General features: G+C 41.7%; 1 long non-coding RNA gene across 1 annotated transcript; it reads left to right on the plus strand.

Moving 5' to 3' along the window:
• The first annotated feature begins 4,810 nt into the window (after positions 1 to 4,810).
• LOC138756274 (uncharacterized) lies at positions 4,811 to 54,847 on the plus strand. Its single transcript, XR_011352938.1, has 3 exons — positions 4,811 to 4,934; positions 22,382 to 22,523; positions 54,689 to 54,847. It is a non-coding gene; the product is annotated as an uncharacterized lncRNA (long non-coding RNA).
• Positions 54,848 to 72,089: the final 17,242 nt, after the last annotated feature.

The following is a 72,089-nucleotide window of genomic DNA, read 5'->3' on the forward strand; positions in this document are numbered from 1 at the left end:
GGTCATAAGTTAAGGGTTAGGGGTCAGAACATTAGAAGTAACATAAGAGGAAGCTTCTTCACTCAGACAGTGGTGGCTGAGTGGAATGACCTTCCAGAAGTGGTGGTTGCAGCAGGGTCAGTGTTGTCATTTAAGAGAGGGTTGGATGAGTACATGGATGTGAGGGGACCGATGAGTTATGGAGAAGGAGCAGGTGGGTGGGACTAGTGGAGTTAACTTAAATTGGTGTGGCCTAGAGGGCTGTAATGGCCTGTTTCTGTACTGTAATTGTTATATGGTTATATGATTTGGAGTATCCCAGAGGACTTCCTTGAAGAAAGACAGTGCGCAGGTGTCCTGCCTGAAGTTTATGCCTCAAAGAACATCGTGAGAAATGATTATTTTGGGAGTTATCTCAGCAATAGGGTGCTGCATTGCCCACATCACAATAGTCTCAGAACGTTATTGCACATTAACCTCTATGGGACGTCCTGTAGTGAATGGAGATATTTAAATGTAGACCTTTCTTCTTCAAGCTGGTGATGATTGAAAGAAGTTTACACCTCACAAGGCCACTTTCCTCTTTTGTCCATTCTGGCCAAAGAAAGTTCTGTTTTTTTTTTAACTCCCACTTCTCAGTTTTCTGTTTGTTATCCTGCAGGTCATGACTCCAAGTCCTCACCCCAAGCACGCTTTGGCATGATGAACATTCTGCCTCCAACACTCTTTTGGGCAGTGAGTTCCAGATAATCACTTGATAGGTGAAATCATTTTTGTTCAATATTTCCCTTTTACTAATTGACTTAACTACATTACTATCCTTTTTATGAATGGAAAATAGTGTTCTGTGAAAGTCTGCTGAGTGTTTTGGAAACTTGAATGGTCAGAAATGCAGGAAATAGCAAAATGAGCCAAGTCCATCAAGGGTTTGGACCTCTTGTCCACATGATGGGATGCCTCAGGAAGGAGGTCAATGTCCTAAAGGACCCCCATCACTGAGCATAAAGCCCTCCAAAAGGTAGTGGACCCAGCCCAGGGCATCACAGGCAAAAACCTCCCCACTAGTGAGTACATCTACAGGGAATGCTACTAATTTGCACTACAAATTAGTGATAATTCTTCTGCACCTGCTGGAAAAAGGAAAAGGAATCTTAGGGTTGTATGTGGTCATGTATGTACTCTGACCATAAATCTGAAATAGGAAATTTGAATGTACCTGTGAATATCTATCAAGTAAGACTTTCTATAGATGAGAATGAACTTGAATTTAGGTTCTGCAATGTAAATTATCTTATTTGGATGTTTTCATTTATTACCATTTCCTTCAGGTCCTTGCCTCTCTCCATTTCTATGATGTTCTAGAGTTCTCCAATCTTACAGATATTCTATTTTCCTTGATTTTGGATCTCTCCAGCATCCCTGAATGTAATCACTGCACCATTAATAAGGGTTTACATCCTCAATTTTCTACTCAGCCTTCTCCAACTCGCTACACCTTTTTTTGAGATGGACAGTTGGCAGGCTGCTGGTAATTGCAGATGAAGGACTGACACATGCTGCGAGACTGGCTCATGGAAACCAGGTACTGAAGCCGGGATTCCAGAGGGTGCTGAGGGCAAGAAAGAGTCCTGAATGGCCTTAGGTGCTGAAGGATTCCTGATCTTATTGGAGGTTTGGAACTGAGACCTCAGTTGCCAATGTTTCGACTGGAGTCTGTGCAGTTGCAGAGGTTGCGGGAGCGTTGGAGGCCAATCCACGGACACTCAGTACCTCTGAAGCGATTCTGCTGCTTCACTTTTTCCTCTTGTTAGGGGCACCAGGCAATGATGGTGACTCTTTGTTTGCAGACAAAAGTTGAAGGATATAATATATATTACATTTTTTTCATACATTATTAAGTGACAATAAAAGGAGGTTTGGTATTAAGCTTAGCAGGTTTTTAGTCTTTTTTTCCTAATTTTGTTTCTGATTCTAAACACTCATACTTGGAATTTTAATTTTCCAGAAGCTGTATTTTTAAAGCTGTGCAGCCGAACTAGATGCTCTCAGTTATCCCATCAATAAAGTTACCTCAGATAAAATTTTTAAAAAGATATTTATTAAATCCAAGTACTTTATTGATTCAAATTTTATTGCCATCACGGAACAGTAAGGGTATCTTCTGCAAGAGAAACAGCTCAAGCTATTTCCATGGTTTATGATTTCACTTTCAAAAATTGCATTGACATATTAATGTTGCTCCCAGTCACATTGTCATGTGCAGCATGGCTCTGAGAGCTAATTGATGGCTTTATCCCTGAAGGCGGTAATCTCCTCCAGCCTACACATCTCCAAGATATCTTGCCACTTCTTTCACCATCAGATGCTGACACCCTGAACTCTGGGATTTGCAGTACAAACTTCCTTACACCTCTGCAATTATTCCTCTCCAAGTAGCCATGACTTTGACCAAGGTTTTGATCAATTTTGCTTATATCTGAATGTGTTTAGTTTGTTAATCCTTGTGTGACATTTCACTACCTTGAAGACACCATGAAGGAGGCACACCAAAACCTTAACTTTCTAAGGAATCTGAGGAAATTTGTCATGTCATCAGACACGCTATCCAACTTCAGGTGCCTTGTGGAAAGTATACTGACTGCTGCATCACAGCCTTGTTTGGGAATTCAAGTGCTCAGGAATGTAGAAGGCTGCAGAAGGTAGCCAGGTCCTTCACAGGCCACGACCTCCCATCCATTGAAGACAGCTATGTGTGACGCTGTTTCAAGAAAGAAGCCAACATTATAAAGGACCCATTATCCAGGTCACAACCACTTCTCATTGCTACCTTTGGGCAGAAAGTACAGAAGTCTGAAGACCAGCCCCTTGAGGTTCAAAAACTGTTTTTTTCCAATGGCTATTAGGCTGATCTCGGCTGTACCTATGCTGTACCTATCTCGGCTGCACCATTTCATCAGATGCAAGGATCGACAATGAGATAGACAACAGACTCGCCAAGGCAAATAGCGCCTTTGGAAGACTACACAAAAGAGTCTGGAAAAACAACCAACTGAAAAACCTCACAAAGATAAGCGTATACAGAGCCGTTGTCATACCCACACTCCTGTTCGGCTCCGAATCATGGGTCCTCTACCGGCACCACCTACGGCTCCTAGAACGCTTCCACCAGCGTTGTCTCCGCTCCATCCTCAACATCCATTGGAGCGCTTACACCCCTAACGTCGAAGTACTCGAGATGGCAGAGGTCGACAGCATCGAGTCCACGCTGCTGAAGATCCAGCTGCGCTGGATGGGTCACGTCTCCAGAATGGAGGACCATCGCCTTCCCAAGATCGTGTTATATGGCGAGCTCTCCACTGGCCACCGTGACAGAGGTGCACCAAAGAAAAGGTACAAGGACTGCCTAAAGAAATCTCTTGGTGCCTGCCACATTGACCACCGCCAGTGGGCTGATAACGCCTCAAACCGTGCATCTTGGCGCCTCACAGTTTGGCGGGCAGCAACCTCCTTTGAAGAAGACCCCAGAGCCCACCTCACTGACAAAAGGCAAAGGAGGAAAAACCCAACACCTAACCCCAACCAACCAATTTTCCCTTGCAACCGCTGCAATCGTGTCTGCCTGTCCCGCATCGGACTTGTCAGCCACAAACGAGCCTGCAGCTGACGTGGACTTTTTCCCCCTTCCATAAATCTTCGTCCGCGAAGCCAAGCCAAAGAGAGATTAGGCTGATATATTAATTCCAGGAAATGAAGCAATGTGCATTTATATCATAATGGGAATGATAATTAGATTATTGTCATACCCATAAATATAATGTACATCTGCACTGAAATGTACCAAACAGGAACTCCAATAATATATATTAAATTACCATATAGAAAGAGATAATAAATATGAAAGATAGATAATAAATATTCACAGTTACAAGAAAAAAAATGGTGTTTCAATAGTGTAGACAGGTCTTTTTGTGGTGCCCGTGTAGTTTCTGATCAGGGGAGTGAAACAAGAAATTCTGCATATTGTTTTACTCTTTGAATCAGTCTTGGTGAAAGGCTCAGGCCTGAGACATTGATTATATATCTTTGCTTCCTATGAATGCTGTAGGGTCTGCAAGTTTCTCTGGCAATATTATGTATTTACTACAATCATAGAATATACAGAATTTCTTGTTTCACTCCCCTGATCAGAAACTACACGGGCATCACAAAAAGACCTGTCTACACTATTGAAACACCATTTTTTTTGTCTGTAAATATTATCTATCTTTCATACTTATTATTTCTTTACAGTAATTTAATGTATGTTATTGGAGTTGTTTTTAAAAAAAATTGTACCTGTTTGTCTGCAGCAAAAAAAGTGTTTCAGTTCATATGTACGTTGTGCTTACAGGTATGACAATAATCTCATTATTGCTAACATTGTCATTATTATATAAATGCACCTTGTTTTAACTCCTGGAACTGATATATCAGGAGTGAAAGCTAGTTAAACATATGCTCTTATCAATTTGCAAACACTAACAATTGTCTTCATTTGTCCAGAGTCCATGAAACAATAACATCATCCTGAGTTGATTAAATAGCAAGGCTAGTGGCTGATACATTTAATCAAAAGATTGAAGTCATCTCACTGCCAAGGACATCTCATCCAAAGACAAATACGTCATTGACATTAAACATCTATTTTACTCAGAATTGTTGACGTAAAGCAAAATGGAAAAAGAGCCCGATCATTTCCATTAGACATATCTAAAGGAATTAATTATGCCCACAACACATCAGAGTTGCCGAAGAGTGGTTTGAATTTCAGTAACTGAGGGATTTTCTTTAAGATAAGAGTGATCTTCCACCCTTCCTTAAGCTGGAGATAGATTCTCGAGAGAAAGAGAAAAGTTGTGCTTGAGTATAGGAGCAAGAACAGAACATTCATCCCCTTCAGCCTAGCCTACTAATCAGTAAGTCCTTTGCTTTTCATCGCATTCAATTATTGATCGTTCAAAAAGGTTTGTACTTCCTCTCCTCCAGTGAATCCAGAGATTCACCTTCTTCTGCAAGAAGTCATCTAGAGCTCAGATGCAAAAGACCTCCTACAAAACTTGTAACAATGTCTCATTTGAGATTCTCCCACCATTGGAAATTCTTTGATATTTTATCACTCCTGTCTAAGGATTTTATGTTCCCATTCTGAGCTGCGTAAATGGTGGCGGTACTCAGCAAGCTCCTATGAACAGAAATAAGATGATGGCAGGTTTAGACATCAATAGGTAAAGCCACTATGGCTCTAATTACATCTGAGTCCAGAAGTTTTCCAAAACGAAATTGCTTTTCCAAAAGGACCTGACTTGGGGCTGGGGCTAATATTTTAATTTCTGTCAGCTCCTCTGTGAAATTTGGCTTCACGATCTGAGTACAGGAGTGGGATCTGTTATCCAGTGAGCCATAGCTTGCACTTGGCATCAAACTATGGAGACCACTTACATGTAGCTATAACCGCTACACTATGGAGTAGCGCAACGCTATTACAGTGTTAGTGAGCCGGGTTCAAATCTGCCGCAGTCTGTAATGAGATTGTTTGTCTCCCCGTGACTGCGCGGGTTTCCTCTGGATGCTCTAGTTTCCTCCCACGTTCCAAAGTGGTATGGGATTGGTAATTGGTCACATGGTTGTATTTGAGTGGTGTAGGCTTCTGGGCTGGGAAAGTCTGTTAAAATGCTGTACCTCTAAATTAAGATAAATTAAACAACAATTCTTTAAACCTTAAAGTTGTTTTCCCTGTATTGTGGAGAGTGAGTGGAGACCAGATAGAGGTTTAAAAAATGAGAGACAGGTGGACAGACAGAATATTTTCCCCAGTGTAAAAATGACACACATACTGGAGAACATGCATTTCTGGTGGGGGAGGGGAGGGTGGGGTGAATGAGACCTGAAGATAAAGCTCCATTTCCCCTGAAGAACAGGCCCCTTGCATAGCCATAAATGAGGTGAGGAGAATCCTATCAAGGGTGAACCCACACAAGACAGCATGACCAGACAACATACCAGGTTGGCTACTAAAGGACTTTGCAGATCAACTAACGGAGGTCTTTATGGAGATCTTCAACATGTCGGTGCAGCAGTTCATCGTCCCAGCAGATTTCAAGGCAATCATCCCGGTACCAAAGAGAGCAACAGTAACAGGCCTCAATGAGTACTGCACAGTGGCACTGATCTCAACTATTATGAAATTCTTTGAGCATCTGGTGAGGGAACTTATTAAAGCACACAAACCCAGTAACACTGGACCCATTTCAATTCACCTATAGACAGAACCATTTGCTGACGAGGCTATAGCCTTGTCCCTCCTCTCTGTCCTGACCCACCTGGAGAACAACATCTCATATGCCTGGCTGCCGTTCATTGACTTCAACACCTCTCCGTCTCACTGGATTCTGCACTTCCTAACGAAAAGACCACAATCTGTCCTGGTTGGCAGCAAAATGTTGAGCACTGTCATGCTTAGCACAGGTGCACTTCAGGGCTGTGTGCTCAGCTTGCTCCTGTTTAACTTTCTGACCCATGACTACAAAACCAGATCCAGCTATGAAAATGTCATCAAGTTTGTCGATAACACAACAGTAGTTGGCCTCGTCAGCAACAATGATGAGTTGCACTACAGAGAAGAGATGGAAAATCTCGTGATATGGTGTGAGAGTAATAACCTCAGTCTCAATGTGGACAAGACAAAGGAGATGATTGTGGACTTCAGGAGGACAAGGGACAACCACCCTCCACTACATGTTAATAGCTCAGTAGTGGAGACCACCAAGTGACCTGGACAAAGCATCTCCTCACTTTTCAGGAAGGCTTAACAGCAACTGCACTTCTTGAAAAGGCTGAAGTGGGCAAGGCTATCAGCCACCATTCTTTCAATGTTCAGCAAGAGCTCTGTCGAGAGCATCGTGGCTGGCTGCTTCACAGTATGGCATGGTTGCTGTAGAGCATTGTAATAGAGGCAAATCCACAGACCATAAAAGTGGCAGAGAGGATCACTGGGGTCTCCCTGCCACCCCCCCCATTCCCTTGATGTGATTTACTGGGAACGTTATTTAAAGAGGGGTTATAAAAATCAGGGAGGACCCCTAGCACCCCACAAGGAGCATCATCCAGCTACTCCCATCAGGAAAATGATCCAAAAGTATTGGAGCCAGAACCGCCAGGCTGAGGAACAGCTTCTTCCCACAGGAACTAATGATTGCCAAAATAACAGTTCATGACTCTACTATTATTAATAGTATTTATTTCATTATATATGCACAGCTATAACCATATAACAATTACAGCACAGAACCAGACCAATTTAGCCCTTCTAGTCCTTGCTGAACACATTCTCCCACTTAGTCCCAATGACTTGCACCCACCCCATAACCTTCCATACCCCTCTCATCCATATACCTATCCACATTTTCCTTAAATATTAAAATCTAGCCCACATCTACCACATCTACTGCATCAATATGTATGGTTTGCATGCCTGTTATGTCTGAATGTGCATTTGCACTGATGTGCACCATGGACCAGAGAATGCTGCTTCGTTGAATTGTACTGGTACAAACAGACGACAAATAAACTTGAACGAACATTTTACACAGAGCAGAAGATGGTGGAAGCATATATGACAGTTGGATTTATGAGGCTTCTAGACAGGCACAAACACAAGCAGGGAATGCAGAGGTATGGATCAAGTGGAAGCAGCAGAGATTTAGTTTCATATGGGCATTGTGGTCAGCGCAGACATGGGCTGTTCCAGTGCTGCATTGCTCTGTGTTCTATGTTTTCTGAAGTTCCTTCACTCACTGGGTCAGAGAGAGTGTCCTTAACTAATAGCCTCGAAGAATAAAGTTGACATATTGTGTGGCATATTTTTGAAAGATGGCATCCATTCTGTTCCACAGACAATGCTATAGTCTTGACTCTTCACTCCATCTGGACCCAGTTGGAAAATGATGTCTCATACATCAGGCTGCTGTTCATCGACTTCAGCTCAGCATTTAATATGATCATTCCCTAGAGGCTGGTGGAGAAGCTGTCCTTGTTCAGACTCAGTAGCCCTCTCTGCAACTGGATTCTGGACTTCCTGGTGGAAAGACCATAGTCTGTCTGGGTTGGTAGCGGAACTTTGAGCAGTGTTATACTCAGGACTAATGTGCCTCAGGGCTGTGTGCTCAACCTGCTCTTGCTCATGCTATTGACCTATGACTACATCACCAAATCCTGCTCCAATAGTGTCAACAAGTTTTTTCAGATGACACAACAGTTGTCGGCCTCATCAGCAACAACAATGAGTCGCACTACAGAGAAGAGGTGGAAAAGTTTGTGGAATTGTGCAAGTAACAACCTGAGTCTCAACATGGACAAGACGAAAAGATGATTGTGGGCTTCAGGAGGACCAGGAATGACCACTCTCCACTACACATTAACAACTCTGTATTGGAGAGAGTGGAGAGCACCAAGTTCCTTAGAGTTCACTTAACTAGTAGCCTATTGTGGACACTCAACTTCTCCTCACTTGTCAGGCAAGCACAACAGTGAATGGGCTTCCTGAGAAGACTGAAGCAGGTAAGACTATTGAGCACCATTATGTCATCTTTCTATAGGAGTTCTATCAAGAGCATCCTGGCCATCTGCATCACAGTTTGGTACAGTTGCTACAGTAAAATGGATTGGAGGTCAATCAGATCGGTCATAAGAGTGGCAGAGAGGATCACTTGAGTCTCCATTTCCCCCCCTCCCCCCACCATTGACATGATCTACTGGGATTGTTGTCTGAAGAGGGTGCATCACACCATTGAGGACCCCTTCCACTGAGCACAAAGCTTCTTTCAGCTGCTCCATTTGGGAAAGAGAAACCACCAGGCTGAGAAACAGCTTCTATCCAGCAATGAGAATGCTGAATGACCAAAGGAACTGCTCACAATAACCATCCGAGAATCTCATATTCATGAAACAAAATTTATTTATTTATTTATTTGTATGGATGCAATACTCGTGCTTCATGTGTATTGTTTTTCTGTATGTGTGTTATGTCTGGATATGCATCTATGTGATTTGCATCGAGGACCGGAGAACGCTGTTTCGTCAAGTTGTACTTGTGCAATCAGATGACAATAAACTTGGCTTGACTTGATCCATGCAAGGATATGGGAAGAATAATTTCTCTTTGTATTTTTGATTCAACTTCATTCAAGTTTATTATCATTTGACTGTATATATACAGCGTTTCTCTAAACTACGGTGCACACACATACATACACAATATGCAGCACATAATAATCACATATATACATAAGAATATAATTGAAATAAATTGATATAAATATTTTGGGATGATTTACTCAGTTACAGGATACCATTCATCTATCTTAAAGCCTGTTGGAAGAAGCTATTTTCCAGTCAGGAAATGCTGATTTTGAGGCTCTTGTACCTTATTCTTGATGGTAGAAAGTCTGGAGAGAAAGGATCCTTAATATTATTTGAGCCTGATGTAAGCAACACTCCACATAAATGTCAATTAATAGAAGAAAGGGAGGCCCCAGTGATCTTCTCGGCCATTTTAATGATCCTCTGTATTGACTTCTGGTTCAATGCTTTGCAGCTACTCTACCACAGTAGACAGGGCACTCTCAATTGTACTCCTGTAAAATCCTGTCAACATGGGGGCAGGTAGCCTAGCCCTCCTCAGCCTTCGAAGGATGTGTAGGGACTCTGCCCTTTCATGACGGCAGTTGACTGGGTGGTTGGGTTTCTAAAAAAAATCAGAAAGCAGCTGTTTGAAGTTGACCTACTCCTCAACCATGGTTAGGAACAAAATCCTTCTTCACTGTCCTATATTTAATGGAAAACTTTGCCATGCGAAGCACTTCCCAATATTTTCAAATGCTCCGGGACCACTTAACAAATATTGGCACACAGTTCGGGTGCTCTGCTAAGCTTTAACATAATCCTAAGGAGATTCTGCAAATATTAGCCTACCCCTGAGCACAATCTGCAAATATTAAATATGCTCATACAGAGGAGTCCTGCAAATGTTAATACACTCATAATAACACCTTGCAAATGTTAGCAGAACTCTCGGGATGTGCCTCCTAATACTGACAGACTCTCGACTCCATGACCTAATTTTTTAAAGACATGCTTCTGACATATATGATGAGGTCGGAAAAATTTGTGGGGATATCTGGTAATGGGAGAGAGAAAGCTGATGGTCTTCTGGAGCTCTCCTGCAGGTTAATGAAGTGAAGGTCTCCCTGCAGTTACGTCTCACCTGAGAAATTCCATTAGCCATGTGCAGTCCACATCAAATGGAATGCTTCATCAAGTACGATGAGAACTGCAGCACTAGCGTTCATGGGGGGTTTTGCTTCTACTTCATACCAGAATCAAAGGCAAAATTAAGCCAACAATTTGTACAGTGAGGAACCGCTGCTATTTTGTGTAACACTATGTTGAATGCTGTGGCTCCTGCTGTCACACTCTGGACAATTGCAGAATGGAGTTGGTGATATGTTTTCATCATAACATCATTCTTCTTATCAGGTTACTCCCTGGGGTCAAGATAATTTCCTTCCACTTCTGTGAAGGATGCATACTGTTCCATCTGTGGAACTTACAGGGTGTGGATGGTTTGCTTGTGATGTTGTCTGCTTCTTCTGTTGTACATGCATTTGTACATACAAACTAAAAGTGTCTTCTCTGGTCTGGAGTCAGGCATTCCACAAGTTATATTCTAGGTGGCCTATTCTTGAATTTTTGTGAAATATTTCACTGCCTTCCTGAAAACTGGCACAACTTGGTGCAGCGGGAGGACAGCGGTCAGCTGACAGGATCTTGTCACTTCAGTGGAATACGTTTACCCTGTCCTCTGCGACTCACCCAGGAAACACCCTGACTAAACCAGGAGGCACAGCATCAAACAGAGCAGTTGAAGGTCATTCAATACTAATGTTAGTTCTTTGGAGGGATTCTCCAATTGTTCCCACTTCTCTACTTCCCAAACTTGATGGGGGTAACTTTAAGAAAATGGCAGCACTGGCAGAGCCGCTGTAATGCCACCCAGTCAACTGCCGTCATCTCTACACAGGCTTTAAACAGCCCACTAAAGGAGCCGATGGTAGTTTTATTTAAAATTCTGTGACCGTGGGGTCTGCACCAAAGATGGCGGTGCCTATGGTCAGCAGCAGCCACGAGGGGTTGCAAACTCCAGGGTACCGAAGAACTGGTGCAGGGCACCAGAAAATGGGGAGACCATCCCCCTTCTGAGAAGAAGGAGACAACCCATGTGATGGTGACCACGCCGGTGGACTAATGAGGTAGCTCTATGGCTGAAAGACGCATACATGCGCGGGTTGCTGGCGAATTGAGGTGAGGAGCCCATGGAGGCTGGAGAATGATGTCAGGAGACTCAGGCCAGGCCGTGGAACTGGGATGCCGAAGACACTGAGGGGGTTCCTGACCATGTCGGAGGTTTGGATCTGAAGCTTGGATTGCCACTGGTTTGGACTAGATTCTCTGTGGCTGCAGAGACTGCAGAAGTGCTAGGGCGAATCTACAGACACTCGGTGACTCTGGGAGGAGTCTTTTTAGCTTCTCTTTCTCTGACTGTCAGAGGCGTTTCAGGCAATTTCTGCCAATGGCGTATCTGTCTGCCTTACAGCAGACAAGAGCAATTTCATGTAATATGCTCTTTTATTGCAATGACAATAAATTTAATTTTGAATCTTGAAGCTGCCATTTATTTCTATTGAATTTCCTTCATCATCTTATAGACTATAACTGTACTCAAATAGGTGACATGGTAAGCATAGTGGTCAAGGGAATGCTGTTACAGTGCCAGAGACCCGGGTTCAAATATGTTGCTGCCTGTGAGGAGTTTGTGTGCTCTTACTGTGACCTGTGTCGGTTTCCTCCAGATACACTCCAAAACGTATAGGGTTGATTGGTTAATTGGGTGTAATTGGACGGCATGTGTTTCATGAGCCAGAATGGGCTTCACCATGCATTATCGATAAAAAAAAAAAAAAATCTGGAGAAGCTGGTGTTTTCCATGAGAGGAAATTTGAGAAACAAAAACTGGAGGTGTTAGAATCTTGAGTGAACAATGAGAAGCTGGATAGTCTCGGTGGATAAGGCTGCCTGACCTATTGAATGCCTCCAGCTTCTCTCTGAGTCAGATCATTTACTGGTTTATATTGAGGCATATAATAGTCATACAGCACAGCAACAGGCCCTTCATTGACTGAGTCTGCTATACATCAACGACTTTCTACACAGATCCCTTTTTTACCCCCCATATTCCCATCAACCCTCTGATTTGAACCCTCACCTACATTCTGGGATCAGTTTAATGAGGGAATGATTTAAGAAAGTGGACACGGCTCCACTTACCCGACTGTATCCTTAATTCCACAATTAGTCTTACAAAGGGACGCATGTTCTGTGAGAGGGGAAGTTTAATGATGTGTGGATCAAGTTTTTCCACAGAGAGTACTAGGTGCTTGGAACAGGCTGCCTGGGTTAAAAGATATGATAGTGGTTTTGAAAAGATTTATTTTTAAAAATTTTTTTTATTTTTCACACTATGAACCATACTAACCAAAATACACACAAACATTTCCCTCTTGAATATACACAGTCATTTTTTCCCCTTTTCCCCCCTCTATTCCCTCCCTCCTTCACCCCCCTCCCCACCCACTCAACGTTCAACCTATATGATACATTAAACCCATTAAACAATGACATTACACAATGAAAATAAACAAGAAATTTGTGATTTCTACTTTTACACACTGGGTCAGTTCATTTCGTCTTCTCCTCCTGTCATTTTAGGTGGTGGGGGTCCGCGGTAGGACTTCTCTGTTGTGTTCCATGTACGGTTCCCAAATTTGTTCGAATACTGTGATGTTATTTCTTAAATTATATGTTATTTTTTCCAATGGAATACATTTATTCATTTCTATGTACATTGCTGTATTCTCAGGCTATCTTCTAATTTCCAGGTTGACATAATACATTTTTTTTGCTACAGCTAAGGCTATCATAATAAATTTTTTTTGTGCTCCATCCAAATCGAGTCCAAGTTCTTTACTTCTTATATACTTAGAAGACTTCTTGAGAGACATACAAGCATGCAGGTAATAGTTACGTGCCATGTGCAGGCAGATGAATGTTAATTTAATTTGGGCATCATTTTTAGCATGGACTTCGTGGAACGAAAGACCTGCTCCTGTGCAGTACTGCTTTGTGTTCAGCAACCAACCTCCACAACCTCCAGTGGGTAAAGGATTCCAAATATGCGTAAACCAGATTTAAAAACTTGGGGAAAACTTACAACAAGGGTGCAAGAGACTTTCTACCAATAGAGGGAATTGGACAGTCATTTGAAGAATGGGATAGCTTTGCTTGGAGCTAGCATGAACGAAGGGCCAAATGCCTTCTTGCAATGCTGCACCCATTCCAGTGATTCAGTAATTAAATATAAATTTACTTATTAACTTTTTATATTTAATTATTAAATGTAGACATACAACACGAGCCAATTGACCTACAACCCCCAGTACATTTTGAATGGTGGGTGGAAACCAGAGCCCCTGGGAAAAACCCATACAGTCACAGGGAGAACAAACAAACTCCTTACTGACAGTGCAGGATTCAAACCCCAGACCCATTTGGTGGCTTTGTAATAGCATTGTGCTAAGCGCTATGCTGACCTTGCCACAAATCTCTGGCCTTTGCCCAGATGGATCTCACATGATATAGATAAGCTTTAAAATCTGCTGATGGAGGAATCTTCCCTTTGCAACACTTAAGCCACCATTTCCGTTTATATTTCACACTGATCCAGCTTAGCCAGGGTTAAACATCAATCTCTCACCCAAGTGAAACGAAAGCTATATCACTGATGCATTTCAATATTTCCTTTTTTCATTAAACCTGTTTGCACAACTCATTCTTTTCTGTCTCGGCATCGATCAAAAATTGTAACTGCAAACAGATTTGGTGTTTGGGGAATAGGTTGAATGACACTGACGAGTAATCCTGTTTAAGATGTCAAAAATCTGAGAATTCTTTTGAAACCTACACCTTCAAACTAAAGGGCCTTGCCCTCTGTCACGGAGCCTGATTGAACTGAGACTAGGTGTGGTCGCTGCCTCTAGGTGCAATCACTTCATGGTTATAATGTCCATAAATTTCAAGATTCACAGTCATAGATTTATCCACTGGGGGGAGACAGGTTCTTTAGCCCATCTTGTTCATGCTGTCCACACTGCCCAACTGAGCAAGTCCCATTTGTCTGCGTTTGCCCCTAAACCATTCTTAACCATCCAGCAGTCTAAATGCCTTTTGAATGTTGCAATTGTATCCGCATCTACCCCTTCCTCTGGCAGCTCGTTCTAGGTGCTCCCCACCCTCTGGGTGAAAATCCTGCTTCTCATGGCCCTTTTAAATTTTACCTTAAATCTACCTCCTCTGGTTATCATCTCCCCTACCCCGAGGATAAAGACTGTGACCATTCACCTAATCAAGGCCCTTATGATTTTATAAATCTCAGCCTCTGACACTTCAGAGAAAAAAAAATCCTAGCCTATCCAGTCCTGGTATTATCCATGTGAAAGCTGAAATTTATTTTCATGACAAGTGACAGGAGGTAGTTGCCATGAAGCTCAAGCTGCAGAATAATTATAAACAAGACCAGGCCTCAAAGCCCTCCTCTCACACATAGCCTTGCCTTCGCACTTTAATTCTCATTCACCAACATTAAGAATGTAGGGACACGAGGAGATCTTTTAGCCCTATGAGTTTGTACTGTACCATCATTCATTACATCATGGAAGAACTGTGTCTTTAATTTCCCACCTCAGTCTGATCACCCCAAAGACCTTGCCTGAAAAGTGTCTATAAATGTCCATCAGCAGCCAATCTCAGAAGCCTTTTTGCAGGACAGAGTTCTAGTTTCTTTCCTTGTTTTCTTAATCTCTAGGTCACTTACTTTTTCTTCTTATATTTATCTTTCCATTTTTTCCTGTTCTCCCGTTTTAATGTTTTTTATTCAAAGAATAAATGTTATCAACTAAGGAAACAATATAGTAACAATTCTGGGAGCCAAATGATCAACTCAGCTAACAACAATCCATTTGGTCCCACTGTTCTTTCTCACATCCTTGCAACCCGTTATTTCTCCCTTGAGTATTCATCCAACTCTATTATGAAGTCGTAACTCTGATAAAATCATACGAAAATAACAATGGCTTCCAAATATTTGTTCAAACTCCTTTCAGATATCATGAATATATCTGACTTCTTTGGTAGCTCAGTCCAGATATTCACCATTATTTGCATGAAATATTTAGTCCTTAAGTTTTATAAGGATGTTGTTGGAACTTGAAGAACAGAGTTACAAGGAAAGGTTAAGCAGGTTAGGACACCATTTCCTGGAGTGTAAAAGAATGAGGGGAGATTTGACAGAGGTATATAAAATTATGAGGGGTGTGTAGATGGCGTAAATACAAGCAGGCTTTTTCCATTAAGGTTAGGAGAGATAACAACTAAGCATGGGCTAAGGGTGAAAGGGGAAAAGTTAAAGGAAACATTAGGGGAACTTCTCACAGAGAATAGTGGGAGAGTAGAATGAGCTGCCAGCTGAATTGGTAAATGCTGGCTTGATTTTTCAATTTAAGAAAAACTTGGACAGGTACATGGAAGGGAGGGGTATAAAAGGATATGGTCTGGGTGCAGGTCAGTGGGATTAGGCAGTATAATAATTTGGTACAAACTAGAAGGGCCAAAGAGCCCCTTTCTGTGGTGTTGTGTTCTATTGTCTGTCTTCTTTAAATTTCTACCCTCTCACCTTCAAACGTGTACCCTCTAGTTCTAGATTCCATTGCACTGTGAAAAAACATTCTGACTATTTTTCTGATTTATACCCGCTCAATTTATAGATCTCCATGTCTTCCTTCGTTCAGCCTCCTATATTCAGAGGAGATAAACTCAGCTGAACCAACCAATCTTAATAGTTAGCCCTCTATTCCCAGCAACATCCTTATGAATCTCTTCTGTGAGGTCTATTGCTACCGCATTCTCCTATGTTGTGGCAAGCAGAACTGTACACTGTGTGGTCTAATCGATGTTTTTCACCACGACATCAAGATGTCCCAACATATGAGGGCAAACCTACCAAATGCCTTCTTCACTTCAGCAACCTTTGGATTTGCCCCCCAAGATTCAATGCTGTTAGGTTCCAGGCCATTGACTCTATATGCCTGACCAGAATTTGACATCCTGAAGTACACTACCTCACACTTCTCTGGATTAAATTTCATCTGCCACCACTTTCTGTTGATTCATCCTTAGACAACATTCTTCACTATCTATGACTCCACAAATCTTTGTGTTGTCTGCAAATTTACAAATTCAAGTCACTTAAATATATTACAAACAACAAAGGACCCAGCACTGCACCCTATGCTATGCCACTTGTTACAGGTATCTAGTTACTTAAACACCCATCAATCATCACCCTCTTTCTCCTTTCGCCAAACCAATTTTGAAATCACTTTGCCAACATGCCTTAGATTCCTTTGGACCAAACAACATGGGAAAGCAAGAGAATCCAGCACTGTGCCTTGCAGGCCACAGAGCTGTGACAAGCTCTTCTACCTGTGCTGGAGTGTCACCCAAAAAGTGATGTGCCCCGTTAGTGATGCCATTAAAACAGATGACCTGGTGCTTTGAATTTTGTGGGATCTTGCTGAGTTTCCCACATTTTAACAGTAACTACAGTTCACGAGTACTCCATTAGGACTTCCTGAGGACAATGAAGGCTATTACTAGTCCACTCACACAGTCCATGTTTCACCTTCTTCAAGACAGCTTCCATTGGATTTTGAAACACAATTGGACAAGTTATCTTGCCATTTATTACTAGAAAAGAACATCGAAAAAGGTTGAATGATGAAAATAATTTCTTGACCTCAAAGATGGAAATATCCTCTTGCATTTCTATAGAGCTATTTATGTACTTTTCAGGTCATATTTTTTGGATGACGTACCAGCGCAGGTAGAAGAGCCATTGCCTCATGACTCTAGTGACCCATGTTCAAACCCAACATTCAGTGCTGTTTGTGTGGAGTTTGCATGTCCCTTCCACATCCCTAAAAGTTTCAAGTTGGCAAAATTATTATCTTTGGGAAATTGTTCCTAGTGTACAGACTGGAGACAATTCCAACTGGAATCTGAGCACTGTTAATAGGAATGTGGAAAGAATAAAGTGTGATTTATTTAGGTTTAGTGCAAATGGGTGTTTGATGGTTGCTCGGTCTTAATCAGCCAAAGGGAGTGTTTCTGCTCTGTTTATCTCCATCATCTAAAACTCCATGACATTTCAGAGAGGAATTGTTATCAACTAAGGAAACAATATAGTAACAATTCTGGGAGCCAAATGATCAAAAAGATAATTTGGGCTTTAATGATGTTGGTTGAGAGTTATCTAATACACCACTCTTGTTCTCTGCAACAGTGGCTAGTTATTTTCCATTGCTCTGTGGGAGAATATCAGACTTTGTTTAAATGCTCACTTAAGTATACCATGTCAAACTTTCTGTTGTAAATTGCAACACCTTCCCTACTTAGAAACAGGTATGGACAAAGTAGTTATTGCTTATTGTTTTCATGAACAAGTGCTAAAAATAATAATGTTGAACTAAATCAAGAGAAAGACATCAATGTGCAAAGTAATTTACAATTTTCCAAAAACTATAAGAAAGATTACTTGAGTCTTTAGTAGGGAATATTAACATCATTAAGTAAAACAGGACAGATTGTACTGCACACAGGACTGAACACAATTAAACACAATTGAACAAATAAACCATTGAAGTATTTTCATTGAATAACCACAAGTTGGTTTATTAAAGGAAATAGATAAAGTAGAAGATATTCAAGGCTGCAGTGTGTGGACGTTGGAATGAATCAGGATGGGATTTTGAAGTGTTCTGACTTCAAGTAACAGAATTGATTAGCTTGTTCCATTGTTTTTTTTTGTTTTTTTTTTAATTTTTATTTTTCACACCATAAATCACAATAGCCATGATATACACTTTTTATTTTTCACACACATTTACAGTGACTTTTTCTCCCCCCCCCCCCTCCTCCCAAGCCACCCCCCCACCCCCCACCCCCCTCTCCTCCATTTTAGGTATACAATCTAGGTTGCATTAATTCAGTCAGACAATGTTGTCATTCAACAAAAATACACCAGAAATTCTACAGAGTCCATTCTTTTCTTTCCTTCTCCTTCCATCAACTTAGGTAATGTTTGTCCCCGGTAGGTTTTCGCTATTGTATTTAATGTAAGGCTCCCATACTTGTTCGAATATTTCAATATTATTTCTTAAACTATATGTTATTTTTTCTAATGGAATACATTTATTCATTTCTATATACCATTGTTGTATTTTCAGATTATCTTCCAATTTCCAGGTTGACATAATACATTTTTTTGCTACGGCTAGGGCTATCTTAACAAATCTTTTTTGTGCATCTTCCAAGTCAATTCCAAATTCTTTATTTTTTATGTTACTTAGGAGAAAGATCTCTGGATTCTTTGGTATATTGTTTTCTGTTATTTTATTTAATATCTGATTGAGATCATCCCAAAATTTTTCTACTCTCTCACATGTCCAGATTGTATGAATTGTTGTTCCCCTTTCTTTTTTACATCGAAAACATCTATCAGATACTGTTGGGTCCCATTTATTTAACTTTTGCGGTGTAATGTATAGTCTGTGTAACCAATTATATTGTATCATACGCAGCCTCGTATTTATTGTATTTCTCATCGTTCCAGAACATAATTTCTCCCATGTTTCCTTTTTTATCTTTATATTTAAATCTTGTTCCCATTTTTGTTTAGTTTTACCATTTGTTTCCTCATTCTCCTTTTCTTGCAGTTTAATATACATATTTGTTATAAATCTTTTGATTAACATTGTATCTGTAATCACATATTCAAGGTTACTTCCCTCTGGTAAACTCAAATTGCTTCCTAATTTATCTTTCAAGTAGGATCTCAGTTGGTAATATGCCAGCGCTTGTTCCATTGTTTGATGTGAAACAAAGAAAGTGAGATTTAATGAGCTTCTTTCCAACTTTAAAAAGTTTTGATAAAGTAAATGGGGAGAAATTGCTTTCATAGACATGATGACATATTCCTGTAAAAAACTTCTCCAGAATTAAATTATGTAACAGAAGATGCAAAGGTCTATTTTTAACCACAGTTAGTTATGATTCATACCTCCAGGAAAAGTGAATCACATGGGCAAATCTGGATTATGTACCCAAAATTCTAACAATAGAGACTGTTGAGGTAAAAATCATTGGGAAATTAAAAAAATCCTCTCCCAAATAAAAACTACCTTCATCAAACACCTATATATGTCTGGCAATCAGCGGTCGGCTTGTTTCAACAAGGGAACACTGGTGCTAAGGCTTCGTAGAATTTGTATTCTCTCACCTAAGATTTGTACCCAATTTGTAAGTCTGAAGTTTTTTTGAAACTCTCTTCCTATTTGAAATGAAACAAAACTAAGAGTGTAACCTCATTATTTTAACTTGTACTTTACCACCTGGAATGTGAAACTGTGGTTTGTAACAAAGTTAAAAAGTACTGAAGTTGTCACAGACAATAGGGTGGGTGGAGGGATGGTTGGCAATAATATGAGCAAGTCCTGTTTGGAGAGTGGGCAAAGGGAAAACTTCAATTAACAGATAATGGTGTTTTCCTTTAAAAATATGATGCCTTAGCAACAAGGACACTGTTATCTGGTCAGGTAAGAAGGATTTATTTGATTATCAGTGGAATGACTCCTGAGACAGTCTTGTATAGCAGAGAGGGTTAGACAGAAAGGGAGAAATATTGTAGTTACATTAAGGTTGTTATTAATCTTAGCCTCAAGTAAACAGAGTAAGGAACACAATCTTTTGCTATTTATTAATCTTAAATTCACAACTGAAGGCTTGTTCTAGGTAGGAAATGGGTGAAACTAGTCCTATAATCCCTGGATCATGTGACCTGAAAGGCCAGAGACGGCAGGTTCAAAAGTAACTTTCTAAAGGGAATTGGATAAAGAAAAATGTGGAGGTGGACCTGGAAAGAAGATCTGAAATAAAAGCAGAAGGTTTCATCTGGACAAATGTGAGCTGTTGCATTTTGGGCTGGACACATAAGAGTACTGGTCTGCAGAGGGGTCATGGGATGCAAGTCCATAGTTTCCTGCAAATGTCAAAGCAAGTGTTTAGAGAAGGAAAGCATTTTTATCTTTCACAAGTCACAGAATTGGGTGCAGCATGGTGGAAGTCATTAAGAGGTTGCCTGGATTGGAGAGTGTTAACTATAAGAAGCTGAACAAACATGGGTTTTCTCTGAGGGAAACCTGGGAGGCATAGATAAGATAGACAGTCAGAATCTTTCCCCCCAGTCAACGGTTCATGCATATGGCTTGAAGGTGAGGGGGAAGGAGATGCGCAAAGCACAATGTATATACATGAAATTCATGTTGCTTGATTTCACATCACACAGATGGAGACTGTCAATCACATAAAGGTTTAAGAGTTAACTCTATTATCATTATTGTCAGGATAAAAATGTATTTCTATATGGAATGTGATGCTGATAAAGAATCACCACTCAGTCATTCATATCTGCACAGTTTAAAGCTTACGAATTGCTCACATCTGACAACCAAATCACAGAGGGATAACACAAAAAGGAACTGGAAGGTATGATGAATTTGGAACTTCAAACTGTATTCCTTGCGGTGGTCAGTGTACATCGCTTGGTGTCCTTGTGAGTTCAATGAAATAAGATTGTCAGCCCCAACACTTTCACTGATTTGCCACCTCCCCACCCAACATTTTCCACTGCCCCCATTGCTTAGGGAATCCCTTAAATGATTTCTCCTTGTAGTTTGGAGGATTAGTGCCTATTGAATTGGAAATATATTTGCTATTCCCAATGCTATTCTTCCAATAAACTCACAGTCAGTCAAGTTAGTGCAGCTCAGAGCATTTGTGAAGTGTAGAATGTTCGAAGATGACTGGATTATTACTGATACAAAATAAAAAAGCTGCAGATGTGTGAAGTCTGAAATGAAAACAACAAAAGCGCTTCCAATGCACAGCTGGTCAGGCAGCATCTGTGTAGAGCAATGGTTCCCAACCACCTTCTTTCCACTCACATACCACTTTAAGTATTCCCTATGCCATCGGTGCTCTGTGATTAGTAAGGGATTGCTTATTGCTTAAGGTGGTATGTGATGGAAAGAAAAAGTTTGAAAACCACTGTTTTAATCATACCTAATTGACTCGTAATGTGCTCCATTTCATAACTCCAAAGGAAATAGACCATTGACAACTTTTCTCAAGCATTCTCATCCTTCTTTTCCCACTCACATACCACCTTAAGCAATCCCTTATTAATTACAAGCACTTATGGCATAGGGATTACTTAAAGTGGTATGTGAGTGGAAAGAAAAAGGTTGAGAACTACTGGTATAGAGAGATCCTTTCAGGCATTATTCATTTTCTAATTTAATCGTCCTTCATCCCTTCCATTCTCACGTCTTCCCTTCACTCTCCACTTCCTTTAATTTCAAGTTCAATTTTATTTTTCATCCGATTGTACAACCCAATAAACCAGCGTTCCCTAGATCTCTCTCACACACATATATAACACTCAAACAGACAAACACTACATAGATAATGCAGAGTTGTTTTAGCAGTCATTCAACCATATCACTGCCTGTGGGAAGAAGTTGTTCCTCAGCCTGGTGGTTCTAGCTCTAATACTACTGTATCTTTTCCCGACGGGAATAGCTGGAAAGTGCTGAGTGCGGGGTGGTAGGGTCCTCCATGATTTTGTCAGCCCTCTTTAAACAACAATCCCAATAAATCACATACAGTATATTGGGGAGAGGTGGGTGGAGGCAGACCACAGTGATCCTCTCTGCCACTTTTATGGTCCTGTAGATCAACCTCTGATTCGATGCTCGACAGCAATTTTATGACACGGTGATGCAGCCAGCCAGAGTACTCTCGATAGAGTTTCTGTAGAAAGTTGACAGAACGGTGGCTGGTGGACTTGCCCACCTCAACCTTCTAAAGAGGGGCAGTCACTGTTGCACCTTTCTATCCGGTGAAGAGATGTTGTGTGTCTTGGACAGGTCACTTCCTAAGTGGACTCTGAGGAACTTAGTGCTCCACTTTCTCTAGTACTGAGTTATGACTGGTTTGGTTCTCTTGAAGTCCACAATTTGACTTATCTATGTTGAGATTCTCACACTGTTTCACAAGATTTTTCATCTCTTCTCTGTAGTGTGATTCCTCCTTGTTGCCGATGAGACCAACTGCTGTCGTCGTGTCATCTGCAAACTTGACGTCTCTATTGGAGCTCGATTTGATGTTGCAGTCATGTGTCAGTAGCGTGAACAGGAGCAGACTGAGCACACAACCCTGAGGTACGCCAGTGATTAGTGCGATGGTGTTTGACATTCTGCTGACAAACTGCAGACTTTCCATTAGGAAGTTCAGAATCCAATTAGAAAGAAAAGTGTTGAGTCCCAGAGAGGACACATTCTCTATCAGCCACTGGGTTATGATCAATTTAAGTGCTGAGCCAAAGTCAATGAACAGCAGCCTGGCACATGAGATGTCATCCTCCAGGTGGGGCAGGACAAAGTGGATAGACAAGGCTATAACATCGTCAGTGGAACGTTTCTGTCTGTAGGGAAATTGAAATGTTCTGATCTCCATGAACTTGAATTGTGGGATGTAGGTGTCAACAACATTTCACCCATACCTTACTTAAAAAAAAATCTATTGTAACACTAACTTCTTTCAGCGCTAGGTGGCAACTTAGTTTCTTTGTGCACGGATGCTGTCTGACCTGATGAATATATTCAAATCTTTCTTTTCTTTTTCCATTATTGCCTGTCCAACCAAAATTACTTTTTATTTATTTTTCAATTTTTACAGGTTATTTTTGTTTGTTTTTGATGTGCCAGATTCAACTACATCTTTAAATTTGGCGTTGATAACACAATGGTGAATGGAAATAAAGGAAGGAGATGAGAGTCTATGGGTATGGTGCCGAGCTAACAACCTCTTTCTCTCCCGTGAGGCTGCAGTCAGTAGGAGTTTCCATGCGTCTGTGCCTTGTACTTGTGAATATGACAATAAAGCCCATTACTGACACTCAGCATCGAGTAAGACAAAGGATAGACTTCAGCAGGAGGCTTGTGCAGGGCCAATACCCACATCAATGGTGCTGCAGTCGAGACAGTAGATAGCTTCTTCCAAGTAAACATTTCCGGGGAGTTGATTTGGAGCCACCACATTGATGTCACAGTCAAGAAAAAACATGGATGTCTCGTATTCAGTTAGGAATAGCTGAGTGTTGTTGGGATTGTATGTATCTGGCTCTCAGCACTGGAATAGCCGACATAAACCGTTGTTCGATTAATTTTTGACAAACTATGAAGAAAGAGGTTTGAAGAAGCCAAGCACCCTTCTCTCCACTGATCAAACTTCCTTATTTATCCCATAAGCAATGGCATAGGTGGAACACAGATCACTCTTCCAAGCATGAAGATCTACATCACAGATCTGCATCTTCCCAATTCCTACTGCTTTAGTACAGTGATAAATGTTGGTATGTAATATTTATGTGCACATCAATTTGTGATCCTCATTTTTCATCTTCATTGCCCTTGAAGGAGACAGAAATAATTTTTAAACGCAGCTCCATTCAGATTTCTTTTGTTTGAAGAATTTGAAACTCATTTTATGTTTCCCATCTCAGTTGACATCAAATTGGTATGTCAGGCATTTTCTCCAAATTAATTTGAATTGATGGAATCAGCACTGGTGGCTCTGAGAAGGCAATGGAACAGAATTTCTACACTTAGGATTGCCTTTGTAAGTTATAAAATAGAATATTACAGCACATTACAGATCCTTCAGTCCACATTGTTGTGCTAGCCTATGTAAACTTACTTCACAACAATCGAAACCTTCCGTACATTGCACCCATAACCGTCTATTTTTCTTGCATCCATGTGCCTTTTTAAGAGTCTTTTGAATGTTCCTATTGTAACAGCATCCATGACCATCCGTAGCAATGCCTTCAATACTCTCTGAGTAAAAGATTTACTTCTGACACCTCCCCTGAACTTTCCTCCACTAACCTTAAGCAGATGTCCTCTAGTACTTGCTATAATCACCCCAGGAAGAAGATGCTGACTGTCCACCTTATCCATGCCTCTCATAATTTTATATACCTCTATTAAGTCACCTCTCATGCTTCGCCACTCCAAAGAGAAAAGCTCCAGATCTGTCCACCATGCTTCATGGCATGTTCTCCAATCCAAATAACATTTTGGTAAATCTTTTCTGCTCCCTCTCCAAACATTTACATCCTTCCTGCAATGAAATGATCAGAAATGAACGCAATATTCCAATTATGGTCTAACCAGAGTTTTATAGAGCTGTATCATTATCTGTTGGAAATTGGAAGGTGATTCATCTGAAGTGAACAACAATACAAATAACTACTTGTGGCCTAAGCTAGATTGTGCCTGTATCAGCTTGGTTCAGGGGATACACTAAACCATGAAGATTTCCATTTCATTTGTGCCTCAGAAGCCATCATCTTCCTTCTCTGAAAGAAAGGGATCATACAGAGTGCCTGGGTGCATGGTTTCATGGGCATAATGACTGATCTGCAACTCTTTCATTTACCTGCCTTGTTCCTTCAAAACTTAAGGACCTTGATATAATTCAGTCTCTGTTTTGAAATTTCCATTTGAGGCACAACTTCAGCAGCTTTTGTCACAGCTGACAATGCTTACCTTCTGGCTTGGTCTTGTTCAATTATTTGCAGCATATAATATAATTGGGGTAGAAAATTATTCTACAACCTATATCAAGTATTAATAATTGAGGTCATCCTGTCATGATACAGGTCTGACCAGCACCTTTCGTCACCCAATTCTGACACCCACCTTTGCCTTGATTTATGAAAACATGGCTTCAGGCTTTCCACTTGGAGTAAGAAATACATTGCCGAAATAAACACGTGTGTTCCCTTTCCCCTTTCAAATCAGAGCCATGGACCATGGTTGGACATAATTTGTCCCTAAAGGAAGACCTTAACTAAAGATAGCAAAAGAATGTCCTGTTTAACAAATCATATTTATTTTTTAGCTGTTCAAATGACTTGAGCTTTCCCTGCTCATAACAGTCCTCAATACACCTGATCCCTTTCTGGCACCAAGTGTCAGGATCTTGTTATCTATTGTCAATGGTAATAAACCATTCTAAACTTGGGAGTTTTTGGAGACAACCCCACTTTAAGTCCAATACATTGATTAATTTTATTCCACATATATAGTGTATGTCTGAATAAGGGGGTGTCTTTGTCACTGGATAACAATTCAAAGCCCCATTTATAAATAAAGACTCCTGCTATCTTCTCACCTATCGTGTGCAAGCCAATTTGAACCCAGAATGGTGTACCTCCTCCCTCAAAGAGTGAAGCGATATACCTTGACTGAGCTGCCCAATAATATTTCTTGAAGTCTCGTAATCTCAGTTTGCCCAGACTGTAATCCCAGGTTAATTTCTGCGAGGGGACCTTGCACAAAACACAGCTTTTCGCTTAATATCTTGGTTCATGTGACAAACTGTATTCAATTGTATCCCAAATTATGACCTTGCCTATTAGCAGTTTTCAAATCCCATCTCAGGTAATCAGAGAATCACGGAGAGGTACAACATGGCCCAGCATGTCCATCCCAACATTTTTGTCCATCTACGTTCATTCTATTTGGCCACATTAAGATAGTAAGCATTTCCTATTTGTGCCTACCTAAATGTATTTTAAAGGTAGCGATTGTATCTGATTCCACCACTTCCTCTTGCAGGGAGTTCTCAATATTAACTATTCTATGTGTAAAAAACCTACCCCTCACATCCCCTTTAAAACTCCATTCTCTCATCTTAAATCTATGCCCCTTTGCTATTTTTTATAATATACTTTCCATGGGAAAATGATTATGACTATCTCACCTATTGTGGTTCACTGTTAGCCAGAATCAGACACACACAAAGATAAAGACTGTACAACAGACTTTAATCCACAAAGACTTCCACAGAGCCAGGCTGGCTTTGGCTGCAGCAACTCTGAGTGAGGCCTCGGGAGGCCGGCGCAGGTTAATATCCCAGAGAGTGATTGACACCCGACTTGGTGGGCTTGATCCATTCAGGCCAACTGATTGACAGCTGGCCAGGTGTTGTCCTGTCCCCTTACACTCCTGCAGGTACAGAGGTTGCCCCCTGCAGTAGGCCAGTGGTGTACCACCACACCTATCTATGACTTTCATAATCTTCTATACTTCTAGCAGGTTAGTTATTATCTTTCTCTGCTCCAACCTTTTCAATCTCTTCCATAAAAGCAGTCTTCCAAAGCAGGGAACCTCAGGGTGAAAAGAAATCTGCTGGAGGAACTCACTGGATCAAACAGCATCAATGGGGGATAAAGAGTGGTCATCAATGAGGATTGGAACCCATTGATGCTGCTCAACCTGTTGAGTGAACCTCCAGACAGATTTCCTCTGCATCCTCTCCAGCACAATCACATTCTTCCCACTGAGTTAACACACTCCCCCTATGCAAGGAATTTTACAGTCTGTACCAGCTCTTGACTGTATGTCCTTCCTGCCCCATGCCAAAGTGTTTGGTCTGCAACCACACAATTTAATGTCTTGGATCTGGAGTAATGGGGTTGGATGTTCATTGCCTTGTTGTTGACACCTACATCCCACAATTCAAGTTGAACAGTAATGATTGGATCAAAGCTACATTTCTGCTCTCTACAATGGCTGGCAATGCAGGTGTTAACACCACAGTACTTTATTTATTTGTGAGCATTTCATTTGACTTGAAGCAATGTTCCTTCTGCTATTGGATGACAGACCACATTATGCTTTTGATGCATGGCACTTTACACAATAGGATCTTAATGCTTGTTGCATTGACAAAAGGGTGTTAACAATTTCTAATCTATGTTGATTGCCAGGATTTACGAGAGTTATCATATGTTATAATCCATCATTATGAGGATTTACCATAATCAGAATGTTTTAAAATTCATCTTTGCTAGGATTTATGATAGCCATTATATGCCACATTCAAATTACATTTCCAGTTTTATGAAATATGTGACTGAAACCATAATATTCATGTGATTTAAAGGGGTGCTGTTTTCACAAACACCGCAAAATGTTTTGCAAACTTTAAAGTGATTCTTTCAAGAATTATGCAATAACAATATACATCATCTATGCAAACAAAATATTGCACCTTGCAACACAAAATGAATCAAGGATCTTTGCAATCTTTTTTCCCCTTAAAAAGAGCATAGTATGTTCTAAATTGTTAATGATAAAATGCAGCTCATTAACTACATATTTGGATTGATTCATGAAAATGACACTATCCTAGCAACTCGTGAGCAACTCCATGTGAAGCAATTGCTCACAATGTTTGAAGACACATTGTCAGGGGTGATGGATGTAGAAGTCACCTTTCGTTGGTGGTGGAATAAAAAAAACAATCCCTGTCGTGGTAATCGGAGAACGTTGGATTGTGGCAATTATCAGAATGCACTTCCAAGGAGGAAACCTACTGTCTGGCTTTGATGTGACTCCATATCCACTGATGCATTTGACCCTGAACTGTTTTCCAAGTTCAGCAGGGACAATGTATGGAAGATAGCACCAAGATCTTGAGACCAAAAAAATCTGCACATTTGCAAGCAATGAGAAGATAGAGGGACTCAAGGGTTCTTACTTGAAACACTGACTGCTCATTTCTCTCCATGGATGCTGCAGGGACTGTCAGTCATGGGCAAGACAAAGGAGTTGATTGTTGTCTTCAGGAGGATGAAGGACCACTCCCCATTTCATATCAATGGATCAGCCAAAGAGAGAATAGGGAGTACAAAGTTCCTTAGCTTTCATTTAAAGGACCCACAGCTCCTCTTCATTAGTCAGGAATGGGCAGCAGTGTCTACAATTCCTTAGGAGGTTGAGGAGGGCAAGTCTACTCGCCACCATCTTAACAATGTTCTAAAGGAGCACAATAGAGAGTGTCCTGGCTGGCTGCATCATACTGCGGTATGCTAGCTGCAAAGCATCTGATTGGAGATTAGTACGGAGGGAAATGAAAACTGCTGAGAAGATCACTGGGGCATCCCTTCCCTCTATCAATGATAACTACTGAGAGTGGTGCTTAAAGAGGGCTCAGAGAATTACTGAGGGCCCTTACCATCCATCCCGCAGTGTCTTTGAGACACGACCTTCAAGGAAGAGTTACAGGAGCATAAAAGCTAGGACTGCCAGGCTGGGAAATAGCTTCTTCTGGTAGGCAGTGGGGCTGTTGAACAATCCGAGAAACCTGTAAATTATCTATCTATCTATTTATTTATTTAGGATTGCTATGTATACATGTCATTTGTGTGTAGGGTATAGTGTGTATCTGTGTGTGTGTGGATTGTGGTCCAGAGTTACGCTGTTTCATTGAGTTGTTAATGTACAATCGGATGGCAATAAACTTAAACTTGAATGTGAATTTGAATTACTGCCTGGAGGAGGAGGGGGTTCAGGTCTGAGAGAGGGTGAACAGACAGGCCTTGCCAGAAATGTGCAACAGGTGTGGGTAATCTCCCCAATTAATGTATGTACCAACTACATTATATCTAGACTATCACAAGTAATCCAACCCAGAAACCTTCAAAGATTACAATTTAATAGAACTATTAAAGAATCAAATTCATTAAAATTAGAAAATAATCCACAAAAATTAACAAAACTTAATTACTCAAAAAAACTCAATAATTAGTATTCCATTATTGCTTAACAACATGATTAAACTGAGATTAACTTGCAATTATTTTTTAAATCTTGCTATTAACTTTTCTAATTGCTCATCAGTCTAGAAAAAAGCCAATTTGTTTGTTTTTCCCGCAGTGAAGGAAATGGTAATATGATAAACTTGTCTGTCTTACGCAGTGCTTCATCTGCATCCTGATAACTGATGATGTGGTGCCCAGAAGATCACTCTTGCTCCTGCTCTCAGTGGTGTCAAAATGCCTTCAATGGTCTCCTCAATTATTTGGTTTTCTCCTTCTTCAGTCATTGCTGCAGGCTGTAAATCTCTTAACTGAGATTATCTGCAGGTTATTTTCTCAATGCCCATTGAAGATCTATGCAGGTCCATAGAGAGGGTTATCTGGACTTCCATCTGGCTTTTTGTTATCTAACATTCTGGCTGTTCCTCAGCTAAGGACATTGATACCGTTAATACCCATCTGTTCATCATCCTTCACCCCTCCTTGGTTCACCAATCCCCTACTGCTTGAGGAGGTGGTTGAGATGGAGACAATTGCATCTTTTAAAAGACATTTGAACAAGTTCATGGATTGTAGTCTTTCTTAAAATTTTTTAAAAATCTTTCACACTATGAACCATATTTACCAAAATACACACAAATATTTCCCTCTTGAATATACACAGTGTCATTTTCTTCCCTTTTTCCCCCCCTCCCTTCCCTCCCTCCTTCCCACCCCCTCCCTACCCACTAAATATTCAACATATACAATACAATAAACCTATTAAACAATGTCATCACACAATGAAAATAAACAAGAAAATTGTGTCATCTATTTTTACACACTGGGTCAGTTCATTTTGTCTTCTCATTCTATCATTTTAGGGGGTGGAGGTCCACAGTAGGCCCTCTCTATTGTGTTCCATGTACGATTCCCAAATTTGTTTGAATACTGTGATGTTATTTTTTAAATTATATGTCATTTTTTCCAATGGAATACATTTATTCATTTCTATGTACCATTGCTGTACTCTCAGGCTCTCTTCTGATTTCCAGGTTGACATTATACATTTTTTAGCTACAGCTAAGGCTATCATAATAAATCTTTTTTGCGCTTCATCTAGTTTGAGGCCTAATTCTTTACTACTTATATTACTTGGAAGAAAGATCTCTGGATTTTTTGGAATGTTGCTTTTTGTGATTTTATTTAAAACCTGATTTAGATCTTCCCAAAACTTTTCCACTTTCTCACATGCCCAAAAAGAGAAGGAATATAAAATCAATCTATTTGCAGATGATGTCATAGTATACTTAACAGAACTAGAATTATCAATAAAAGAATTACATAAGAAATTGAAGGAATATGGAGAAGTATCGGGGTACAAAATCAACGCAAATAAAAGTGAAGCGATGCCAATGAATAATGTGGATTTCACAAAGTTTAAGAAAGAATCACCATTTAAATGGCAAACACAAGCAATCCAATACCTAGGTATTAGACTAGAAAATAACTTAGGCCATCTATACAAATTAAATTATCAGCCATTAATGAAGAAATTACAAGATGAATTAGAACATTGGAAAGATTTACAATTAACACTGATAGGAAGGGTAAATTGCATTAAAATGAATATCTTCCCAAGGATACAATACCTATTTCAATTGTTACCAATTCTCTTAACAGAGAAATTCTTCAATGAGCTAAAGAGAATAATAAGGAAATTCTTATGGAAAGTGGGGAAACTGAGGATAGCGCGAGATAAATTAACAGAATAGTACAAACAAGGGGGCTTACAGCTACCAAACTTTAAGAATTATTATAGAGCAGCACAATTAAGATATCTATCAGATTTTTATCAAACAAGGGAAAAACCAGATTGGACCAGGTTAGAGCTAGATAAAATAGGGGAGAAGGTACCAGAACATATACTTTATAAGTGGGATGAAAAACTGGTGCAAGATAGAAGTTCACCAGTACTGCACCATCTGCTCAACATTTGGAAGAAGATTCTCGAAGAAAGGAAAAAACAAATGACCAACTACCAAAATTATTATTGACGCAAAATCAACTAATCCCTTTCACAATAGATAAACTTTCCTTTAGAGAATGGGAGAGAAAAGGGATCAAAAGAATAGAAAATTGTTTTTTGGGAAATAATTTATTATCTTTTGAACAAATGAAGTACAAATATGGTATAACTCACAGGACAATGTTTGCATATCATCAATTGAAAACCTACTTGAAGGACAAATTGGGAAGTAGACTGAGATTACCAGAAGGAAGCAACTTTGAATACATGATTACAGACACAATGATAATTAAAAGATTTATAAAAAAACATGTACATCAAGCTGCAAGAGAAAGAGAACGATGAAATAAGCTGCAAACCCAAACAAAAGTGGGAACAAGATCTAAACATAAAGATAAAAAATGAAAAATGGGAAAAGCTATGCTCCGGAACTATGAGAAATACAATAAACATGAGGTTACGCATGATACAATATAATTGGTTACACAGGCCCCAAAAGTTAAATAAATGGGACCCAACAGTATCAGGTAGATGTTTTCACTGTAAGAAGGAAATGGGAGCAACAGTACATGCAATATGGATTGTAGTCTTGATGAAGTATTCCGGGTTGAAATGTTCCACTATAGATTCTGTTTGATCTGCTGAGCTACTCCTGCAGATTGTTTTTTGCTCCAGATTCCAGCATCTGCAGTCTCTTGTGAGGCCTCTTTTTCACTCAATGATGTGGTTCTGACCTTTAGCCATGTCAGAAATGTAAGAAACACAGTGCTCATACAATGCACCTCAAATTCCTACAAGGGAACTGTGTGATGATGATAAGTTTGAGGAGATTCGGTATGTTACCAAAGACTCTCAAAAATTTCTACAGGTGTACCATGGAGAGCATTCTGTCTGGTTGCATTACTGTCTGGTTTGGAGGTGCCAATGCACAAGATAGGAAAAGACTCCAGAGTGTTGCTGACTGAGCCAACAACATCAAGGACACCATTGAGGAGTTTTCACTCCATCAGGGACATCTACAAGAGGTGGTGTCTGAAAAAAGCAGCCTCTATCCTCAAGGACACCCACCACCTAGGCCATACCCTCTTCACTCTTCTACCATCAGTACAGGAGCTTGAAGATGACCACCCAGCAGCCCTCTGCCATTAGATTTCTGAATGGACAATAAACCACAGACACTACCTCACTTCTCTTATTTTCTTGCAATATTTTTTTATTTTGAAATGTAATTTATAGCAATATTTGCCCTGCAAAACCTCTGAAAAACAGCAAATTCTGTGACATGTTCATGAAAATAAATTCTGCTTTTGATGATGAGAGAGGCCGGGAGTCTGGATGGAATTCCCAGTGCTCTTGGTCAAAGCAGCTTCACAGGGCTTTTCACATCCACAGAGCAAAGACAAGCTTATTTTAACATCTCAGCTGAAAGAAGGCATCCTTTGTCATGCGGTCCTCCAGTGTGGCAGTGCAGTATCTGCTTGGCCTTTAGTGCTCTCATGACTAGAGTGGGAGTTGAATCTGGTCTGTTTCTGTGCTGGAAATTTAACTTCTGATCAGGATTGTTGTTACCAGTTCAGGCATCACCAAGCTCTAGTACTGGAAGCTGCTAAACTACTGGAACACATAAATATCAGTGATGAGAGTGCGGTCCATGAATCATCACTGCAGACATATGAAAAAAGATGGAGAGAACGATATGACTTATGTGGAAAGCAACCACTGCAAAACCTGCTCTCCAGCTAATAGGTACCGACTGTCCTCATCTGCCTGACATACTTTTCACTTTGAAATACAACTTATTATTTATCAACAGAGACTAAAGGTCAGGAAAAGGTCAATGTAAAGTTGCTGCAAAGGCAAATCACTCACACAAAAGGATGACAGGCAAAAGTGGTTTATCTTTGAACGAATGGCATACTGCTGATTGTTTTAGTTTGAGGCACTGGATTACAGAGGTCACAAATAATTGTGCATAAAGGTAGCAAATGGAAATGGAGGCAAACTGAGACTTCTCTTTGAGAAGATCATTGATGTAAGAAAGGTTGGAGAGATTCACCCAGTGCCCAGGACAATACTTGTCCCAAAGCTGCTCAATAAAAGCAGATTGTCTTGGAGCCATTTTCCTAGAATAGTAAAATTCCCATTATCCAGAACTCAAGCAACTGTCAACCTTAAGCTATCAGCAATAAAAATAATGGAAAATAAATAGATAAAAAATATGCAAGTTTAAAATTGGTGACCCATCCCGAGCAGTAAATTTGACAATCATGCAAACCACAATCTCAATCAACCAGAAAATTCACTTACCTGGCCTTTACCTACCCTCATTGGTGTTGGATACCAGGGGTTTTACTGTACCAGTTATTGGAGCTTGTCTAGTGTAGGTTGGCTGCTAGGTCTCCAAAATATTATGTCAGAGACTCTACCTAACCCAATGGTTCTCAACCTTTTGTTTCTCCACTCACATACCACTTTAAGTAATCCCTGTGCCATCAGGTCTCTGTGATTAGTAAGGGATTGCTTAAGGTGGTATGTGGGTGGAAAGGGAAGGTTGAGAATCACTCCTCTGGACCCAATTGTTACTGAAATATTTTGCTTGATAAAAGTTGTCATTGGCCCATTTCTTTTGGAGTTATGAAACCGTGCACATGATGAGTCAATTAGGTACGATTAAAACAGAGGTTTTCAACCTTTTTCTTTCCAACCACATACCACCTTAAGCAATCCCTTATTAATCACAGAGCACCTATGGCATAGGGAATACTTAAAGTGATACGTGAGTGAAAAGAAAAAGGTTGAAAACCGCTGGGTTATGGGAAGAATTAGAATCAAAGTTTATTGTCATGAACATGTTACAAAATTTATTGTGCTGTGACAGTATTAGAGTGCAAATATTGCTATAAAATTATATTTCAAGATCAATAAATTGCTGCAAAAATAAGAACAAATGCGGTGGTGTCTGTAATTCATTGTCCATTCAGAAATCTGATGGCAGAGGGGAAGAAGCTGCCATTGTGCCACTGGGTGTTCATCTTGAGGCTCTTGTACCTCCTTCCTGATTGTAGCAGGGTTGCTGGGTGGTGAGGGTCCTTGAGGATAGAGGGTGCTTTCTTCTGCCTCTTATAGATGTCCTCAATGGAGTGAAGAGTAATGCCTGTGATGGCACTGGTCGAGTTCCCAACTCTCTGTGGTTTTCTCTTGTCCTGTGCATTGGCTTGGTGATGCCTAAACTGGCAACCAGTCAGAATACTCTCTATGATATACCTGTAGAAATTTTCAAGAATCTTTGGTGAAATATCAAACTTCTCATGAAGTACAGCCCTTGGTAATCAATCCTTCTTTGTCATTGCATCAACATGGAGGACCCAGGAAAGTTCCTCCGACATGTTGACACCAAGGAACTTAAAGTTTTTACCCTTTCCACTGTTGATCCTTCAATGTGGACATCTTTGTGTTCTCCTGATTTCCCCTTCCTGAAGTCCACAATCAACTCTTTGGTTTTGCTAACATTGGGTACGAGGTTGTTGTTGTGGCACAACTCAGCTAGCTGGTCTATCTCCCTCCTGTATGCTTTCTCATCGCTCTCTGCAATTCTGCTGACGACTGTGGTATCATCAACAAATTTGTAGATGGCATTTGAATTATGCTTGGCCACACAGCCAAGGGTGTGTAGTGAGTAGAGCAGTGGGCTAAACACGTACCCATGAGATGCACCTGTGTTGATCGTTAGTGAGCAGGAGACATTATTTTTGATTCTTACTATGGTCGGGCAGTAGGGCTGAGTGGAAAAATGGATCAGCTCATGATCACATGGCAGGGAGATCTGATGGGCTGAATAGCATATTTCTGCTCCTATGTCTTATGGTCTAATCTAACAGGGAGTTGACAATCCTGTTGCAAATATTTTGACAGGAATATAAATCTGTCAAAAAATTTTGTTCTTCGTCATATCGGATAAAATCTGAAGTAAGATTTGCTGATTTGGCTGTTAAGTTGTGATCTGTGAGGTAAAGATAAATATTTCTGTCTCTGAGTTAAAACATTATCACATAGTCTGCTGTGTTGACATACATGAGGGCAATGCTACCATGCTTCCCAACAGCAGAGAGAAAAGGCTTTCATCAATTTAGAACTCATCTCTGCATCACAACCTTCCAAAGAAATCTTCTAAATAACAGGAAAGGGTGAGCCAAAATTATAGGATGGAGATGCAGAATCTGTTTGGGTGTGCTAGAATGGCAAACTTGTTCTCAATGTCAGCAAGACCAAGAAGCTTATTGTGGAGCATAGGAAAGGGAGGATGAGTGTCCACATCCTGCCATCGCTGATGGGATGGTGGTAGGAGGGATAGTAACTTCCAGTTTGTGGGAGTCTACATATCTCCTGGAACTAGCACATCAAAAGACTCTTGGATAGGCACATGGATGTTAAAAAATATTTTATGGGTGTAGGGCAGGGAAATATTAGATATTTGTGATTAATTTTACATAGGTCGATAAACATTGAGGGCTGAAGGGCCTGTACTGTACTGTAAATTTCTATGTTCTATGTTCAACATCAATTGATGTTTGCACTGGGGAGTTACAAATCTCTGCCACCCTCAAAAGAGAGATAACAATGTCCAAGGAATGGAGATACTTTCTTCCCATCAATTCCACTTAACATCTTCAGAATTTGGAAGACATTTTAGGGAATGCACCCCTAGATTCTATAATCTTTCCTTGCATCTGAAGCCTTGGAGTGGAGCTTGTTTCAGACAAGGATGTATGTGTTGATGTGTGAGACTCCTGACACAGAAGAGTTCTGGATCAAATGAGGAGAGAGAAGGAGACAAAATTATCTAGAGGTGACGAGGACTGAAATCAATCATATTAAAACACAAATCAATAGAGGAAGCATAAGTATAACCACATGCTGAGAACTGAATGACTCTACTTGTGAGGAGAAGATTTATATTGGCACAAATCCAGCATAATCTACCAAGAGAGGTGAGACCTCTGCAAAAAGCTTTGAAGTAACTCTGGCCATCTGTTTAATTGTGAGTTAATCCATGATTTATAACTAGTGCACTTAGGCATTATACCTTGAATTAATTCACTGCATAAATTGCAAGATTGCACAAATCAATTTACCGAACTATTATCCTTCCTTCCTCGGTAAATGAATAATACCAAGTTCTTCCAATGCTCCTATATATCATCCCGGGGCATCTATATTACAACCACAATGGGATATCGCATTACTATTAGTGTCAGGAGAACTGAAGAAAAGGGAATGACAGTTGGTCAAACAACCCTCGCTCAGTACAATTGTGGTAGATCTGGTTTCTCAGCTTCTGTGCTTTTACCCATTCTCGTTAACTCCGTAACTGATCAAAAAATGGTCAGTCTCACTTTGAGCATTGAATATTTCCCATCCTTGGGCATTAGAATAGAGAATTTTGGACATTTAAAACTTTTATTTATTTTTTTAAAATATCCCAGCTCAGTCCTAAAACATGATTCCTTATTCTGTGGCAGTATCCAGATTTTTATTAAGTTTTTTGAGAAGGTGTATTGGAAAAGAGAGCATTTACTATCTATTTCTACTGGCCATTGAGAAGGTGGTGATGAGATGCTTCCTTTAACTGCCACAGTCCTTCTGGTAGAAGTGCTATTGTGAAGGGAGTTCCAGGAAGTGGATCAGCGATAAAAAAGGAACAATGCTGTACTGCCAAGTGCGAATGGTGGGTAACCCTGGGCACTCTCCATCAAAGGAGTCTGCGTCTCAACATTTCTTTGATTTCTTGGGGACTGCTATGAGGACATTCAACTCAGCCTAAGAGTCAACCTTGTGCATGTAAACTGCACTACCTCAGGATTAGTGTGTAATTCCTGAAATAAAGAAACCAGATGCAGCTGTGATGATTAGATATCGACTCATGCTCCAATTCCTTACATTCTTATCCACATAGAGTTTTTGTCAACTAACTTCAGTGGGAGATATAGGAATTGTCAACGTTTTGTGTTGGAACTCTTTATCATGTGTCCCATAATTTTGACAACTCTATTTTTCTCCCACCGAGTTCCTTCAGTAGTTTTTGTTTTGTTCCAGAATCCAGCATCTGCTGACTCCTCTCTCGTAAATCGTTACCGAGGTTCAGTTAACGATAATTGACAACAATTCCAGCAAATGGAATATCTTGGTCAGGGAAAAATGAGATGCAAGTTGCAATATTTTATGGAGCACCAATCTCAATAATAGATTTGATGTATTGAAAGCAGAACTGATCTTGAGGAATAGTTAAAACAGGTTTCAGTAAATCTCCTATTTTAGGCTTTCTTAATTTGAATCGTTAAATGACCTCTGTTATTTTAAGTAATCTTTTATATGCCAGCTGTATCTTTCCAACTCACTATGTCTGATTTCTATCCAACTGTGCAAATAGAAATTCCAGATTGTTTTTTGATGAATTTCTTCAGTGAAATTCATATTGACATTAGTTTTCAGTGACTATTGTGGTTTTCAATAACCTTCAGCATTGAATTGTCACCAAACTGGATTGTTCACAAACAATGGTCACATATTTTCTTTGCCATGTGGATAATCGTCTTGAAATTGAATATGAGGAAACTTGCTTTTGATTAATTTATCAATAGAACCTGTGCCCTTTCACAACCCATCTCCACACTCCAAAGTATTGGGCATGTGTAGAAGTTTGAATTGTATTATATTTGCAGATTATGACTGGCTACATTTCCTGTACATGTTGGGAATGTGAATACCACAGTTTGTAAATCTAAAACAATTTGACATTTGGCACATGCCCAATGTGGTATTCTTTGTCTATTGATTTATATAAATACCATCAAAATTTATTCTTCCAACTTGAATTTAAATTCAGATAGCAGGCCTTTCTGGCCTATGTAAAGTCCAAATAACCCAATTAAAGTACAACCTCCATACATTCTGAAAATAGAGAAGACACCGAATCAATCGTTGGAAACCCATGCAGACACAGGAAGAACATGCAATTTCCTCACAGACAGTGCTGGGCTCGAACCCGCATTGCTGGCATTGTAATAGCATTGCGGTAACCTATTTATGAAGAAGGGACTGAAGCCAAAAATGAGGAGGAACATCAACCAAAGAGTAGTCAATCATGGAAGAAGTAGATACCACCTCATTAAATGTATTTAAAATAGATAGATTTTTAAATCAGAGGGGAATTAAAGATTATGGGGAAAGAGGGGAATAAGTGAATCTGATTCTCACAGGCAGTTCAGTCAGGGCCTTATTGATTGATGGAGCAGGCTTGACGGGCCAATACTGAACCGATTATGGGGATCGGACCTGTTTACCCCTAATCTTAAATTCCCTCTGAATGAAAAAAAGATGAGCTACTCCTGCTCCTATTGTTTTGTTCTCTTATTCTATTGCATATATCTTTTAACTAATATATTAAATCTTAAAAAGGAACAAGAAATTACATTATTTGTTTTTATTTCTGTCACTTAAAGAATCATCCAAGCAATTAATCCTTTATAAAATCAAAAAAAAATTCTTCAGATGCTGAGTAGTACAGAAAATGGCGAAAATATTCATCAGAGTGAAACACGAAAGTCTGCAGACACTATGATTGTAGTAAAAATGCACAGAAATGCTGGAGGAACTCAACTGGTCTCGCAGAGTCCTTTGGATGTAAAGATATATTACTGACGTTTTGGGCCTGGGTCCTTCTTCAAGGAATACTCAGGCAGTAAGTGTGGAAAAAGAAACAGTGGTCAGACTCTATTAGATAGCATATGGATATTACCCTGCAGTCTCAGACTATTCTCCACACTATCAATAAGGTGACCCAGCACAGTGTTGTATCTAGGTTAATTGGTGCCCTAGGGCTGCTACAGACATCGGTGCTGTAAGGTAAAACATCATGAGATGGGAATGTGTAAGGAGTTACCCTGTACAGGGCTGTAACAAGAAGGGGAGGTGTCCTTGTACTCCTGTTAGGTAAAACATCATGAGATGGGAATGTGCAGGGCTGTAACAAGATGTGAATGCATCCTTGTACTTACAAGATAAGAGAGACATTGATGGATTGAGAGGCAGGAAGCTAGCAGGGAAAGGATAGCAACAGTTTTAGTCATTGGACAAGTAATGATATGATGATGTTCTAAGCACATATCCAAGGGTATAAAAAATCACCATTTTGCTGATAACGGCAGAATGCATTCTCCGACTAACATGGTTAGTCGCAAGTGTTACAATCCGGTAATAAAGAACAAAGAACCCTGATTTCGACTCAGCCTGGTGTTTGTCTCACTCATTCATGAACAAAGCAGACCTAACAGTGCCCTCCCCATTTAAAGAAAACTGAACACAAAACGGCCACCTCACACACATGTTGTGGATACAGGTTGCAACTCTACGAAGTAACATATTTAGTTAAGATCTTATTTTATACTTTGAACTACTTTGTTCATTTTGTTGTTCCATTAAATAAAACATCAATGAGTATTTTCTTATTTTTATGAGATGCATTGTCTAAATAAATTAATAACAAATAACACCCTTCCATTTATAGATTATTTATTTGGCGAGGTATTAATTGGAAAATCTCTGTGGGCGGCTGGGGCAGGCTATTGGGGGGCTGTCAGTGGGCAGCTGGGGCAGGCTATTGGGGGGCTGTCAGTGGGCAGCTGGGGCAGGCTGCCCGCTGACAGCCTACCCTGCCGGCCACCTGGCCTCCGGCACCCCTCCGAGCCGCTTCGGCCTTTGGAGTCACTCATCAGCGCCAGTGGCTCAATGCAGGATCAAGAGGAAAAATGGCTGTCTTCCCTGGCTGGCAGAGCAGTTCAAGCTGCGTGGGGGATTATGGGTAGGGAAGATGGCCATTTTTTCCAATTGATCCCACATTGAACCACTGCCAGCTGCCACGCATGCTGAAAAAGCCCCAAAGTGGCCTGATGAGATGCTGGCTGGAGCAGCGCTCTGGCGTGCTCAAGTGAGCCCTGGCAGTACAGCACTGCAACCCTGAGATGGAGATTAATGGACTCAGATATTGAGGGGGTAAATTGAGCCCTTGTTTTCTGCTACATCTGCCCCACCCTAGATACGCCTATGACCCTGCAGAAACCTATTGCAGGATGTGGTGCAGACCGAGCATGTAATTACAGTCCTGATGGTGTAATGAACTGGAAATTCACTACTGATGTGATGTCCTAAGGACTGGCTCCTCCCCCAACTTCACCCCCACATATCCTGATATAAACTTTGGATCCCCACCGAAACCCCAGTTCAGTCCAAGGACTATTGTGTCCTCTTACTGAATAAAAGCGTATTCAACTCTTTCTGGTCTCGAGTGCTCTCAATTGCGCTTCAATTTTATTCAGTAAAGAAGAGGATGGAAGCTCTGTTGAACCCAGTGATGCTCCTAATCTATCCTCTATCCCGAAAGGCCCTATAGGAATTCACGTACTGGCTGGAGTGCTTCCAAATATACCTGTTGGCCACACATATGGTCTACTCCACGGATGAACTCAAGAGATCGGTGCTTCTCTCACGCATCGGACCTAAAGATTCCCGATCGTCAGGGATTGTCCTACTTATGAGTCTTCCGTCAATAGGCTGAAGGCTCCCTACAGGAGGCCCAAAAATGTTGTTCTAGTGAGGCATCATCTCTTGCAACGGAAGCAGTGGCCTGGTAAGTCTATTGAAGATTTTGCCCTCATCCTACGAAAACTCACGAGGAACTATGGGTATGAAGACGGCACGGCCCGAGAACAGGAAGATGAGCAGATATGGAACACTCTTGTTGGTGGTGTGAGGTCCAAGTACATCAGGCAATGGTTGCTGGAGCAAGGCACCGTGGTGCTCTCTAACAACATGTGACTGGCCAAGTGGCTGGAGATGGCCCAGCTGGAAGCTGATAACCTGGAAGGCACCCTCGGCCCTGACAGCAGCGGCTTTCGGCACCAAGAGATGCTTCTTCTGCAGTTGGCAGCAGCACCCAAGAACTTGATGTCCTGCTAAAGACTCTATCTGCTCTGGCTGTGGTAAGAAGGGACACTGGGTGAAGGTCTGCAGGGCGAGAGGGAGTGCTGAGGTGTCCAACGTGTGCGTAACCATCGCCGGGCTGACTAAGGTGAGCCATCTTGCTGGTTTTCAAAATCGGTGCCAATAGAAGAAGAAGGAGGGTGGCCATCTTGCTGCACTTCATGGCCCCTGCCATCTTGCCTGCCAGTGAGGGGAATGGCTGTAACTCTGGAGACCTGGCAGTGATGGTGTTGGACCAGGAGATGCCACACCAACCGAACAATTCCATGATCAAGGTGGGTATTAACGGAGATAAACTGAAAAGTTTAATTGACTCTGGCTCAACTGAAAGCTTCATAGACACAGAGACAGTCCTTCTAATTATCGTATTTTTTTTAGCGTCCCTTACGCAGTTTGTAAATATTCAAGAACATTGTAAGGTTCATTTATCTTTGCAGGAGGGGGAATCCAGAAAGTTCAGAATGTATGTAGTTAAGAATTTATGTGCTCTGGTTTTGCTGGGTCTTGACTTCTTGTGTCACTTTAAAAACATGACCCTGGAGTATTCTGGTCCTCGTCCTCCCACTACAGTTCAGAACAGAAGGCCCCAAAACTCTGATGCCACTTGTTGTCTCTCCACACTGAATATAGATCCACCTCCTCTGTTCCCGGATCTGAGTACCGATTGCAGACCAATTGCTGTAAAAAGCAGGCGGTACAGAGGACTGGGCATTCATCAAGCCTAAGACACAGAAACTGCTCGATGAAAACATTAGCGAGCACAGTACCAGCCCTTGGAGAGCACAGGTGGTTGTGGTTAAGGGGGAAGAAAGTTCCAGGCTAGTAATTGACTATAGCCAAACCATTAATTGTTTTACATTCCTGGACAAATACCCCCTCCCTCGTATTTTGGACATGGTGAATGAAATTGCGCAGTATAAAGTTTATTCAACCATCGACCTTAAAACTGCTTACCACCAGTTGCCAATCCATTCCAAGGACTGTCCCTACACTGCTTTTGAGGCCAATGGGAGAATCTTATCAGTTCCGGAGGATTCCATTTAATATCACAAATGGGATCTCAATTTTCCAGATCAAATGGTGGACAAATTTAAGTTGAAGGCCACCTTCCCATACCTCAACAATGTTGCCATTTGTAGCCACTCTGTAGAGGACCATGACGCCAATCTCCAGAATTTTCTCCATGCAGCTGAGGCCTGGAATCTCACTTACAACACCAGTAAGTGCGTATTCAGGGCTAAACACCTAGCCATCTTGGCCTATGTGGTGAAGAATGGCATCATTGGCCTCAACCCCGACAGGATGTGTCCCCTGTTGGAACTCCCAATCCTGAGGAACATGAGAGCTCTAAGGACATGCCTGGGCTTCTTCTCTTATTGCACCCAGTGGGTGCCCCAATATGCAGACAAGGTTCATCCCATCTTAAAAACCATCTTCTTCCAACTGACAACTGAAGCTCAAAATGCTTTCAACTATGTCAGAAGCCACATTGTGAAGGCTACCATGTATATGGTGGATGAGAATGTACCTTTCCAGGTGGCAAGTGATGCTTCAGATGTAGCCCTGGCTGCAACCCTTAATCAGGTGGGTAGGCCGGTTACATTTTTTTCCAGGACTCTACAAGGTCTCGAGTTTCGTAACCCATCAGTGGAGAAAGAGGCTCAAGCCATTGTGGAGGCCACCAGGCACTGGAGGCATTACCTGGTGGGCAGAAAATTCACACTCCTCACAGAGCAGCAGTTGGTAGCATTCATGTTCAATAATACAAAACGGGGAAAAATTAAAAATGATAAAATCATTTGGTGGAGGATCAAACTCTCCACCTACAATTACGATATAATCTATTGACCTGGGTCCCTCATTGAGCCTCCAGATGTCCTGTCCAGAGGAAGTTGTGCCTCTGCACACAGCAGCCAGTTGCAGTCACTATACAATGAGCTCTGCCACCCAGGCATCATGCCAATGGCTCACTTTGTCAAGGTACGCAATTTACTCTACTCAATTGAGGATGTCAGGGAAATGACCAGGTCCTGTCAGGTCTGCTCTGAGTGCAAGCCGCACTTCTACCACCCCAGGAAAGCACACCTGATAAAGGCATCCTGGCCCTTCGAATGACTCAGTGTTGATTTCAAGGGACCCCTTCCCTCCACAAACAGGAACGTGCACTTCTTCACAGTCATCGATGAGTACTCTCATTTCCTGTTCATCATTCCCTGTTCAGACATGTCCAAGCTGTCGGTCATTAGGACTCTAGACTCCATTTTCACCCTGTTTGGGTATCCTGGCTATATCCATAATGTCTGTGGCTCATCACTTATGAATGAGGATCTGCATCAGTTTCTGCTGGTAAGGGGCAATGTATCCAGCTGAACGACCAGCTACAACCCCCGGGGGAACAGTCAGGTTGAAAGGAGAATGCTACAGTTTCGAAGGCCATAAAATTGACCCTCCGGGCCAAAGGACTTCCAGAGTCACACTGGCAGGATGTCCTACCCATAGTGCTTCACTCCATCATATCATTACTCTACACTGCATCCAATGCGACTCCTCATGAGCTGATGTCTTCTTTTGAGAGAAAGACCAGTGCTGCTTCGAAAGCATGTGAGGAGGAGCAAAACTGACCCCCTGGTTGAGGGAGTGCACTTACTCCATGCCAACCCTACTTACGCCTATGTGGCAAACCAGGATGGCAGGGAGGACACTGTCTCGATTAGGGACCTGGCTTCCGCTGGAACTGAGGGTCCATCACCTCAAGGGAGCCAGGACCAACCCAGTGTTCCATGTGGAACACCAAGAGCTCAGATGAGGTGACTCAGGAAATGGTTCCAGCCACTCCTCAATCAGAGCCGGATCACCTCTGCCCCAAGGTCATGGAACAACAGGAAGATCAGGAAGTCCAGAGCCCACATCTCCAGACCTCCTGACAGGTTGAATTTATAAATATTGTAAATTTTTTTCTATGACTTTACTATGTTCTCTGTTTCATCTGCAGGCTTCATTCTAAAGGAAGGGGTGAATATAGTGAACTGGGAATCACTACTGGTGTGATGTCCTAAGGACTGGCTCCTCCCCAAAGTCCACACCCACATATCCCAATATAATTGCTGGATCCCCGGCAAAACCCCAATCCAGTCCAAACACTATTGTCTGTTATTCTTACTGAATAAAGGCATGTTGTACTCTCTCTGGCCTTGAGTGCTCTCAGTTGCGCCACAGATGGGTGAGGCCCCGACCAAGATTTTAAAACCAGTCTTCAGGAGTTACTGCTGCAAGGAGCCAATTAGTGTCCTAAGTAGGAAATTTAGAGGGGCACACAAATTATTGTTGAATAAAATACTCACTTTATATCTGACAACAAATCAAGACATATTTATCTATGAATTACGAGGCATCAGAATGTTTGAAAGAGCTTCGGGGCCATTCAGAACTGAGAAGTGTCATCACAGATAGCAAAAATTATAGTGGGATTATTAGTTTTATAAATGTTGGTTGAAGGGCAAGTATTCAGTAATTGTGTGAGAGAATGATATCAGATCTTTAGTACTCACTAGGAGAAAGAGACTGGTGAAAAGCAGTACCTTCTACAGTTCAGCATACAGTGCACACACACACACACACACACACACACACACACACACACACACACACACACACACACACACACACACACACACACACACACACACACACACACCCGCAAGCAGACCCACATGCACACACACTCTTCAAATCCACAGACAGTACCACAGTCTGGGTACTAAATATCAATGAGATTGATAAAAAGAAAGAGCAACTTCAAGAGTGGGGACAGAGCTCACACCCTTGTTCATATTAATGGCACTGAAGTCGAAAGAGTAGGTAGGTAAATACAGATTGTTGGGGATAAGTATCTCCAATGACCTGACCTGGGGCAAGAAAATCTGTGCGATGGTCAAGAAAACACACTGATGTCTCTATTTTTTCAGAAGACCAGGAAGTTCAGCTTGTCCCTCATGTCCCTTCAACAACTGCATTATTGAAAGCAGACTTGCTGGAAGCGTCAGTGTGGGATGGGAGCTTCTCTGCTCAAGATCAAAATAAAAGCTGCTGAAGATGGAGAATGTAGGTCAGAACATCACACAAACTTCCCTCCCCTCTATGGATTTCATCCACATCCTCCGCCACCTAGAAAAGGCAGCCAACACACCCCAGACACACCCGCTTCTCCATCCTCTCTTCAAGCCTTCAAGGAGAATGCTCAAGAGTGAAAGCGGGCACAAACAGGCTTAAAGACAGTTTCTTCCCCACAGCAATCTGGCTCCTGAATGAACAAACAACAGTGCTTTCATGCTTGGTGCTAATTAACCATCCTTTTCATTGTAATCTTACACTTTGTAAATTGTCCTCTTTACGTGGCTAAATGAATTTTAGAGATAACCTGTTAGTCTATTTGCTGAAGAACCCTTCTCACAGTACTTGGTATTTTGTAAAAAAAAAACTTAAATGTTTCAAAAACATTTGGATAGCTTTATTGATAGGAAGGGTTTGGGGGTATATTGAGGGATATTGGCCAAATTTAGGCGAAGCGAGTAACTCAGATGAACAGCTTGGCCAGAATGGAGAAAATGGGCTGAAGAGCCTGTTTCCTGTGTAATTCTGACTCTTTCAGTCCTGCACTATCACTATGTTCACGCTTCTGGACTGGGCTCAAGATCATCGGACTTTGTGTCGAAGGAGGATTATGAATTGTCAATCTTGCTTTGACTAGATTAACAATGATAATTCAGAACGTGGAAGTAAAAAAAAGGAAGCTGCAGGAAGCTCCTGGGTGGGCTGCTGTTCAGCATGATCATGGCAATTCCTCTTTCCTGCATAACCCCTAATGGAAAGGGTTCAGAAGGACATGGCCAGATACAGGCAAATGAGTGACTAATCCAGAATGCCAACTTGGTTGGCATGGAAGGGCCTGTTTCATGCATGCTGTTTGATTCTATGACTCTATCTACTGACTCCCTTAACACCCAAAGCTCAATCAAACTCTGCCTTGAAGACTAACAGTCTCCACAATACATTGGGTCAAGAACACCAACGATTCACAGCACCCTGGGTAAAGACATTCTTCTTATCTCAATTCTACTTGAGACCCCTTTCCCCCCCTTCCCCACCCCTCCCCCCACCTCTGTTGGTTTTAGGGTAAATATCTCTCTGCATCTACCCTGTTGTTACAGAGTTCTGTGTTGTGTATTGGCCTATGTGTTGTGTGACTTTATGTTAAAAAATGACAGTTTGCCTCAGAGAGCCAAGGTGAAGGTGGACTGCTGAGAGAGTGGGAGACGGACTGAGCATGTGCAGAAAATGATTTAAAAATTTCTGGACTTGGATGATAAACCACCACTGGGTGGTGCTGTGGAGTGAAAGAAGGCCCAGGTCATGGCCTGGAGGACAGTTTAGAATGTTGGGATTTCTAAAAGGATGAACATTCCGAAGGCAGCCAGAAGGATCTATACAACATCCATACAACATCCAACATCCAGCAAGCAACACAAGACAACTTCAAATTTTGTGCTCTCTCTCTCTCTCTCTCTCTCTCTCTCTCTCTCTCTCTCTCTCTCAAAGATCTTTTGGCTTCAGTTTACCAAACAAACTGAATTTTATTTATGATCTTTGCTGCAGTTGAGATCGAAGTTTTGTGAGTCTTGTGTGTTTTGTGTTTGTTTTGTATTTAAGTTTTTTTCTGTGGGCTGGTTGGAAATATAACTTAGACTTTAATTACATATGTTCTATTTAGGCTGGGGAATTTATTCATTTTATACTGTTATAGAAATTTGCATAGTAACTAGTGGGCATTGTTATAAACGGGGGGGATTTTGAATTAAAGTTTGAAGCTTCAAGGGGTTAATGGTGTATATATTCGTCAAAGTTTGAATGCTTTTCCAGAGCTTAAGCAGCTATTATTAATTCAAAGCCTTTGCAGCATGAGAAGGGACAATCCTTAGCGACTTCAGAAACCGTTTCAATTTTTCACTCTAAATCCTGTCATTGGTTCATACCCCCTCCCAGCGTCCAATAATTATCCCAATATTTCTTTTGTGTTCAACTAAGCAGCTTCTAATCAGGCTTCTTATGGTGAGGACCCAGTGCTTCTCCTGATCTGTGGCACAGGAAAAGGCAGCAGGTCTTATCAGCTCACTTCACTCCATTTGGCTCAGTGGGGTGGCTCCGTTTAATCATCCTTGGTGGGGTAAGCAGAGAGGTATCTGGGGGAAACAGATAGGAACATTAACGGAGGATCTCGGGATTGGGCCATAGAGTCACTGTTCTGCTGGAAATTCCAAACATTTCACAGTTCAAAGGAGAGAAGCAGGAAGCCTGTAAGCCAGAGAGCTGCTTTTAATTAAACAAAGTCATTGATCGAAGTTATTAGGAGATTTTAATTTCACTGGATCAACCCTATCTTTGTGCAATCCACAAGAAGAAATTTACTGCAATTACAAACCAAGCTGGTTGTTTTATGTAGAGAGATGGAGAGAAAGCGGTGTAAAATAAATGATAAATATGTATTGTTAGTGCTGATTTGGCTTCAAAGTGAAGTGAAATGTCAAGTTGATTTACTTCGTGTTTTCAAGATGCCATTTTTCTATTCCATCTTTTTTACACTCTTTGAGAAAGTGTCTTTTATAAAAACTTTTCTCCCATTTCCCATCTCAAGCCTGGTTCCGTCTGACCTGAATCCTTTTAAACTACATGCTTCATTTATAATTCCTGCCTTTGGTTGAGGTTCATAGTTATTGTATAGTTGCTGTTCTCATACTCAGGAAGTATGAGCCCACCTCACTGACAAAAGGCAAAGGAGGAAAAACCCAACACCCAACCCCAACCAACCAATTTTCCCTTGCAACCGCTGCAATCGTGTCTGCCTGTCCCACATCGGACTGGTCAGCCACAAACGAGCCTGCAGCTGACGTGGACTTTTTACCCCCTCCATAAATCTTCGTCCGCGAAGCCAAGCCAAAGAAGACTCAGGAAGTCCAAGGTATTGGGGACAAAGCTTGCCTCTCCTCCAGCCACCTGTAGACAGCAACTGCGGTGTGTGCTGTCTACAAAATGCACTGTGATTACTCACTGCAGGCTATTCCAGCTGCACCTGAATCTCTGACGCCCACTCGGACCAGGGCAGTGGAGCACCACCAATGGCAGGTTCCCCTCTGTGTGGACTCCATTTACATCTCCCACTGCCTGGGACACACAACATGCACTGCCAAACTGAGACCATTTGCAAATTTCTGGAACTACATTTTATATTTCATCTGGGCTCTCTCCAACCAGACAGCATTAATACCAACTTTTCCAATTTCTGTTAAACTCCTCCCTGGAAACCCTCTCTTGTTTTACCCCTCTTCTTTCCTGCTACTCCCCCCTCTCCCTATCCCTCTCCAATAAGAGAGCTACCCTATGCTCCTATCATCCAATCACTTTTCAGCTTTTTTCTCTTCTACTTCAGCTGTATTTACCTTTGACCTCTTTCCTGTTAACCTGTGCTCCTCCCCCTGCCCCTTCCTCCCTTCTCTCCTCCTCCTCCTCCTCCTCCTCACTCCCCATTCCTTCGTTCAGGAGCCTGCCTATTTTTGCTTGTACTTGATAAAGGTCTCAAGATTGAAACATCAGCTATTCTTTCCTTGTTATGGATGCTGTGTGGCCTGCTGAGTTTCTCCAGTACGTTTTTTGCATTGCCACATTACTGAAGAGCCCTTAACATCCCAGATACACACTCTTCTCCCTCCTTCCATCAAGGCCCCAGAATGCAAAAATGTGCACCAACAGGCTGAAAGACAGTTTCCTTCCTGCAGCATCCGGTTCCTGGATGAACCCCTTAACAGTGGTGCCCTTGCTTTGACCTAATTGATCTTTTATTTTGTTTTAACTCTGTCAATTGTGATTTTCTACTTTATATGGCTATATCAGTGTCAGAGCTAACCTGTCAATCTGACCACAGAAGAATCCTTCTCATTGTACTGGGTATAATGAGACAAATTAAACTTAAACCAGTGCAGCACTGTGGATTAGTGTGCTGTCTCACAGCCCCAGATACTTTGAATTCTGACCACTCGTGCAGTTTGTGTGTTCTCCCATGACTACATGGATTTTCTCTGGTTTTCTCCCATTTCCCAAAGGTGTCATCAGTGACTGTAAATGGCCTTTTGTGCAAATGTGTGGCAAGAGGATCAGGGGTAATTGATGGGATGCGAGAGAGGACATGTTTGGAAATGGGATTGGTATGTCTCTTAGAGAACACCTTCACCAGAACGATCAGAGCAAAGAAGGCATCAGGGACAAATCGAGATGGACAACAAATACCAGTGATGGCCTTAGGTGATGAATTAATAAATTAATAAATAAATCATCATGACAGATTGTCTGGTGGTTATGGTATTTGCAATGAGACTGATAGGAACTTCCAGATTTCTGTGGATGCCTATTTTAATGGGCAAATTATGGATTCAGGCTGACTGCACAGGCTGCATTTTTTATTGCCTTCTCCAAAGGAATCAAGGAAACTCACTTGAACTGACATTAATTTTATGTTATTTCAAACTAACACTTTACAATAACACCTAACATTTTATTGCATGATGCCTGTGAATTTTTAGTGCTGTGCCAAACCATAACTTCCTCTACAAGTTCTAGATTAAAAGGACACCTGTGTCAGACTCTGTGGGTTGAGCAGTATTAGTGGGAGGAAAAAAATGGTGAATGTTTTTGCTGGAACCCTTCATCCCTTTTCCCCCTCTGATACTGCCTGACCCACTGAGTTCTTCCAGCAGATTGTTTGTTGTTCTAGATTCCTGCATCTGCAGTCTCTGTCTGTCTTTCGCATGTCAGAGTTTACCTTGTTGACCGGAATTCTGCCTTCAACACTGCAGTATCAAATAAACTCGTCCCTGAACTCTGAGATATGGGTATCAGCACCCACTCCTCTGCAATCATTGAGAATTAGTGAGAACACCACTTTCATTATAAGCTTGCCCTGCTGGCCTATTCCTGTACCCCCTATACGGTCATGTCTGTGTGGCAAAAAAAAGCTCTAATTCTATCTATACCTTTGCAGATGACACCACAGTTGTAGGCCAGATCTCAAACAACATCGAGACAGAGTATAGGAAGGAAATAAAGAGTTTGGTGTCATGGTGTAATGACAACAGCCCCTCCTTCAATTTCAACAGAACTAAGCAGCTGATCATTAAGTTCAGAAAATGGAGGGAAACACACATACGTATCGACAATTGTGAGGGGAGATGGTGGAAAGATTCAAATAAAGTCAGACAGCCATAGTCACACAGTCTAGAAAAAGGCCCTTTGGCCCAGCTTGTCCATGCCAACCAAAATATGCCACCCACCACAGTCCCAACTGTCTGCATTTGCCCCATATCCCACTAGCCTATCCTATCCATGGATCCATTCAATTTTTTTTCAAACATTTCAGTAGTGCCTGCTTCAACCTCCTCTTCCGGCAACTGTCTTCACTGTCTCCAATATCAGCTATTTTAGTGCCATAATTAGCAAACTTGCTAATTATGCCATGTACATTTTCATCTAAATCATTAATATAGCTGACAAACAGCACCGGATCCTGTGACACATCACTTGTCATCGGCATCCAGTTCAAAAAAAAACAACCTTCAATCATCACCCTCTGCTTTCTTCCTTTCAGTCAATTTCCTATTCATTCTGGTGCCACTCTTTGGATTCCATGTGTTCGAACGTTCCATAGCAGCCTACTGTATGGAATGTTATTGAACGTCTTGCTGAAATCTATACATACAACATCCATATATCCACAGCTCTGCCCTCATCACCTTTCTTGGTCACATCTTCAAGTAGGTCTATCAGTATTTTGAGACATAACGTCTCTTAAAACTATTGCCCCAGACCCTAACCCTAACCTACACTGAGACTACTAGATAATCGGTCTTTTGTTTTTTAAATGTTATTTATTTTATTATATTAACTTTAAATGAGAATATTTACTTATTTATCTTTATCTTGTTATACATCTGTCTTAGCAGATAGTTGTAATTTAATTTATGTTATTATTATAAATTACTACTGGTGTATCTTATGCACTGTGGCTGCCACAGTAAGAATTCTGGTGCATCTGTACATTGTATTTATGAATATGACAATAAACTCTCATTGTAAAGCTAAATTGGTCTGTACACTTTTTTATCAAATTTTCTCTCAACCCTCTTTAGAACACAGAACATAGAATATTACATCAAAGTACAGGCTCTTTGGCTCACAATGTTGAGTCAATCTATGTAAACTGACTCAACAAACTTACAAGGAGATTACCTTATCACCTCCACCCTGGCCTGAGACCTGAAACCCCACAAAATTCTTTCTGCAAACCCCAGTAAATAATCCTGAGATATCTTCATGTTTGGCCTTGTTCTGTTTTACATTGCTTTTTTGTAAATAATTGTAAGAAAGTAATTACATACCTTGTAAGTAATAACCAGATTACCTAGCTGCAAATGTCTGTAAGAGGTTGCTGTGTGTAAGCTGACCCCGACCCTTCCTAGTGTCCTCCCAACTGAAGGGAGTGGAGGTGGGTTTTGTTGTGTAGCGCCTGGCTCTTTCTGGTTGTTCAACATGAAGAAAACCAGCAACATGAGACCTTGGCTCCATGTGATTGTGGGCTGCTTCTACTTGGAAAGCTGTGCCCACATTGATGACAGTCCTGTGAACAAGGTGGTGTTAGAACTTTTCAAGGACCTGACCAGACACCGTGTTCTTTGTCTGTTCACCAATATTTACTGTGCCCTGATGCAAATTCCTATCCAAGTATTCCTATCTAAGTATGATGTGTAAATGGAATATAGATAAGTTTAAAATTACAGAATTCTGATATGTTTAGAATTCTTCTTTCTTTGGCTTGGCTTCGCGGACGAAGATTTATGGAGGGGTAATATCCACGTCAGCTGCAGGCTCGTTTGTGGCTGACAAGTCCGATGCGGGACAGGCAGACACGGTTGCAGCGGTTGCAAGGGAAAATTGGTGGGTTGGGGTTGGGTGTTGGGTTTTTCCTCCTTTGTCTTTTGTCAGTGAGGTGGGCTCTGCGGTCTTCTTCAAAGGAGGTTGCTTTAGGAATTAGTCTCAGCTCAATCAATAGATTTTCATTTCTATCTTTCTCTCACTCTATCTGTTTCTCTGTTCTCAGACTCTCTTCTTTCTGGATCTCTCTCTCTATCACACACACACACACCCCTCCGCATCATTAGTACATGGACTTCTGTCCTATTCCAGAGGGCTAAGGTTTAGGCTGGCTTATGCAAGACAGAGGTAGTAAAAGAATGACCTTTCAGATCCCTCTTTTCTTGTTACAAACAGTTACTGGATACTGGTCTGAGCCACCATTTATCTGAACTAAATGTCAGTTGAAGCTCTGTCTGCACTCTTGACAGGAAGCAAGAAAAATCCAGGGCCACAACTGTATATAAGAGTTTGGACCTTGGTCTCTGGATCCTCACCAATCACTGATACTTGTGGCAACTTGCAATGCACAAGTTGACTCCTGAAATTATTTCAGTCAACACACTGCATAAAATATATTGGGGAAACACCTGCTTCTTTGTCCCTGAGATCCGGATATTGCTGGTAATGCCAGCATTTATTGTCCATTCCTAAACTGGACGTGCAACAAAGATGAGTGGGCCTGCAGTCACATGTAGACACACTGGGTAAGATTTCTTCCTCAGAAGAGGATTAGTGAAAATGTGTTATTCATGACAATCTGGTGGTTTCATGATTAGTGTCGCTGAGACTAGTTTGCTTTGAATTTGTTTCTGATTTATTTAATCACGAAGCTAAATACCGCAACTGCCATGATGTGTCTCAAACTCGTGTTTCTGTTTCAATGGTCCAGAGCTCTGGCTGTTTGTCTAACAATGTAACCACTGGAGAAAGGCACTATATAAATGCAAGTGATGAGGAACCTATTTTGGGCATTTATGCAGAATGGAAAGACTGGAAAAAATTGAAAACACCCAGGAGGATAGGCAGAACTTTGTCTGTCTTGGCACATAGTGGTAATTGTAGTTGGTGTCCCTTACGTACCGCTATGGCTGCAGCAAGTAAGAATGTTGGTGCATCTGTACATGGTACTTGTGGACATGCAATGATCATCATCTGGACAATTGCGAGTTGTTGCACTTGGGGAGGTCAAATTGTAAGGGGACTCTTAAGTTAATGGCAAGACCCTAAAAATCATTGATGTGCAGAAGGATCTCGGGATCCAGGTCCATAGCTCCTTACAAGTAGCCATGAATAGATGCAGAGTGATTGTTCAGAAGTGTATTTTATATACTTGAGTGGCTGAAGCAAGTGAGAATTTCATTGCATCTGTATATGCTCATTTGTAGAGGACGATAAACTCTCATTCCATTTCATGACTCACAATATCAGGTGCAGGAACAGCTGCTACCCCTCCATCATCAGACTCCTCAACAATAAACTCAATCAGTGACTCATTTAAGGATTTTTTTTCTTTTGCACAATGTTTTTTTTGTTCTGTGCATTGCCCAATGTGATGATGTAATGGGGGGAGGTGGTGTATTATTCTGACTGCTTGCTATTGGCTATGGCTGTAGAGATACTCCACTCATATAACAGATGGAGATGCTTTCCCATTGGCCAGTTTAGTGGTGGCTATTCTTCTTTGGCTTGGCTTCGCGGACGAAGATTTATGGAGGTGGCTATAGTCTGTTAATAAAAGCCCAGTATTAGTATAACACTTGTCTGGTCCATATCTATGGCATATCACCCAATTTGTTTACATTTCTTTATTTGTTTACATGTGTACATTGTGTACAGTTATTTGGCACTACCAACGTGGCACTTCTGCCTCACACTCAGGAAAGGAATCTCAGAGTTGTATGTGATATCATATATGTACTCTGACAATTAATCTGAATCCTGAATCTGCATCTGAGCAGCTGAGCATTTTGCAGCATTTTCTGATTTTGTTTTGGATTTCTACCATCTTTTGACTTTCAGTCAAGATGGAGAATATTGTACCCACCTCTGCACTCTTTCTCTGGAACTTTCATGAGCTCTGAAACCCTCTGATATCCCTGTGATCCTCCAACTTCCTGATGTAAATCAATCTGTCCCTGGTGGACATTTCTTGAGTTGCCAAGATTCCAAGCTTCTTCCATCAGCCTCTCTTTCTCTCTGCTCCCTTCCTTGAATTGGGATCAAATTCTTGGAGATACTTATCACTGGAACAGACCCAACTCATGTACGCTGACCCTGTTGTCTGGCTGAACTAGTTCTATTCATGTGCTTGGCCCATCTCTCCCTAATCTGACTGTTTTTCAGACCTTGCAATTGTCTCTGCCTCTAACACTTCCTCTGGCAGCTCATTCCGGGTACCACCACCTCTGTGGGAAAAAAGTTGTCCCTCAGTTCCCTGTAAGATCTTCACTCCCATCACAATGAACCTACTCCCTCTAGTTTTCCCAACCTTGGAGAAAAGACGGTGACTATTCACCTCATTTTCAGACCTCATGATTTTGTGTACGATCACCCCTTCTATGTTCCAGGGAAAAAATAAATCTTAGCTTCTCCAGCACCTCCTTATAATTAAGCCTTCTTAGTAATACCTCATGAATCACTTTTTGCATTATTTTCAGTTTAATTACATCCATCCATAACAAGGCAACTGGAACTGTGGAGAACAGGATTTGTGTCCTTGTATAGCTGCAAAATGACACCCCAACTCCTATACTCAGTGCCCTGACTGATGAAGGCAAGTATACCAGACACCTTCTTCCCCACCCTGTCCACCTGCATCAACACATTCAGGTAAGTATGCACCTGTACCCTTAAATCTCCTTGTTTCAGTTGATAACTTGTGTTAGAAGTGCCTTGGAATCTTAGTTAAATTAAGGAGGGTGTATTGCTGTACAATAATCTGTTTTAAGTCCTTTGGGTTGTTTGCTGAGTTTGCTGAACAACTTTCAAGATCCAAAGAATATTATTCCAGTACAACGATCTAACAACTTTAAGTAATTTATTGTGAGAATAAATAATAATGTTATAAACAATAATTGTTGCTTTTGACTAAATTCATATTTTGGATGGAGGTATCTCAATGGCAAAGCCAGCATTTATTGCCCATCCTTAAATACCTTTGAGAAGGGGAAAAAGCCTTCCTCAAGCTGTTACAATCATTAGCTGAATCTATCTTAAGGCTGTTGCCCCTTTAAATCTATCTAATGGCAAACTGTTGCCTGGAGAGCAACAATGATTGTGGAAAGTTCCAGAGAGGCCACCCTTGAATGGAGACGACATTTCTTCTTCAGAGTTCACAGTGTGTTGTGTATTGTCTGCATGCTGTACACAATGGACCGCATTAGGGAATCGAGAAGACACATCTGTGACATTTACAAGTAAGTCCTGAAATAGCTGAATTTTCCTCTTCTTGATTGAATGGGTGAAAACTTGGCAAAGGAAATTTAATATGGGAAAGTGTGAGGTTATGCATATTAATGAGGAATCGCGAGGCAGTCTGTTATTTAAATACAGGGCACAAAAGTGCCGTCGAAACTCAGCAGATCACGCAGAATCCATAAGAATCAAAAGGCAGTCAACATTTGGGCTGGAGCTCTTCCTGAGCTTGACACTTCGACTGCCTTTGACCTCCTATGAATTTTGCTTGGCTTGGTGAGTTTCTCCATCACTTGACCCCTGCATCTGCAGATTTTCTTGTTTTTCACTGTGATTTAAATGGAAACATTTTGCAAATGAGTGAAGTAGAGAGGGAGTTTTATGTTCTTATGCATGAATTGCAAAAAATGTTAGGCATGCTGACCTTCATCGATCAGGGCATCAAGGATTGGGATGTCATGTTACAGCTGTAGGAGTTTAGTGAGAGCACACAACATATTGTGAGCAGTTCTGGCCATGCAGCTGTGAGAATGATATCATTCAGCTGGAAAGGATGCTGATAACAGGGATGACAGCATAACCGGAAGGCTTGAGTTATAAGGAGAGGCTGGATCGGATGGGACATCTTTCATGAGAGTGTTAGAGGCTGAGAGGTGAGCTTTTAAATGTGTGTAAGGTCAGCAGGGGGATGAATAAGGAAAATGGCCATTCTTTTCCCCAGGGTAGGGCTTGGGTGTGAGAAGGGCTGAGGGAGGATTAGATGGGCATGGTTCAAGTCCAGGTCATGGCATGGTAGCAGCAATGCTGGCATCCGGATCTGTGCCAGACAGATTCTGCACTATGGCTGGGTGCTCCCACCTCCTATCAAGTTCTTGTATGGAGCAGGAAGGAAGCATACATGCATCACTTGACAGTCATGGCTATGTGTGGAACATGGCAGTGGTGGGTACAGCAGCTGCTGGAGAGGCAGCAGTGTATGGGAGCTGGGGAAGAGCAGCTGTGGTGACAGAGGTGAGTATGACCAGGGAGAAGCCGATGGTGACTCAAATGGGGACCAGAGCCAGGATGGTTATGATGGCCGTAGAGACTGCTCTCACTAGGATGGTGACTGATGGCACAAAGCAACGGTTTGCACCAGATTCAAATCCACCCCCCACCGAGGATTTATTGGCTCCTGGAACAGCAGGAAGCACAGGGAATGAATCTGATTCACCTATTGTGTTGGAATGCCTGGAAGCCTGTTTGACCGTTGCCATGGTTAACCTTGTTACTTTCTCTTCCCCATGTTTTCTGTGAATTTTTAAATCCAAAATGCCATAGAAAAGTGATTACTTTTTTTGTGATGCCTGGAAAGCATGCATAACAAATCTTCTCACTGCATCTCTGTACACAGGACAATAAATCTAAGTATGAAGATTTAAAAGATTTAAGAGAGACCCTAGGAGCACCTTCTTCACACAGAGAGTGGTGGGTGCATGGAAGGACCTGCCAGAGGTGGTACAATTACAGCATCTTAAGGATATTTGGGCAGGTACATGAATAGGAAAGATTTAGAGATTTATAGACCAAATGGGACTATACGGCAGCATGGACAAGTTGGGCCTGCTACTTTATTGTATATTTCAGTTTAATTTTTAAAAATGTTAATGATACAACACTATAGAAGTCCCTTCTGGCCCATGAAACCCATGCTACCTAATTACACCCAATTAACCTACCAGTCCTGTACATTTTGGAAGGTGGGAGCAAATCAGATCACCCGGAGAAAACCCATGAGGTTCAAAGAGAGAATGTACACACTCCTTACAAACCATGCCAGATTCAAACCTGGTACACTGGCACTGTAATTGTGTGGTTCTAACCACTATGTTAACCCTGCCACCCATTACTCTGTGCTAGTGACTTGAATGAAGGGATGAGGGATATGTTAAAAAAAAAACGTTCATTTGAGGAGCCTCGGTCTCAGTTCTAAAGGCTAGTCAGAGGGAACTCACATTTGGCCACAAGACAGGAACTCCAGCAAGTGTTATTTATTATCAGAGCTTGAGGTACAGGCACTCTAGCTGACAGTACCATCAACCCTAGAGGGGGGTGCGCAGAAAATATGTACTAATTGGCCCATCAGTGTCAGTGGTCCTGTTCTTTACACCACAGTGCCCATCTTTTCGGAAATGGCAGACAATATAATCGGTGCATCTGTGCAAAGGAGGTGCAGCTGCTCTCTGACAAGTGAAATTTCCATTGCACTGTATGGGGAAGGAGTTAATGAAAGATCCGACGTCTGCTTTCAGAAGTGCTCCTCCTTTAAACACTCACTATTACTGTCTTGAGAGCTTAAAATATCAGGGGTCCCCTTCACATCCTAGTCCCAGGGTTGTGACCATTATCTGACCTTGAAGGATCAAGTAAATGTCTGACATGCAAACTCAAGACCAGCATTAATTGTTCCTGCGATGTTATTACAGGCGAGTGAGCTTTACTACTTGGATGTAGATCCACTGTTTTGTCTTGCTGGACATCAGCAAATCTCTAGGTTCTCCATGGATGAGTTGGAGACTCCCAGTGTGTAGTTTCCCACCTGCAGGAGTTGAAGCCTCCCACAGATACCCACATAGAATATTGCAACACACAGGCTGGGAAAGAATCCAAGGTGGAAACGTCAGAGGAACAACAGAGCCTCGGCAGCAGATTGTATGCTTGTTCAATTTCTAAAACTTGCTGGAGAATCATAACCTTGTCTCCTACATGCAGGAAAGTGAAGACCTATCAGAGTCTCAGAGATGCTGTAATTTCAGGACAATTTGTGATACGTCAAGAGGGTCTGCCTGTTGTATGAACCCAATGTCCTTCTCAATTGTCTCATCCTAGTAGTCAAAGGGCTTCTCATGATCTAAGGTTCATGATCGTCACGACAAGTCAACTCCAAAGGAAATGGGGGAGAAGCAAGAAACTACTAATGCAGCCACGTGGACCTTGAAAAAGCTGTTGACTCAATCAATTGTGAGAGACCCGTGGAAAATAATTCTAAGATTTGGGCACCCTTATAAATTCAGCAGCCTACAAATACTATGTGGAATGAAACACAAAAGTCTGCAGATTGTTGTAAAAACACAGAAATGTAGGAGGAACTTAGCAGGAGCTCAGTGCATCCATAAGAGGTAAAGATATATTACCAACGTTTTGGTCCTAAGCCCTTCTTCAATGTATGAAGAAGCGCTCAAGCCCAAAATGTTGATAATATATATTTTACCTCTTATGGAAGCTGTGAAATCTGCTGAGTACATTCAACATTTCTGTGTTTTCACTACAAATGCTACATGGTTGTCTGCAAGTTGTGATTTTTATATCAACAGGTTAATAATATTGCAGCGTGGCCAACCATTTCAATTCCACACTCCATGGACACACCTATATGTCTCTCCATTGCCTCATGTACTCTCAAAGTGAGGCCACCTACAAATTAAAGGAACATCACCTTCTATTCCATCTGGGTTGTTTCCAACCAGACAGCATTAATATTGGTTTTGCCAATTTCTGTTAACCTCCTCCCTGTGTGTGTCTTTCTTTTTCCAAACCTCTATGTCTCCCTTAATCCAACTCCCCATTCCCCTTCCTTCTCCTATCAGAGCTACACTTCTTAGCTGTCTGCCCTCTGCCCTCTCCCACTATCATATCTACTCATCCCCCTCTATCCATCTATTACCTCTTACCTGTTAGCCTGTGCTCCTTCATCTTCCTCTTCCTCTTCCCCTTTGCCTCCCCGCCCCCACAACTTTTTATTCAGGCAACTGTCTGTTTTTTTCTTAATCCTGACAAAGAGCCCAGGCCTAAAATGTTCATTACCCTTTACTGACTTTCTACATCACTCTTCTGAATTATAGACTGGTGACAAGCAACATGTTACATGTTTGGATGCAGCTGGTGATATAGCAGATATTGGGGAAAGAAAGCACTTTATTCAACTTTTAATCTTTCTCATGCACACATTTTTTTTTTTTTACAGAGGTTCCTGTGTGGTCTTTTGCTACATTAAAGTGTTTAGCATGTGCCCAGGAAGGAGTAAAAGGTTAATAAAAAATGAATCCTGTTGTAAAGTGTGTTAGACCAAAAAGAGGGGTTCTGAGTCAATCATGAGATTTTGCACTACTGTATTTGTAAAGCTGCGCTGGATGGGTCACGTCTCCAGAATGGAGGACCATCGCCTTCCCAAGATCGTATTATATGGCGAGCTCTCCACTGGCCACCGTGACAGAGGTGCACCAAAGAAAAGGTACAAGGACTGCCTAAAGAAATCTCTTGGTGCCTGCCACATTGACCACCGCCAGTGGGCTGATAACGCCTCAAACCATGCATCTTGGCGCCTCACAGTTTGGCGGGCAGCAGCCTCCTTTGAAGAAGACCGCAGAGCCCACCTCACTGACAAAAGGCAAAGGAGGAAAAACCCAATACCCAACCCCAACCAACCAATTTTCCCTTGCAACCGCTGCAATCGTGTCTGCCTGTCCCGCATCGGACTGGTCAGCCACAAACGAGCCTGCAGCTGACGTGGACTTTTTACCCCCTCCATAAATCTTCGTCCGCGAAGCCAAGCCAAAGAAGAAAGAAAGATTTGTAATGCATTCTGTGACAAAGATGGCTAACTACTTTGACTGGAGTTTACCACATCCACTGAGAAATCCAAAGGACAAATGGGCACAACTTCAAGATCAAAGGGCGTCCGCTTAGAACAGAGATGCATAGGAATTTATTCAGCCAGAGGGTGGTAAATCTATGGAATTCAGTGCCACATTCAGTTGTGGAGGACAGATCATTAGGTCTATTTAAGACAGATAGGTTCTTCATTATCCAGGGTATCAAAGGGTATGGAGAGAACGCTGGGCAGTGGGGCTGAGGGGGAAATGGATCAGCTGATGATTAAAGGACAGGGCAGACTCAATGGGCTGAATAATCTATTTCTGCTCCTATGTATTATGGTCTTATGGTCTAAATCAATGTTGCAGATTACATTGTTCTCTGATTATACCTGATGGGTGCAAGCATTTTGAAATGTAAGGCATTCCTGAGTGACATTTGATGGCTTTTATTACCTCATACTCATTATGACCGGGTTCTGTCAGGTTGATAACTCTCTGGAAGATGGTGCCACTTTAACTGAACCAATGAAGGACATATTATTTAAGGAAGACTTCAGTACATTTCCATTCATCTCACTGACTCTTGTGACTTCATCCAGCTTTTACACTTCTGATTAGCTCATTACTGGGGTTAATTGTCTACATTAGCTGATAGAATTACTATTCAAGTGTCAAATGGTGTGATCTTGTTCTCTTTGAGCTAAAGTGCAGTTCACATGAACTTGCGATAGGTCTGTGCATTAACGTCTGTGATTTCTGATAATGGTTACAGACTGTACAATATGTTTGCCCATTATGTCTACAAATTGTCATGTCGTGTTACTCACACAGTTTGGTAAGCACAACACCCGCCAGCATTAACTCCTTGCAGGCAGAAACCACAAACCAAAAATGGAAGAATAATGTGGTCCGGACTTCTGGATTCTTCAAACAATGCTGTTAAGCCCTGTTTGACCAATGCCATGATTAATCTTGTTATCTGCAGTTAAGTTCAGGTTTTTGAGTTTTTTTTTTAAATCATGTGGCTTTCTGTGAAATTTAAAATCTAAAATGGCATCAAAGTAAACCATCTGGATAGCACAAAGGCTAAGTTTTGTAACTCAGTACACATGACAACATTCAATTCAATTCAATTCAATTCAATTCCATTCTGTTCCATTTGATTCAATTCAATTCATTTTTTTAAATATACAATTCTATTCATTCTCTCCCACATGTGTGATGAGGTAGTCAAGTGTGCCAACCTCTTTGTCTTGCAAGATCAGGTTGTCAACAAAGTGAAGAAGCTTTCCTTCAGTTCAATATTAAAACTGGGAATGAGAAAGAAACTTGGCAGAATTGTTCATGAGTTGGGTAAATATATGTAGTAAATATCAGTCTCAAGGGGATTGGTCACATAGAGTCAAGGAGCACAGAACAGGTCCTTCAGCCCAACTCATCCATACTGTCCAAAATGGCAGTCTAGACTAATCCCATCTGCCTGCCTTTGATCCTTCTAACTTCTTCTCATCCTTGAACGTGTCCAGATATCTTTTGAATGTCATAATTGTACCTGCTTCCTCTGCTGCTCTTCCGGACATGGAGTAGCTTCTGAGAATACCGTCTACTCTGTACAGTGACAGAAGCACTAGATATTAATGAGTTAAGTAAAGTGTGGCTCACTGCAAAATGTTCTTTGTTCTGTGTTTGGATGAGGGGTTGAGACTGAAACACAAGGATCTTTTTCTAAGCTGATTCTCACTTGAGATACAGAGGGGTACAGGCCTGTCAGGGAATAATCTTTCAAATTAAACTTTTAAGCCCAGATACAAATCTCCCAAACAGGTGGTGCAATAGATAATGATGAGTTGATGAGAGTTTATGGTCATATAGACAAGTATAACATTAAGATGCACTGAATTTTTGGTTTGTTGCAGCCTCATAAGTACATGAATAAAAAATAAGTATAATACCACACAAGGGAAAAAAGTGAATATCTGGAACACAGAAGTGCTGTCGGAACTCAGCAGGTCAGGCAGCGTCTATGGAGAGAAGTAGACAGTCAATGTTTTGTGCCAAGATCAGGAAAATGCCCAAATAAGAAAGTAAGGGGAACCTGAGGGCCACAGGCTTACAGGTGATAGGTGAATTTGGTAAGAGGGCGAAGTAAATGAGTTGAGAGCTGATAGGAGGAGGGAGCAGAGAGCTGAGAAAGATGCTTTCTGATAGGAGGGAGGAAGGCAAGTTGAGAAGCTGAAGGTATGAGTGATGGGCTGGAGAAAGAGGAAAGAAGTCAGAGGGGTGAGGGAATGTGAGACCAGGGAGGGGGTTACTGGAAATTGTAGATTGTTATTGATGTCATCTGGTTGAAGACTTTCAAGATGGACTATAAGATGTTTTTCCTCCAATTTGCAGGTGGCCTCAACCAGGCAGCAAATGAGGCTATGGACAGAAAGGTCCATATGACAATGAGGTATGGACTTCCACAATGAATAACTGCATTCTTCATGATTATTTGTTGACTAATCTCCACCTGTCAGGTTAACAAAGTATGGGTAACATACACCCCAACACTCATACCGCAAAGGTGAACAAGGATGTAAGAGAACTCTCGAGTTTGATCTTCAATAAGATCACCACTGATCAGATGTTTCCATCAACTCTATTTCAACATCATAACGTCTAATTCATCATGTTAGGGCAGTAACTAGATGGACATCCTGAGAACTTCTGATATCCTTTTGATGGACAAGAGATCTTATACATCAGCAAGGAATTGGGAACTCTTCACTGGTGGAGGAATGCACAGGTCACAAGTTGTGTCTGAGGGGGATAAAATGTCTAAAATACAACACCAAAATATTTCATTTTGCTATGGTATTTGTTTTCACTCATGCTTTGGAATGTGCATTGTGAGAATGATTCGGGATTTTCTTCAACTTAGAATACCCTGTCTTCCACTATTATTTGGTTACTGTACATATTTTATAAATTTCAGAAACATACTTTATTTATTGCATAATGTATGCAGCACATACTTTTTTTAAAACAATGTACCTTCAGTTTAATAAATTATTTTACAGTACATCAACTCTACTTGTGTTTCCTCAAAGAATGATCTGTAGCCCCTTTCACACTGCAAGGAGTTGAACCAGGAATCGAAGGCCTATTTACTGGTTAAGCGTCCAAATCATGCCGGGAATTGACGGCCTTGTCCCCTACTCATATCCCTGGTGTCAGCTGATGCCGGCATGCCGATTAACCCAATGTGAAAAGGACAAGTAACATGGGACATTTTCAGTTGAAGGAACACTCTCCTATCCCTGGGGATGACTTGTAGTCTATAGCCCTTTTCCACTGGCATCCCAGTTAATTGGCTGTGCAGTGTCCTGAGATATGAAGCCCTTGTGCTGTTTCCACAGGCCACCCTTAACTAGACCACTACTTGCTTTTCCACTGAACACAACCCATCCCTGGGAATCCTTCGACTGGAAATGCGTGACTTTCTGCTGTCCCTTTTCCACTGTTTTTATAAGCATGCCGGCATCAGCAAATGCGGGGGATATGAGTAGGGGCAGAGGTGGTTAATGCGTGTCGTGAAATGACATAATTTGATGCTGGCATTTGGACAATGCTTCTTTTCCATTGGACCCTGTCCAAGTAAATTCCCGGTTAATTCCTGGGATACGGTGCCAATGGAAAATGGGTTAATGTGAAAACAGGTTGTGTCCTGGTTAAAAGTGGCCCAGAATGAACAGCAAAAACTGCTTCTTTAACTGGGACACTGAATGGCCAATTTACTGGGATGCCAGGGAAAAAGGCTATGACACAGGAGTCTAGTGACAACAGCACTTATGAGTGTGTCCTACCTCACTGGGCCTATGCAGTGGGCCTTAGTGTCCCTCAGCACATACTCTTTGAAATTAATCAAGAAAGAAATGTATCTGGCAATTCATTTGGTTACTGCCACTTTCCTTTCACTAATTTAATTTCATAATTCCTTGCTGTTCATGTGATTGGTTCTGAGATCTTGTCAGCATTATTCTAGAAAATGCCCTCCAGTGCTCTTGTCACATCTATCTTTCTTTTCTTTCTTTGGCTTGGCTTCGCGGACGAAGATTTATGGAGGGGGTAAAAGTCCACGTCAGCTGCAGGCTCGTTTGTGGCTGACAAGTCCGATGCGGGACAGGCAGACACGGTTGCAGCGGCTGCAGGGGAAAATTGGTTGGTTGGGGTTGGGTGTTGGGTTTTTCCTCCTTTGCCTTTTGTCAGTGAGGTGGGCTCTGCGGTCTTCTTCAAAGGAGGTTGCTGCCCGCCAAACTGTGAGGCGCCAAGATGCACGGTTTGAGGCGATATCAGCCCACTGGCGGTGGTCAATGTGGCAGGCACCAAGAGATTTCTTTAGGCAGTCCTTGTACCTTTTCTTTGGTTCACGGTGGCCAGTGGAGAGCTCGCCATATACACGATCTTGGGAAGGCGATGGTCCTCCATTCTGGAGACGTGACCCATCCAGCGCAGCTGGATCTTCAGCAGCGTGGACTCGATGCTGTCGACCTCTGCCATCTCGAGTACTTCGACGTTAGGGATGAAAGCGCTCCAATGGATGTTGAGGATGGAGTGGAGACAACGCTGGTGGAAGCGTTCTAGGAGCCGTAGGTGATGCCGGTAGAGGACCCATGATTCGGAGCCGAACAGGAGTGTGGGTATGACAACGGCTCTGTATACGCTTATCTTTGTGAGGTTTTTCAGTTGGTTGTTTTTCCAGACTCTTTTGTGTAGTCTTCCAAAGGCGCTATTTGCCTTGGCGAGTCTGTTGTCTATCTCATTGTCGATCCTTGCATCTGATGAAATGGTGCAGCCGAGATAGGTAAACTGGTTGACCGTTTTGAGTTTTGTGTGCCCGATGGAGATGTGGGGGGGCTGGTAGTCATGGTGGGAAGCTGGCTGATGGAGGACCTCAGTTTTCTTCAGGCTGACTTCCAGGCCAAACATTTTGGCAGTTTCCACAAAGCAGGATGTCAAGCGCTGAAGAGCTTGCTCTGAATGGGCAACTAAAGCGGCATCGTCTGCAAAGAGTAGTTCACGGACAAGTTTGTCTTGTGTCTTGGTAAATAGTTGGAGTTGATCTCCTGCCCAGTCCAGTGCTCATCCAATCATTAGCTTTGCCTCTGAAGAGTTCATGACATTCATTCTTATCTGGTGGACCTTTGGTTTTTAAGCTCCAAAATGTGGATAAGGCCAAAGAGCTTGTTTCTTCATGCTGAGATTTCTTTAATATCACAAGGCTGTAGAATTCAAAAGGAAGAAAATCTTGTGTTGACTGAGATTGTGTTTTGATGTCTTTGGTCTATGGGCCACAGTTATATTGGAGATCTAGGAGATTATATATTATACGTATGTGATGTATATCTGTCAGTCTGCCACATTAGAAAAAAGCAAGATCCAATGAACTTGCATTCAATCAATCAGAAATATTCATCTGGTGCCTTCTACATGCAAAGGGGCACCATGCTTGGAGTATTATTCATTGATGATGCTTGGTGTGTTTGGTGTAGCCTCCTCTAGATCGATGAGACCAAATGAAGATTGGGTGGCTGCTTCGCTGAACACCTGCACTCTGTGTATGGATCTAAACTTGAACTCCTACAGCCAACCATTTCAACTCCCCCAGTCATTCCCACATAGTCATGTCTGTCCTCGTTCTCATTCATTGTCAGGTGAGGCAAAACGTAAACTTGAGGAACAATACTCATATTTCTCCTGAACATCCTTAAACATAATTATATGAACATCAATTTTTTCCAATATTAGGTAATCCTCAACCCCATCTGGTTTCAATTTTTCCATTTCTTCTATACCTATATCTACTTTTATCCCTCTCTTTAACTTTTATTCTCCCCCCCACCCCCAACACACACCACACCCCTCTCCACCAGTGGAATCTTCACTATCTCTCCTTTTCTCATACCTTCTTTCATAGAGCCATAAATGACCACAGCACAGAAACAGGCCGGTTAGTCCATCTAATTTGGATGAAATTATTATTCTGCCTATTTTCAATGACCTGCACCTATAATATAGCCCTCCATAACCCTCCCATCCACGTACCTATCTAAATTTTTATTGCATGTTATAATTGAACCTGCTTTCATTACTTTAGCTGTCAACTCATTCCACACTCTCAGTGTGAGGAAGCTCACCCTTATGCTCCCTTTAAACATTCAGCCTTTCACTATGGCTCTAGCCTCTACCCCACATTCTTTCTCCATTTATATGTGTAATTTCAACTTTATATCTCAAAGGATCCCAAGATGAAGCACTGTCTGATGATTTCTACCCATGGTTTATGCCTGACCTACTGAGTTCCTCCAGACATTTGTTGTTTGCTCAAGATTTCAGTACCTGCAGATTTTGTGTATCTCAGAAGTGATGCTATTGTTTTAACTAGTTGTTTGGAAAGAATATATGGTTAAAACAAATAAAAATGCATTTGGTGGCGAGAAATTGAGTCAGAGATGGTGAAAACTTAAGGAACTGATTATCAAGAATATCAAAGGTTACGGAAAGATTAGATGGGGGTTTTAACAAAAAATTTTTTTCTCTTTTTTGAACATTCCAAATTGAGGAGAAAGGAATAATATTGTTCAATATATTATAATGTTATACGATGTATTGTGCATGGCAATATATTGATGTTTCAGTTTTTACTATTCAATTCTGTATTCTATTCTCCTCATGTATTGTTTACATAATATGTTTAATGAAAAGATTTAAAAAAGAATGAAAGGTCATGGGGAGAGCTAGGGTGGAATTGGCTGTGATATTGGAATCTTGTCCCCATCAGTTTGTATTTAAATGGAATACTGTCTTACTACAGAAATATAATGTACCAATTTTGAAACATTTATTAGAAATTTGGACTCAAAGGAATTTATGAATAGGATGAAAAGGTAGTTTATCAGTTGAAACCCCAATATATCAAAATAAATTATTTCCTTTTTCATTGAATAATAGAGTTTTAGAAGACTGGTGGATTACACAGGTATGTAAGATACACCAAATACAACAGTATAAATTAAAATGACCACAATATGCCAAGAAAGAGATAATAAATTTAAAAAATTAGCTAAATCAATATTCACAATGGAATCTTGCTGGAATTCATAAAACACACTAACAACAATGCAAGTAGAATTGACACATAGGATGCCAAGAAGATGAAAAATAACTAATAGATATAAAAGAAAGAGAAAAAATATTTACCTGTAATAATTACCTAGAAAACCATTTGCATAATTAATTTCCATTGGTTGAAATATGGTTTGAAACTTATCTTAATCACTTTATAAAGTCAAGGTATTCCTCAGTTAAAAGTACTTCAGCTTTTGGGATAGAATATCAGAAGTATATAATGATATGAACACAAGCACTTGTATGTAGATGATGATTATGGTGTGGTAATTAAACAAAATTGGACATTACCTGCAGTTAAATTACAATTCATCACTCTAATGATTCATCGTTGTTAACTTATTCAATGATGCTTTCATCAACCCTATACTATAAACAAATCTCTTTAAGTAAGATAAATTTATATGTTTTTAAAACATTCAGAATATTCTGTTAGTGTAATTTAATGTGAGGGTCTTGTACCTTAAAAATTGTGAACTATTTCGAGTTGATTGATATTGTCAGCCGATAGAGTTGTTCAGGCATTACTGAAGATGTATATGTGGGAAGTGGTTAGGGCATTGGAGAATCAGCATGTTTGAGTATCAGGGGTGAGGATGAAGGCATCCTGACCTTTAGTTTATGTTATATTAGCTTTCACTGTGACATTACAGACAAGTCCTGATCTGGAATTCACATCCTGGAGCTAAAAGCAATGATAACTGTTTCAGTCAGTATCCCCTCCTTACTGAGTTTGATGTCCAGTTCCCAGAAATTCACTGGGTTGTGTGAAGTGTAGGGATTGGCTCAGAAGAGATACCCGCACTGCACTCACAGAACCATAAGAGGGAAGAATTGAATTAGGCCATTCAACCTATCAAGTATCCACCATTTAAATCATAGCTGATATATATTTCCTCTCAACCCCATTCTCTTCTCCTTAATCTTTGACATCTTTACTAATCAAGGACATATCAGCCTCCACTTTAAATCTACCCAATGACTTGTCCTCCACAGCCTTCTGGGTAATGGATTCCAAAGATTCACCACCCTCTGTCTGAAGGTATTTCTCCTTTTCTATGTTGTAAGAATTCTGAGAACATATCAACTTGCCTGAAGTCCGGCACCTCCAGTTTCAAGACAATTCTTATTCAACAGCTTTTCAGGCTCCCAAACCTCCCCATATTGCTCCAACCCTAAACTATTCCGGGTTCACAATGAAGATCTGTCTGCATTACGGAATGTCACTTTACTTATTTTCTTGCACTAATTGCAACTGTGAAAGTTTATGTATTGCACTTTGATGTTTATTATCCCTTTTTCTGTCTTAGCTTTTGTGATTACCAATGTAGTTGGTGTATCTATGTACCTGTTTGGCTGCAGCAAGTAAGAATGTTGGTGTATCTCCACATTGTACTGTATATCACAATGAACTTACATTGAAGAGATGCATTTGTCTCTCCTCTCTCAGCCTAGCTTACCAACTGTTGTTACAAGCCCAAAGGTCCTCAAAACCCAGCAGCAATAGATATTCACCATGACAAATGGTTACTTAACCAAAAGTTGTTTTTAATTATCTTTCAACATGTAAACAGAATCAAACTTTAACTTATCACTATTAACTTAACTAACCCAACTTAACCCCCTTCTAATTCTAAGCGCACGTGTATGTAATGACATCCCACGCTGCCCACCCCAGCCCTGATGACTCATGCCAGCTGCCCCTGCCCTGATGTCCTGCACCGGGGGGCAGGGGCAGTGGGGCGGGTGGCTGTCATGCGCTCGTCAGCTGATTGTCATCCCCTTAGCCGCTTTCAGGCGGCTGCATTCAGGTGCCTAGGGGGACTTCAGTGCTCCGGAGATTATCCCTCTCGGAGGAGGGTTGGAAAGTGAGCAACAGAAGCGCCTCCTGCTCTTTCAGGTGGCCTCCTGACAGCCGCATAGGGGTAGAATATGTGGCTTTACATCAGGGTATTTTGGCCATCTGAAAGTTCTCTCTCTCTCTCTCTCTCTCTCTCTCTCTCTCTCTCTCTCTCTCTCTCTCTCTCTCTCTCTCTCTCTCTCTCTGCACAATGTTGTTGTTGCTGATGCACTTTCCAGACCTAGAGTCAATGCCCTGTCACAGGGCATCAACAACCATGATCTGGCTCAGGCACAGTAGAACGACCCCGAGACACTCAGCTCCAGAACAGCAATAACGGGGCTGCAGCTCCAAAACCTCCTGCTGGACACTGGCGGCATCACACTCCTCTGTGATGTTTCCAAAGGTCAGTCCCACCCTCTAATCCCCACACAATGGAGGTTTTTGACTTAATCCATATCTTATCACACCTGTCCATTCACACAATGGTACAGCTAATATCTGCAATATTTGTTTGGCACAGCCTGAGCAAACAGGCCACTGAGTGGGCAAAGAACTGCACAGACTGCCAGACATTCATGGTCCAGCAACACACCAAGCATGAACTCCAACATTTCAATGGCCCAACCCTAAGGTTTCAACACGTCCATCTAGATATAGTCGGACCCCTGCCTGCTTCCTGGGGATCCGGCTCCTACTCATAGTGATGGACAGATTTACTTGCTGGGCAGAGGCCATACACATCCCAGACACCTCCTCAGAAACATGTGCCAGGGCTTTTCTCTCCACCTGGGTCTCTCGTTTTTGGGTCCCAGCAAAGGTTAAGACTGACAGGGGAGCACAATTCAGCTCTGCCCTGTGGACACAATTCTCCAGACTCCTGGGCACCCAGCTGCACCATACCACAGCTTAGCACTCAATGGACTAGTCGAGTATTTCCATCGCCACCTCACATCGGGGCTGATGGCATGACTTGACCAACCCAAATGGGTGGATGAGCTGCCCCGGGTTCTCTTAGGCATTTGCACAGTGCCCAAAGGTGACCTCGGCACCTCCTGAGCTGATCTAGTTTATGGAGAGATCATTGCAGTGCCTGGATGGTTCCTTCCCCTAGCAACCAAACAAGATTCCGAGACTGTTATAGTCCTTGAGCAAATGCGAGACAAACTGGGCTCCATCACACCGCCCCCACTATCGCAACACGGTTAACTGCTCAGCAACTACCACCCCCATCCCCAGACATCTTCCTGTGAGTACATGTTCGTGTGCTGGGGTGCACACAGATCTCCCTTCAACAACCTTATGAAGGCCCATACAGGGTGCTACACCGCAATGCTTCAAGATTAGTTATTCACAGTGGACCATTTAAAGGCAGCGCGTGTGGATTTCTCCCAGCCAATACAGTCTCCCCCACCACCATTTAGAGGTCAGCACCCAAACAGCACACCTCACCCTTAACACATTCCAAGGGCATCGGTGCCAGTTTTGGGGGCGGGGGGGGGGGGGGGGGTTGTGTGGTGATGCACATTCTTGCAGCTGTAAGGTAAAAACATCATGAGATGGGACCGGAGAAGGAGTCACCCAGTACTAAGGAGTAACAGAATGCAGATGTGACCTTGTACACTCAAGATAAGCTTTGCACTAACAAGAATGATGTGCAGCAGACTAACAGAGAAGGATAGCAACAGTTTATTCATTGGACAATGTAATGGTATGATAATTTACTAAGTACGTATCCTTTCTTTTTCTTTGGCTTGGCTTCGCGGACGAAGATTTATGGAGGGGGTAAAAAGTCCACGTCAGCTGCAGGCTCGTTTGTGGCTGACAAGTCCGATGCGGGACAGGCAGACACGATTGCAGCGGTTGCAAGGGAAAATTGGTTGGTTGGGGTTGGGTGTTGGGTTTTTCCTCCTTTGCCTTTTGTCAGTGAGGTGGGCTCTGCGGTCTTCTTCAAAGGAGGTTGCTGCCCGCCAAACTGTGAGGCGCCAAGATGCACGGTTTGAGGCGTTATCAGCCCACTGGCGGTGGTCAATGTGGCAGGCACCAAGAGATTTCTTTAGGCAGTTCTTGTACCTTTTCTTTGGTGCACCTCTGTCACGGTGGCCAGTGGAGAGCTCGCCATATAACACGATCTTGGTAAGGCGATGGTCCTCCATTCTGGAGACGTGACCCATCCAGCGCAGCTGGATCTTCAGCAGCGTGGACTCGATGCTGTCGACCTCTGCCATCTCGAGTACTTCGACGTTAGGGGAGTAAGCGCTCCAATGGATGTTGAGGATGGAGCGGAGACAACGCTGGTGGAAGCGTTCTAGGAGCCGTAGGTGGTGCCGGTAGAGGACCCATGATTCGGAGCCGAACAGGAGTGTGGGTATGACAACGGCTCTGTATACGCTTATCTTTGTGAGGTTTTTCAGTTGGTTGTTTTTCCAGACTCTTTTGTGTAGTCTTCCAAAGGCGCTATTTGCCTTGGCGAGTCTGTTGTCTATCTCATTGTCGATCCTTGCATCTGATGAAATGGTGCAGCCGAGATAGGTAAACTGGTTGACCGTTTTGAGTTTTGTGTGCCCGATGGAGATGTGGGGGGGCTGGTAGTCATGGTGGGGAGCTGGCTGATGGAGGACCTCAGTTTGCTTCAGGCTGACTTCCAGGCCAAACATTTTGGCAGTTTCCGCAAAGCAGGACGTCAAGCGCTGAAGAGCTGGCTCTGAATGGGCAACTAAAGCGGCATCATCTGCAAAGAGTAGTTCACGGACAAGTTTCTCTTGTGTCTTGGTGTGAGCTTGCAGGCGCCTCAGATTGAAGAGACTGCCATCCGTGCGGTACCGGATGTAAACAGCGTCTTCATTGTTGGGGTCTTTCATGGCTTGGTTCAGCATCATGCTGAAGAAGATTGAAAAGAGGGTTGGTGCGAGAACACAGCCTTGCTTCACGCCATTGTTAATGGAGAAGGGTTCAGAGAGCTCATTGCTGTATCTGACCCGACCTTGTTGGTTTTCGTGC

This window comes from Narcine bancroftii, chromosome 3 (assembly GCF_036971445.1).
Source record: "Narcine bancroftii isolate sNarBan1 chromosome 3, sNarBan1.hap1, whole genome shotgun sequence".
NCBI lineage: Eukaryota > Metazoa > Chordata > Chondrichthyes > Torpediniformes > Narcinidae > Narcine > Narcine bancroftii.